This window comes from Elaeis guineensis, chromosome 1 (assembly GCF_000442705.2).
Source record: "Elaeis guineensis isolate ETL-2024a chromosome 1, EG11, whole genome shotgun sequence".
Classification (NCBI taxonomy): Eukaryota; Viridiplantae; Streptophyta; class Magnoliopsida; order Arecales; family Arecaceae; genus Elaeis; species Elaeis guineensis.
In genome coordinates, this window is record NC_025993.2 from 148,504,057 (window position 1) to 148,567,939 (window position 63,883).

A 63,883-nucleotide genomic window follows, 5' to 3' on the forward strand; every position below is an offset into this window, starting at 1 on the left:
TGAGCGTTGGAGGCTCCGTCGATGTGGAGTACCCAGGTGGAGATCGGGTCTGGCTCAGAGACCGAATCTCGTCCCGGGCCTTCAGCTCCCGACCTTCGTCGGTCGTCGGGCATTCGGCGATGAAGTCGGCCAAGACCTGAGCCTTCAAGGCAGGCCTCGGTCGGTACTGAATGTCGAACTCGCTAAGCTTCATCGCCCACTTAGCGAGTCGTCCGGATGTGTCGGGTCGGCGCAGTACGGCCCTCAGGGGCTGGTTGGTGAGTACCACGATGGCGTGGGCCTGGAAGTATGGTCGGAGCCGTTGCGCGGAGACGGTCAGGGCGAAAACCATCTTTTCCGTCTCCGAGTATCTGGCTTCGGCGCCGTGGAGCACTTTGCTGGCATAGTAGATGGGCTGATGAGTCCGACACTCGTTTTCCCGAACGAGCACCGAGCTGATCGCCTCAGAAGATGTGGCCAAGTAGAGATACAAGGTCTCCCCGTCCTGCGGCTTTACGAGCAGCGGCGGGGAAGCCAGGTACCTTTTCAGGTCTTCAAAGCCTGTTCGCACTCACCCGACCAAGAGAAACCGTTCGCCTGGCGCAGGGTCTTGAAGAACGGGAGGCACCTTTCAGCTGATCGGGAAATGAATCGGCTAAGAGCGACGATTCTTCCGTTCAGCTGTTGGACCTCCTTCTTGGTGTTCGGATGACGCATGTCGAGGATCGCCTTTATCTTCTCAGGGTTGGCCTCGATCCCTCTCTGAGAAACGAGGAATCCGAGGAACTTCCCTGAGGTCACCCCGAAAGCGCATTTGGTCGGGTTGAGCTTCATTCGGTGTCGTCGAAGGGTGCGGAAGGTCTCCTCGAGATCCTGAACATGATCCGGGATCTGCGTGCTCTTTACCAGCATGTCGTCCACGTACACCTCCATGTTATGCCCGATCTGGTCTTTAAAGACCTTATTGACGAGTCGCTGGTAAGTGGCGCCGGCGTTCTTCAATCCGAAGGGCATCACCCGATAACAGTAGAGGCCCTTGGGAGTGACGAACGCGGTGTGCTCCTCGTCTTCAGGCGCCATCCGGATCTGGTTGTACCCGGCAAATGCGTCCATGAAGCTGAGCAGTCGAAATCCGGACGTCGCATCCACCAACTGGTCGATCTTCGGGAGTGGGAAGCTATCCTTCGGGCAGGCTCGGTTGAGGTCGGTATAGTCGATGCAGATCCTCCATTTCCCGTTGGCTTTCTTGATCATGACGACATTAGCGAGCCAATCGGGATATGTGGATTCTCGGATGAAGCCTGCCTCGAGCAGCTTGTCCACTTCTTCATCGATGGCCTTCTGCCTTTCTGGGGCGAAGGACCTTTTCCTCTGCCTCACCGGCTTCATTGTCGGGTCGATGTTGAGTCGGTGAGTAATTGTTTCTGGAGGGATGCCCGACATATCTGCTGCCGACCAAGCGAATATGTCGGCGTTGGCCGTCAGCAGTTCCTCCAGTCGGTGACGTTCGGTGTCGGGCAATTGAGACCCGACCCAAACTTTTCTGTCGGGATTTTCTCCTATCGGGATTGCCTCGAGCTGCTCGGCCGGCGAACCCCGCTCTTCCTCCTCCCGTTGATCCAGTTTGTCGATTGTCAGGGGATCCTTTGTCTCATCGTTTTGAGCGGAGATTTGGAAGCATCGTCGGGCGAGCTGTTGATCTCCGCGCATCTCCCCGACTCCATTTTTGGTCGGGAATCGAACAAGGAGATGGTACGTCGAGACGATCGCCCTGAGGGCGTTCAATCCGGGTCGCCCGAGTATGGCGTTGTAGGCGAAGGAACTTGGACGACCGCGAAAATGAGGGAGACCGTGCTTTGCCGTGGTTCGGTACCGACCGTCACGGGCAGGGTGATTTCTCCTTCTGTCATGACGGTGTCTCCGGCAAAGCCGATCAAGGGCGTGGAGACCCTCCTAAGTCGGTCAGTTGACAGTCGCATTCGGGAGAAGGTCGAGTAAAACAAAACATTTGTCGAACTTCCATTATCAACGAAAATTCGTTTTACATCATAATTGGCTATCATCGCCGACACAACGACAGCGTCGTCGTGGGGAGTCTGGATGCCCCGAACGTCGTCTTCTGAGAAGGTGATTACGTCGTCCGGTCGTGGCTTTTTCGTCGGCTCCCCCTCTGTAGGCGTCCCGGTCCCAGCCGCTTGGAGATCATGTTGATGACTCCGGCCGTCGGCTGGTTAGTCGGCGCCTCTTCAGTCGGCTGGGGGCGTCGATCGGCAGTCGGTCGGGTCGGCGGACCCTTTCGAAATTTGCCGAGATACCCCCGGCGGATGAGATTTTCGATCTCATCCTTCAACTGGATGCATCGCTCGGTGTCGTGGCCGTGGCTCCGATGGAACCGGCAGTACTTCCGATGGTCGAGGCCCTTTGCCTTCAGAGGCGGAGGCCGTCGCAGGTATTCTTCCCCCTCGATCTCCATCAGGATCTGCGCACGGGGAGCGGAGAGAGGAGTGTAGGAGTCATACCTGGGACGCGCCGGCCTCAGAGTCTGTCGGCGGGGTGATTTTTGGATCTGTCGGGGTGGAGAAAGCCGACTATTGGCCGGGGGCCTGCTTGGTTCGGCGGGCTCCCGACCTTTTCTCCGCTTCTCCTTCGGACCCCTGGGCTCCGCCAAGCGTCGTCGGACGCTCCTTCGTCCGCGCGCATATACTTGTATGCGCGCTCCAGTAGCTCGGCGTATGTTCGGGGGTGGGTCTTGTCCAGAGAATAAGTAAATCGGGACGACCTCAGGCCCCGCTTCATGGCTGAAACCGCCATGTCTTCGTTGAGGTCCCGGACCTCGAGCGTGGCCGCGTTGAATCGCGCCACGAAGTGTCGGAGCGTCTCGTTTTCCCCCTGCTTGAGGGAGAAAAGGCTGTCCGACGTTCGCGGCGGCTTTCGGCTAGTGCTGAAATGGGCCGCGAACGAGTGCTCGAGCTGCGCGAAGGAATGGATACTGCCCGATCGAAGACCGGAGTACCAAGCCCTGGCAGCCTTGCGGAGCGTCGCGGGGAAGCCGATGCAGAAAAGAGCGTCGGTTGCCCCTTGAATCGTCATGAGAGCTTTGTAGCTCTCGAGGTGGTCGACTGGGTCGGTGGAGCCGTCGTATGGCTCCACGTTCGGCATTTTGAACCGACTGAGAATCGGCTCGTCGAGGACCAGTCGAGAGAGAGGCTGGGCGGTCTGGAAGTCGACGTCGTTCGAAGACTTCTGGCCGTCCATCTGCAGTTGGGCGAGTCGGCGGTCGATCTCCTCGAACCGTCGCTCGTAGTCGTCCGCTCGTCGATGCTGGGAGACCCCAGGGGTGGAGCCTCCGGAGGATTCTGAAAGAGATTCCGACGGTGTGCGCGGCCGCTTTTCCTTCCTCGCCCGTTCCAACGGGGAAGGAGAGGGCCGCTGAGACCGTCGGTCGTCGCGCCGTGGTCGCCCCTCCTCCTCTCCGTGGGAGCGCTGTTGGGAGCGCTCGCATGGAGGCGACAGGGGTCGGCGCGGCCGTCGGCGGCTGCTCCTGGAGGGCATAGGTCGGGCCGCCGGTTGTTGCTGGAGGCTTTTGACTGCATCGGTCAGTACGGTTATCTGCCGTACGATGGCCGCAATCTGGGCCTCCGTGGTCACCGCAAGGCGCGGAGAGCTAGGCTCCGCCGCCGGTGGGGGCGGGGAGGCTTCTTCCCGACGGGAAGAGCGCCTGGCCGACCCAGTGACCCTCGATCGTTGAGCTCTTATCTTTGTCATGCTGTCCCCCTACCTGGCGCGCCAATCTGTTGCGGCCAATCGCCTCGTCGCCCGATCGTCGGGAAGCGTGCACCTGCAAAAGGAAGTCCGCACTGACCGGAGGCGGCTCCGGCGGGACCCTCCGACGTCAAGTCAGAGAGGTGACTGGGCAACAGTGAAATGCAGACGGAGAGCTCTGAGAAAGAGAGAGGGAGAGAGAGAGAGGAGCGAGCCTGCGTATGTGGGAGAGACGGGCGGATCGATCCCTTGCACTGTTGCCTTCCCCGGTTTATATAGTGGAGCACGGTATGGCGCCGTCATTAATGGCGCGGACAAGTGAGGAACTGTCAACTCACTGTAGACTGTCAGAGCCGCCGTGAAAACGTCATGTCGCCGTGTAGCCGTCTAATCGCCAGGGTTGACCCGGCCCCGGGCGGGACAATGCCCCTAGGTAACTGTGCCGCATGTCCGTGTCAGAGCTGACAACGTCTGGCGGCTGTACGGCGGTTGGAGGAGCCGACCGACCCAACGTCGGTAGCCAGCGAAGTGGTGTCGGGCCCCTCCATTGGTCGGCGAGCGTCATGTAAGTCGGCCATCGAACCTCGGGGTTCGGTCGGTCGGGATGGATACGCCCGACATATCCCCAGTCGGCGATGGGCCGTTGGATGGACGGTTATTAGTCGCTGATGGTTCCCGTCAGTCGGTCGACCGACGATCGGTCGGCCTTTCGGCCAGTCAGAGTCGTCCAATCGGGGGCGGTCGGGCCGTACGGCGGTCGGGCCGTACGGCGGTCGGACGGTCGGGCCGTCCAGTCGGTCGGGCCCTCCAACAGTCGTCGGGCCCTTCGGTCGGTCGGGCCCTCCGCAGTCGGTGGGCCCTCCGGCAGTCGGTCGGTCAGCGGGTATCCCCCAACAAGTCCAATTACTTGGGCTTGTACTTAGAAAAATACATACTTCTCTATTGAAAAAAAATACCATGTCAATATTTTGAGCTAAAAAATTTTGTAACCATCTTAACAATAATATGTCGAGATGGTTAAGCAGCATTATTAAAATTATTGCAGAATTTTTTAGATCAAAATATTGATATAATTTTTTTCATTAACTTTATCTATTTATCTAAAATTTTTTATTATATCCTTCACATGAAATAGAAATACATCTTTCTTTGTGCCCGTCAACCATTGAATCATCCACTCAAAGCTCTCCGAACTCATATTGATCTTACTGTTCAACTCTCAAAGCAAGCAGTGGATGATCCAATAATTGATGAGTGATCGTGCAAAGATTACAATCGGTCTTCTAAAAGAACAAGTGAAAGGCCTCGAAGTGTGTATAATAAATGAGTGCCACCTGATTACCACAATGGTACTTGAGTTGTTGATCTTGCTACCCTGATGGTTGAATTTAGGGGAGCATATAGCTAGGACTAGGTATTTAGGTGTACCATACAGACTTTAAGAGCTCCTATATTTTTCTAGAAAAGAGACTCTCCTATAATAATGAAGTAGATGGGTACTTATATGGCCAATTACACTTGAACTGCACTAGGGGTGTAAAAAATTCTGATTAAACCATCTAAACTATCCAATTCGATCTGAATCGAATCAAATATGACAATTTGACCGTTTAACTGGCTTGGTTCGATTGAATAAAATAAAAAAATTAATATTTCAATTTGATTATTGGTTTATTGATTTACATGATCTGTTGAAACCGAATCAAATCGACAAATCAAAATTAAAATGCCATGTTATATTTATATATATACCTATGTATATGCTTTATATATTTATATATATACTTCTGTTACATGTATATTCAAATTTAAGCTATATACTTTATATGAATTAAGAATTTAAAATATTGATTTAGTCCTATTTCAATCCAATTTAAATCAAATTTGACTTGATTATGCACCATAATAAAGAAACAAAAAATAAAAATAAAATCAACCAATCCACTTAAACCGAAAAACTATTCAAACCATTTAAATACTTTGAAAAGTTATATGAACAAACCGAATTGATATAAAATCGAATCAAAGAAACTGATTGTGTTTCGTCAAATATTTGATTTTAAGAATCTCTTAAATCGAAATATCGATTTAGTTTGAAAAAATCACTTAAAATCAAACCATTCAAATCATTTTCAGCCCTAAACTGCACTATGGGATTTTGCTTCAAGTGCTCCAACCCAATTATTGAATCTTTTATACTCTAATTCTCACCGATGTATTTACTTGAGGACTGTGTAATACTTGTGTCCTACCAAAAAAAAAACCATCATTTATTTTACTCACTGTTTTTAAAATCAGATTAGATCACTCGATTCGGCCAGTTGAATTGAGAAGCAGTAACCTATCTAATTTGATTCAAAGGATATTCTTAGAAGTGATTATCTTGATTAAATGCAAGAGAATCGGATGAACAAGTCAGACCATCCAGTCCAATCTAATTCTCATGGATTTGATTTTCTTTTTGAACTCACAGGATAGCAATGCCATGAGACTTCAGGGCTGGGCATTGGTTGAATACAGTACCATATTAATGGACTCGTTTGGCTGACAGAAAGTGGAGGGGGAAAGAGATGAAGAAAATACCTCTTGTTTGGTTGAAGTTTTAAGAGGAGAGAGAGTGAAAAAAGTACTTCCTATAGAAAGTCACTTCTCACATTTCATGAAAAATAAAAACCCATGGAGAAGATGGGTTTTGACACTTTCCGTGACATGGACAATAATAGTATTTTTTTTTCTAAAATACTCTTTTAAGATCTATAATTAAAATTTAGTAAAATATCAATAGATAGTTAGGATGAAATACTGAACAGTAATATAATCTTATATTAATATTATCTTAATATTTTATAAATATAATATTAATATATTAGTATTATATTAATATAATAAATTATTATGTCTAATATTGTATTATAATATATTAATATTATATTTATATTAATATAAATATAATATTAATATTTATATAAAGTTTATGAATAAAAATATCTGATTTTATATCTACTAAGGGTATAATAGGTATTTTATACAGTTTTTTCAGAAAAATAAGTGTTCTTCCAAATATAAGCTACTTTATAATAAGTCATCTTTCCATGATCAACCAAATATACCAAAATTTATTCGCAGAAAGTAACTTCCTGGGAAGTTACTTCTCAAAAAGTTACTTTTTGAGAAGAAAAATTCTTCCAGCGAACCAAATGAGTCTATTATGATCTCGAAGACCAAGATCGTATGGCCTTCCTTTCTACCTTGGGGTACAAACCAAATATCACCTAGGACTCGTTTGGTTGACGGGAAGTGAAGGGGGAAAGAGGCACTTCTTAAGAAGTGAAGAAATAGCATCTTGTTTGGTTAGAGTTTTAAGAGGAGAGAGAGTAAAAAAAGTACTTCCATGAGAAGTCACTTCCTACATTTCATGGAAAGTAGAAACTCATGAAAGAGATGGATTTTGGCACTTTTTCGAGGTTTGAGCACCGTCGGCTTCTTTCTGATGATTCGTTGTCTCTTCCCAGATACTGTTACGGTAGTGGTCTTAAAGGGTGGGACCTCCGCCATACCACCCCCTCTCTATTTTCAAGTCCCATTCTATTGGTCGGCTCCTTCAACAAGGGGTTCAGAATTCATTCTCTTCCCATGACATAGGAAGTGATCGTACTTTTTTCTTTCCTAAAATATCCTTTTAAGATCCATAGTTAAAATTTAGTAAAATATCAATGGATGGTTAAGATGAAATATCGAATAGTAATATAATATTATATTAATATTATCCTAATATTTATATAAATATAATATTAATATTTATTATATTTAATATTATTTTAATATTTATATTAATATAATATTTTTATTAATATTAATATAATATTTATATTATATTATATTATATTTATATCTATATTAATAAATTTATTACATTAAAATATTCATATTATATTAATATAATATTAATATATTAGTATTATATTAACACAATAAATTATTATGGTCTAATATTATATTATAATATATTAATGTTATATTTATATTAATATAAATATAATATTTATATTTATATAAAGTTTATGAGTAAAAATATATGGTTTTATATCTATGAAAGGTATAATAGGTATTTTATATAATTTTTTTAGAAAAATTAGTGCTCATCCAAAAATAAGCTACTTTATAATAAGTCATCTTCCTATGATCAATCAAACATATCAAAATTCTTTTACAGAAAGTAACTTTCTGAGAAGTTACTTCTCAAGAAGTTATTTCTTGACAAGAAAAATTCTTCCTACGAACCAAATAGATAGATCGACTCGCCATCCGATCCAATTTAAAAAATATTGATTTTACTTTTGAACAGAAACCCGCATGGTAAATATATTGGATACCGTCTCCTGAGCATAAAATCAAAGCAGTCATTTTCATTTGTGTATATGTGTAAGAGTTTTCATCTCCGTAGAGTATATTTTTATCTCTATCATCATTATTATTATTATAATTATTATTATTATCAACTATGCCTTTCTGGACCACGTGTCTATATATTTTGTTTGACATGTGTCCATATGTTTACAGAAGAGGAGCAATAGGCCTTTTGATGGAGGAGCCTCTCTTCGCCACTTCTGCATGCGGATTACTGATGCATGTCTATTGTTGCTGGGTGACTTTGGTTCAAAAAAAAGCGCATCGTATCGCACGACGTCTTGCAGTGCTAGCACGCTTCACGCTCCATAAACTCGATTTTGCTGTCAAATACGACGGAATCCGACGACGCCGTAGGCTCGAAACCAATTGAAGTCAAGTGAACTTCACTGTCGAACACCAACAGAGAGATAGCGGCACCGTCGACAAAGTCCGTCATGGAGCCAGAATTTTTGAGCCGGAGCACCCGGTGAATGAGGAGATCGCCACTATGGTAGAGATCCGGATCGTGGGTCTGAACGTAGGTGGCCACGAGTCGCTCGTATTCCGCTAGGCACAGCTCACCGTCCGGGGCGCGGTGAAAAAAGAGGCAGAGGCGGTGATAGGAGAAGATGGGGATGGGAGTTCCGGTTGGAAGGCGAGATCAGCATAGAGGAGAGAGCACGGACAGACAGTGTGGTAGAGGAGACGGGCACGAAGAAGATAGGAGATAAGGAAGAAGAAAAAAAATATATTTTTTAAAAATAATAAAAAAATATAATATAGATAATAAATAAAATATTAAAAAATATTTTATACATCGTATGGGATTATAAATTAGTTATTTATTATTTTTATGACCAGAAGCCTCCTTTTTATAAAAAAGCAGTTGATGTGAAGATACTGGGTAAACGTGTATCTCTCGTGCGCTGAAAGAGGGAAAGGAAAGCATGTGCGGTGGGAAGAGGTTAAAAGGGTGGGTATCGCACGCACTAGGAGAGAACCAAATTTCAGAGTTTGACCTAAACATAACTATAAATGATTAATCTAGCAGCAGAATGCTCACGTAATTCATCTTTCAGAATATGATATCTAATAAACTGGTCATTTTAGTTGGTTCTGCGAATAATTCAGGTTACAAAACCATCACTCTCAGCAGGAAACTAGGTTAGATTTATTTTTATTTTTCTAAAGAAAAGACTGTAATTGTTGGAGGGAATCTTAAAAAGGAAAACTCAAAATTTTCTTAAAATTTCTCTTCAAATATTTTAATTTTTTTTAATTTTATCATTTAAATATTTTAATCTCTTCATTAATATAATTTTAATTTTATGGTCGTTGGACTTTAATTAAAGGTTCTCATCATTAGACTCTTTATTAAGATCTTAATGGATCAATAAAAATCTAAACGGTTATAAAAAAAAATCATCTTGATACATGATTTTTGATATCCCATCTAAGTCTCTCCCTCTTTTCCTTTCAACTTTTCTCTTCAGATATTTTATTTTCGTGATTATTTTTCTGGATGCTGAAAGGATCTCCATTAATATCCTCCACGATCGTGCTCGCAGGCGAAGGATCCCAATCATATCTTAGGGTGATTTTTTCAAATTTTTCTACACGAGGGATGGAAATACACCTTAGGTTGCGTTTGGTAGCAGGCAATCTATCTAGATTGCTAGCAATTTAAACTGGATCCATCAGATAACTATATTTGGTATTCATTTTTAATGGCAATCTATGTTGTATTGGTAATCCAGATTACCTCTCATGAGGCAATCCAGATTGCCTGAGCAATGGGTGGCTATCCAGATTATCGAAAATGTAGTAATCCGGTAATAAATATTTTGGACAAAATTGCTCCTGCCCTCTTCTCCGTGCACTGCTGCTTCTCTTCTCCTCTCATAGTGCTTACCCTCCTCTCACGTCGTCGGTGAGCAGCCCCCTCTCCTCCGCCACCGTCCTCTTCGTGCCTCCCCCCCGGCCCCACCATCATCCTCTCAGCTCCCCTCCTCTCTGCCACCGTCTTCTCAGGCCCCCCTCCTCTCCACCACCATCTTCTCAAGCCCCACCCTCCTCCTCTCCGCCACTGTCTTCTCAAGCCCCCCTGGCAATGGCCAAGAGATGCGACGAAAGTGCTGAGGGCGGAATCGAAAGGGATGGGGGTGGTGAGGAAGGGCATCGGGAGGAGGCGGTGGTGATGGCGGCAGGGATAAGGCTGGTGAGGCCAGGGGGCGGTGCCGAGGAGGATGGTGGTGGTGAGGAAGGGTGTCGAAAGGAGGTGGAGCAGAGCGACGGCGATGGTGGCGGGGATGAGGCTGGTGAGACCAGAGGGCGGTGCCGAGGGAGATGGTGGTGGTGAGGAAGGGCGTCGGGAGGAGGCAGAGCGGCAGCGATGGCGGGGGACAAGGCTGGTGAGGCCATGGGGCAGTGCAGACGGGATGGTGGTGGTGAGGAAGGATGTCGGAAGGAGGCGGAGCGGGGTGATGGCAGAGGTGCAACGATCAGGGGGTGGTGTTGGAGGTGCAACAGTCGGGGTCAGTGCCGGTGAAGTGCGGGGTGGGGGGAGAGGGGGGGTTGGGGTGTGGTGTGCGAGGGAGGGAGAAGGAATGAAAAAAATCAATAAATAATAATAATAATAATAAAATAATATAATAAAATAATAATAAGTATTAAAAATAATAATTTTTTTATATAATCATTTTTATCATTAAAAAAATTAAATAAATAGTTTAAAATGCTAAACTAATAATTTGATTTAAAGATATTTTAAAAATTTGATGTTACATTACCAGTAATCTGATTGTCATACCAAATATGTCAATCAAGATTTTCAATAATTTTATTAAAATATTATCTGTGTGTACCAAATACAATAATCAACATTACTGGCAATCTATTCAAATTGCAGATAATCCAGATTATCAGATAATTCAGATTATTACTGTCTGGCAATATACCAAACGCAATCTTAGGACAGTGTCTGACATACTTTCAGATTTGATCATTTTTTATGCTTGATGTTCTATAAGTTATTTATAATTTTCTATAATGAAGTATTTTTAGTTTTATTTAATCTTCTAAATTATATTAGAAATCCTTTGAGCCATGTTCCAACAGTAATGGGGTTGAAATATCAAGCATTACCTATTGTTGTAGATCTGTACCTCAGTCTCAACTTTTACATCCTCGATACTGATCGAGCTATAGAAGATAATGACTATTAGATTATGGGTATACGATAGATGAAGATCATTGGCCACGATCTACCGAGTTGGCCACAGTTCTTACTCAGCCTAATTCTGGTTCATCTCATTCTTAAATGATTTATCATAGCTTATACATGGCCGCTCAATCTTAGATGACCTATCATAGCTCAATATGGCCGATCAATCTCAACCAACTTGAGGTCCAACACCTACTTTGCGGACTCCAGAACCTCGATTCTGGATTGGTCGACTGTGTATGAGCTATAGTAGATCACCTGAGGATAAGATGAACCAAAAGTAAGCTGAGTAGGAACTACAGCCAACTCGATAGGTCGTACCAGCAATCTTCATCTGTCATATATCTATAATCTAATAGTCATCATCTTCCATAGCTTAACCAATACCGAGGATGTAAAAATTGAGGTCGAGGTACATATCCACAACAGATACCCTTCACTCTTGAGGTCAAGCTATCCATAGGTCGGTCGAAGAGAGTACCAGTTTGAGGTCGAGACAGATCTGATCTTGTCGAGCTATCCTCCATTAACACATGTCGAAGATCGACTTTCTGAAGCAAACTGTCTTCAAATCTGGATCGTTGATTCTTTAGATCCACGGGAGCCACATCTTAACCAATCATAGGCTACCATTTATCAAACATCGGTAGGGGGAGATAAATGGATAGTAGACCAGGGCCATCCTAGCCTTTTATAAATAGAGCTGCAGTAACTTCATTTTTACTGCTTCTACTATTCAGAGTGAAAACTCTGTCATTTTGCATTTCTTGAAGATTTTGCTTAATCAAGGCCGGTCTGGGGCCTGCATCAAAATAGTTAAATTGCTGGACCAATCAATTCATGACAAACATCGAGGATCTGTGCCATTGATGTCTCAATCAGTTGATTTGAATCGTCAAATTTGAGTTTTCGTGTTGAGCCAACGATGGTCAATCGTAAGCTGCCTAATGGAATCCATCCATGATGGCAACCTGAATCGTCATCAGATCAGATCCATCCTATTCCTTATAAACAGTCAATCGCTGCTGCTGGGGCCTCCACCACTTTGCCACTTTCCTTTTTTCAAGCTCGAAAAGTGATTTCTAGATGATTTTCGATGAACCTCCGATGATCACCGTCGATTGATGCATTCATCCTCGGTATAGCCGAACTCCATTATCCTCGACTGTAGCCAAACTCTGATTCCCAAATTTGAAGTTCTGTCCCTTGGCTAGCTCGATCGTCGAATTTTGGTAGATCTCTTTTCTTTTTCTACTTCACTTAGAAATATCCGAAGATGAGTGCATCAAGCTCGTCTTCGGCTTTCTTGGTCTTTGGCCAGAGGGCTGGTCGAAGTCAATGCCTCCTACATCGGTTCACCCTCGAATCGATCTGAGGTCGAAGAGGGGGTCCGATCCTTGAAGTCTAAGTTGAAGTGGATGGAGACCGAGGTCGCACAGGCTCGGAGCTAGGCTAAAGCTCGGCTGACCGAAGGGTTTCAGTCAATGGCAAGTCAATAGGAGAAGAAGCTTGAGAAAGAAAAAGCTACCATCGTGAAAGCATTTTGCTCTTCTGAAGAGTTCACCAGGATAAAGCTGGAGTTCGCTTTGGAGTCGTATGCACAAGGCCTTACTGATCATAAGGTTGGGGTTCGATGTCTTTTTTCGAACATCGACTTCAACTTGCTGGATGTTGATGACGAAGATGGCAAAGATGGAGATGAAGTGGAGAGAGCTGAAGAAGATGCTTCTGCCCCCTAGTCCTTGTTTGTAGCTGAGACTTTCGAGCTAGGAGCTCCCTTCGAGCAAGGTGCCCCTGCTCTAGCTGAAGCTTGGGACTTCTTTTTCTCACTTCTTTTTGTAATTCGATTTGGGTATATCCGAGGATCGATCTTTTTATAATTGAGTTCGATCTTTAGCAAATTTTTATTTTCATCTTTGGTATTTTAGAGTTTTGTCCGAAGTTATGTTAAGCTTCATTTGGAGTTTGGTGCGTCGTCGTCTATTTTTTCTTAGTCCGAAAATGAAGTATTTTGCGATAGGCATTAGCTTTTGCCCACCTTCGATGTCGATATTCAAGGTTTTGCAATAGGAGGAAGAGTGCCATGGTCAATCGACATTTTAAGGCTTCTGCTTTGGCTTGTTCAAGGACAGAGATGTCCGTTGGTTGATGTTAGCTTTTACTGACCTCCCACTCAATCTATCTAAAGATGAGGAGCATACGGAGATCAAGTGGAGATGCATACCACCTTCGCTGTGATCGAGGAGCGCACGATAGAAATTGAGTGGAGAATCACATGGAGATGCATTCCGCTCTTCAATCATGGTCGAGGAGCATGTGACGGAGACCAGCATGAGATGTGTATCACTTCTCGATCATGGTCGAGGAATACATGATGGAGATTTGCATAAGAATACATTTCGATCCTCGACCATGGTCAAGGAGCGCATATTTGGAGAACTATATGGAGAACATGTTTCAATTTTTGACAGTGGTCGAGGAGCGTGTGTTTGGAGAACCACATGAAGAACACATTTTGATCCTCGATCATGACTGAAAAATATGTATTTGGAGAACCGCATGGAGAATACATTCCAATCCTTGACTATAGTCGAGGAGTGCATGTTTGGAAAACCGCATAGAGATATATTCACTCAGCTCGTTTGTGGATGAAGAGTGAATGTTGAAGATTTGAATTGCAGATCTGCGTATAAAGAATGAAAGAACTCACCAGATTGGCTCTAGCTAGGCCCTCCATTTCCTATGTTAGATCATACTTCGAAATAATAATAATGAAAGTAATAGATGATTAAAGTCATGTTACCCTGTTCTAGTTACTTTGCCTCTAGTTGACCTTCCCAAGTAAATCTTTTTCACTTCGCCCTTCGGGAGTCTTCAGGAGTTCGGTCTCTGGGAGCTCGACTTTTGAAGTTCGGCTTTTGGAAGCTCGGCTTTGGTCTTATTCTTTACCTCAATTTGGTGAAGTGCGTTGGGCTTGATAGCTTAGCCTCTTTCTTCATCTTGGATCAGTCTTAATTTTCACCTCGACCTTTGACTTGCTAGCTCGACCTCGATCTTGATCTTTACCTTGGCTTTTAGCTTGATAGCTCAATTTTGATTTTGATCTTCTCCTCGACTTTATGGAGTGCCTTGGACTTGATAGCTCAGCCTCTTTCTTCACCTCGGATCAGTCTTGATTTTCACCTTGACCTTTTGGTTTGGTAGCTCAGCCTCAGTCTTCACCACGGATCTATTTTGATTTTCACCTCGGCCTTTAGCTTGATAGCTCGACCTCGGTCTTGATCTTCACCTTGACTTTTGGCTTGATAGCTCAACCTCGATTTTGTTCTCTCCTCAACTTGATGGAGTGCCTTAGGCTTGATAGCTTAGCCTCCTTCTTTATCTCAATTTTTTGGTTTGGTAGCTCAGCCTTGGTCTTCACCTCGGATCTGTCTTGATTTTTACCTCGATCTTTGGCTTGATAGCTCGACCTCAATCTTCACCTCGATCTGAGGTACTATGGACTTATCGACTTGTAAGGAGAAGAAACTAGAATGATAGATGAGGACTTAAAAGCTCTTACTATGCTAGCTTTGGGGTTATGGGAGTCTCTTCCTAATTATAGAGTTAGTGAGCATGTATGCTATCCTCGATCGGGCCCTCAAGTTAGTTATGTTGATTGTGCCTCTGCCTTGGACTATGAGGAGGTGACCGCTAGATCGCTGGTCTAACTTAATCTCGGTGAGAGGTAGGGGACTTGGTGTAGGTTGAGCTATAGCGGTCTGTTGCGTATATTATATCACAGTGATCCAGGCCTACACCTGCTGAACAATTGATCGTTTACGACTACTGATGTAGGCTGAGGAGGTGGTGGCAGTGCTTGAACTGATTTAGGTACCACAGCTTCTTGCTGAGCATCATTAGGTTGTGCATCGTTTGAGTGGTGAGATACATGTGATGCTTCTCTTCATGGCCTCGTGATGGCTGGTGGTGAGCTCTCTTCTCTTGAAATAGGACTCCAAAATCAGTCAAGGCCCCTTCCTCTAGCGCCAAGTATTGCTCCTGATCTCCCCGCCTGAGGTAGATGTGACCGAGGTGGAGCCACCACTGGAGCTTCACCTGAACACTTGCAAAGAAGTCCTCATTGGAGGCGTTCTTCGGTTAAGATCTTCCGACGCTTAAGTCAAGAGATGGAAACAATGAGAAGAGAGAGTGAGGAGTCGATTGCGTACTTTGAGAGTCCCAAAGCCTTTATTTATAGGAGAGGATTTGGAGTTGTATCTATCTCAAAGTCCTAATAATTTTGGATTTATCACACAAATTGATTCGGATAAGATATTTTTCTTTTATGGGAGACTCAATTGCGGAGAAATTCTATTCTATCTGGACTTTTTCAATTTGAAGGGAAGATGGATCTGGTGAGGAGCTTTGCTCGATCGTGGATGAGCTATAATAGATCGTCCGGAACCGAGGTTCTAGAGTCCGTGAAGCAGGTGTTGGATCTCAAGTTGGCTGAGATTGGTCGACTATGTATGAGCTATGGTAGGTTGGTTGAGATTGGTTGACTATGTATGAGCTATGGTAGGTCATCTGAGGACGAGGTGAACCAGAACTAGGTTGAGTAAGAACTGCAGCCAACTCGGTATGTTGTGCTCGACGATCTTCATCTGTTGTATATCCATAATCAAATAGTTATCATCTTTTATAGCTCGCTCAATGTCAAAGATGTAAAAGCCGAGACTGAGGTACAGATGTATAACACTTATTCTTATAATTAAGTTGAAACTCTAAGACCTTTGTGCTTTATGCTCCACCAATCACATGCCATCTATGGGAATTGGACCATGCATAAAGGCTTGCATGCTGCATCATTTATTTTCATGGGCATTACTGTTGCAGCAAAAAGACCCAGCGTAGGGATGTCAATGAGATAGATTCAGTGTGGTTTGTGAAAAAAATAAAACCAAAATCAAAATCGGCTATCGCCTCTTGAAATGGAAACTAATATTGAATGGTTTTTGAAATAAAAAATCATAACCATCATTTAAAAAGCTAAAAAATAGAAACCAAAATCGAAAAATTGACAATCATATAACTTTTATTATTTATTTCAAAATTTTCACACACACACACATATATATATAATCAAAATAAAATCAAAATAAATATATCATTCATAATTGTCATAATATAATTCACATCAACTCATCTAATAAAGTGCATTAAGGGTATTAGATATCCTACATGTTTGATTCCAGGTTAGGTTTTGAGTTTGTTATTGGTTTGATGTTAGATTCAATTTCAAATTGAAAAATCTCCAAAATAATAATCAAAACCAAATTGAATGATTTTTAATTTTCAAATCTATCATGGAAACCATCCCCATCTAATCTCGATTAAACTACTCTGTTTAGTTTGGAAATGAATAAAATATTCAGCTATATGTTCTTATTGACATCCCTACCAAGCCTATAGTATAAGGATGAGCACATGATGTCAAAAACAAAATAACCCATGCTCATAAGCATGCGAGCAATCATGGATTTAAGTGGCATGCTAGATATATTATATGAAGAATCTATTTTCAAACTAAGGACTTATTTGGTTTACGGAAAGAACTTTTATTCCCTATAATATTATTCTTTGAAAGTTGAATCATGAGAATATGATATTTGAAAAAATGATTTTGGCATATTTGGTTAGTAATGAGAAAGCAATTTATTTTAGAATGATTATTATTTGGTTGAGCACTAACTATCTTAAAAAAATTATCTAAAATACCCATTATACCTTTAATAAATATAAAACCATATGTTTCTACTCTCAAATATTATATAAATATTAATATAATATTCAAATTCATATAAATATAATATTAATATGATATAATATAACATTAGAACATAACAATTTATTATATTAATATTAATATTAATATGTACCATGATATTTATATAATATATAATATATTGATATTGATATATTTATATATATCAATATTATATAAATATATTGATTTATATTAATATTAATATAATACTATATTAATAATTATATTAATATAATATATTAATATTAAAAAGGATATTTTTAGGGGAAAAAGGACTTATGATTTTCATCTCATGGAAATTTTGAAAACTCACCTCTCTCATGGATTCTTCTTTCCCATAAAATATAGGAATTATATTCCTATGAAAAACTTTTTTTCAATATCTCTCATTTGAAAACTTCAAGAAAATAAGAAATTTTTTTTGTTTTCCCAAAATCACACTTTTTCTCTAATTCCAACGAACTAAGGCCCTCTTTGGCTAAGATCTTATTTGGGATTGCTATTAGTGGTAGAATTTTTGGAGCTTTTGAAAGTAAAACTTTTGAGAAGTAGAGCTTTTGAAAGTAAAATTTTTATAAAAAAATATTTCTGTTTGGTAACTATATTTATAAAATACTTTAAAACTTTATCATATGTTTGATAATTAAAATAAAAAATACTTTTGTTATGATAAAATGATAATTTTTTTTTTTGCATAGTATTGTATAGTAAAGAGTAATATAATATAATATTATAGTGTATATTATACTATATATATTATATGATAATAATATTATAAAATAAAATAATACTTTAAAATGTAATAATATTTATGTTATAGACATATAATATAATCTATTATAATATTATTATAATAATATAATATAATATAATATAATATAATTTATTATTAGATTAGATTATAGTCCATTAGATTATATTAGATTATATATTACATCATAATTATAATAATATTATATTACATTATATGATAATAATATTATGTAATAAAATAATATTTAAAATATAATAACATTTATATTATAGACATATAATATAATTTATTATAATATTATAATAATGAATATAACATAATAATATTTTAATAATAATAATATAATATAATTATATTATAATAATATAATATAATATAATCTTTTATTATGTCAGATTATAACTAATATATTATATTATATTATAAATTATATTATATTATTATTTTATATTATATGATAATAATTATATAGTATAATAATATTTTAATATATAATATAATATTATATTATATTATTCTCTACTATACAATACTATGCAATATCTTTTACTGTCATTTTATCATACTACAAGCACTTTTTTTTTTAGTTCCCAAATATATGATAAAGTTTCAAAATATTTTATAAATAGATTAGCAAACAGCAAATAATTTTTTGTAAAAACTCTATTTTTAAAACCCTACTTCTCAAAAGCTATACTTTCAAAAACTCTAAAAATTCTACTCCTAACAGCAATCTCAAACTGGGCCTAAACAAATCCTAAATTTATATAGATTACAAGAGATTGCCAGTTTTATTACTCTTAATATTTGAATGATTGGTATCAACAAAAAGCCTTTTTTTTATTCTAAGACCTACAAAATCCAGAAAACGGAATCAAGATATATTGATTCCCAAAGCTTTCTTTAAGCCTTTCTTTTATTGAAAAATGATATTTCTGGATTAACCATTCTAGCATCAAAATAGGTTCTATGAAATCTGCCCAGACCCATTTCCACCCATTATAGCGACGAGTGGCTTAAGCTTGACATTAGCGTTAGATGATTTGTTATACCCCTCCATTTCTAAATAAGGCTGAGGTTTGAGTCTTGTATTGGTTTTATTATTCAAGATTTTGTTTGAAAATAAATAGAAATTGCTCCAAATTTTCAAGTAAAAATCATGGAATCCAACCTGGCTTTATATTCTAGTGGAAACCTTGTATCATAAAGTTGGGTGGATTAAGTAAATCTGCTCAAGAGTACTATAAATATGAATAAGAAATTATTATATGGGCGAGATCCATAAACCAGTCCAATATAGTTAGTCCTACCAAAATCAAAACAAGAATGAGTTTTCATCTTGTTATCCACCATATATGTGCTCTAGGATTTATTAGACTGCTTCATTAGACTTGGTTTATCTAATAATTTTTCGTATTGTTGATTTTTTTTTTATTTTTTGATGAAACTGTTGTGGGATGTTGAGCTTGTCTGTTCTCTTATTTTATTTTTATTTTAAGACGCATGTATCGTCCGTTGGACTCTACTATATGCTACTAATTTGATCCATTCTTTCTAAGGGTTCGGATTGTTTCTTTATCAACCACTGGTCGAGTGTTGCACAGTTTCAGAGGCCTTCAATCTTTTGTTATAGAAAAAAAAAAAGGCCTTCAATCTTTTTCTTCCATCCATAATATATAATTACATGGTGCTTTGAAAGATATGTAACGCACAATCCAACGGTTGCTGTCGTGAAAAAAAAGAAAATCAACCATTCTTTGGCGCGAAAGATAAAACCCCAACCCCCGTGAATTCGTGGTCCAAGCATGCACCGTGGACTTATCGCGACAGGAAAGCTGGTGCTCGGCACGTGCAGCGTACACCTAGCTTGGGCAGCTTTCTCCAATTCAAAAGGTCGTCAAGCCCAAACATCGACCCATCGTCCAGCGTCCACTTCCGATTGAAAGACGGAACTCAAAAAACTATTTTACATGCCAAAATTCGGCGATATAACGGGTTTGAAGTCCGCTTGCTCTTCTTGCCTCTCCTCGCTCTTAGGAACCCGACGGCGCCTCCCTCTCTTCACCCCTCCATTGGCTCGCACGCTTTCTCCCCTAAATTTCCACCAGCTTGATAATTTCCTTTCCGAGCTTCGAATTCTCGACCGAATTCCAATTCCCGAAGCTCGGATTGGGTAGTTTCTTGCGACGATCCGAGTATAATTGAATCAAAAGGAGGTAGATCTCTTGCTCTAGATGGGTATTCGCTCCAGTTGAGGCAAAAGATCCCTCTTTTCCTCTTATTTCCACCGATAGCAGTGGTTTCAAGGGTTTCAGGCCCGGGTTTCACCAAGCTAGAAGGGTTTGGCCATGGAGTACGATCCTTCTGATAGCAGCGGTGAGTAGCATTGGTCTTTGTTCAATGCAATACCCGTTTCTAATGTGTGTTGGAAAGATTCTAGGGTTGGAATAGGTGGAAATATTCTGGCATTATATTCCTAGAACGAATTTGATGGGAGGTATTGGAGGACTATCTCGGGTAGCCCGTGAATAAAAAAAGACGGAGAAAATTAGGGTTTATAGTTTTATTTGTCAGTCATTAGATCCAGGATTTCATAAATTCGTTAAATTCTACGCGAAAGTTGGCTACTTTTTCTCTGTCCGCTATCTAGCTGCTTCTTTCGCCACTCTGAACGAGTTAGCTCCACTTCAGGAAGAATTAGGCTTTTACAAAATATTAGTCTGACCAGGTTTGGAAAAATAACATCCATAAGAATTCCATGATTCGCGCATAATTCTCAGTTTGCTGTAAGGGAAAACCAGGGTCATCTTATTTGACAATGCCAGCTGTTCAACACACAAGTGGCTCATCGGTGATTCAAATTATTTGATGTCTTGCTTTTTCGGGTGGCTACACATTGAGAATCATCCTGGGCATATTTAAAAAATTGTGTTAATGATTCACCAACATGTCAATTTCTGTGCATGCATGCAGGCGTCAGCATTAGAAGCTCGAAAGGCATAGTTGCAGTATTATATCCTTAGAAATCTTTGGCTTTGGAATCTGGTTCGTTTCCGTTGACTATATCTGTGCAAACCGATCTCTGGCACCATGATTTATGTGAAGTTGCATGGAATATAACTGTCTCTGCATTTTTCAGTTACCTTCTTCTTTAAGGAGGGGTCCTGAGCTTGATCATTTGTTTAATTTGGTTTTACATACTTTTGCTTCAAGAATTTTTTAAAAGTATGCCTTCAGCTGTCATTAGTATCTTCTTCTATTGGCCTTATAATATGATCAATAGCTTGTAAAAGGATATTGGTTTGTAATTCTCACCACACCACATCTTGGTGACATTGTTTTATTTAAATAATGATGTATCGGTACAAATATGGTTACAAAGGATATTACAGAATCAAATACAAAAGGTAATTACAGCTCATAATCTTAACAGAAAATCTCACTGATTGTGCTAAATCATCTTTGGCTATTACAGCTCACAATCTTAACAGAAAATTTCACTGATTATGCTAAATCATCTTTGGCTATTACCCCCTTGCAAGCACAATGAGGTAGTCATATTGAGCTTGGATCGAAGATGCATAAAGCGAGAGAAGACGAGGCCTTTAGTTAATCCATCCGCAAGTTGATTGTCAGAACTTATGAAGCGAATGGTTAACTGTTTTCAAAAGACATGCTCCCGAACAAAGTGGTAATCAATTTCAGTAAGCTTTGTGCAGCATAGAAGATTGGGTTCACTGTAAGATAAACGGCAGAGAGATTGTTGCACCATAAGATGGGAGGTTCCCATAACGGAATGTATAATTCCTAGAGAAGTAATTGTATCCAAATAATCTTAGCAGTAGCGGTGGTTAGACTTTTATTCAGATTTGTGTTGGATCAAGCAACAGTGCGTTGCTTTTTGGAACTTCAGGAGATTAAGTTAGACCCTAGAAAGATGGCAAATCCGCTCATAGAATATCGGTCATCAGGATTACCAGCCAATCTGCATTCGAGAAACTGTGTAGTGAGGATATAGAACCTGGTCGAAGATAAAGGCCATGACAAATGGTGCCCTTCAAATAATGGAGAATCCGTTTTATAGCTATCCAGTGAGAAGTAGTAGGATGATGCATGAACTGGCAGAGGTTGATGGCAAATATGATGTCAGATCGTGAGTGTGAGTTACTGCAGACTGCCAACCACACTACAGTAGAGAGAAGGATTCTTAAAAGCATCTTATCATAAGTAGAGAGGCGAAAGCCCGAGGAGATTGGAGTGCTGAGTGGGTTGCAGTCAACATAGAGCCTCGAGTGATAACATCGTGGATGTATTTAGACTGGATGAGATGAAGATCTGTAGAGCTAAAGTTGGCTTCTATGTCAAGAAAAAAGTGAAGCGGATCTAAATCCTTCATGGCAAATCCTCGACTTAAAGCATCCAATAGAGATGTAAAAGGCGCATGGGTGTACCAGTAACAAAAAATATCATCGAACATATACAAGCAGAAAAATCATGTAGCTAGATCTCTGAAGTATAAATAAAGAAAAATTAGCAAGTGACCTAGTAAAGCCAAGCTGTTGAAGGAAGGCACTGAGATATTGAAACTAGGCTCGAGGCACTTGTTTGAGACCATAAAGTGATCGTTGTTGACGACAGACGAACTTCGATCGAGAAGAATTAATAAAACTTGATGGTTGCTGTATATATATTTCTTCGTTCAAATGCTCATGTAAGAACACATTTTTAATATCAAGTTGGTGAACCGGCCAACCGAGAGTAACAGTAATAGTCAAGATAGTACGAATATTGGTTTGATGACTAGACTATAAGTCTCATCATAGTCTAGGCCTTCCTACTGATTAAATCTTTTAGCAATAAGTCGAGCTTTATAGTGATTAATTGAGCCATCAGATTTTTGCTTGATCTTATACATCCATTTGCAATCACTAATATTTTGTGTTGGAGAAAGTGGCACCAAATTCCATGTGTGATTATGAATAAGAACCTAATATTCTTCCTGCTTTTGGTCCAACAATGGCTGGGCGTCCCCATCTTGATCTGTCAGTGAGTCTCTCTTTCGCTTCGGTATCATCGACTTCGTCGGATCTGGCATCATCTACCTCGTCGGTGGCGTTGTCAGTTTTTTGGGCGCCCTCATCAAGGGCCCTTGCATCGGGCGCTTCGACCACATCGGCCGATTGGTGGCCCTCTGAGTTCACTCTGCCTCCCTTGTCATCCTCGGCACCTTCTTCTGGTTCGGTTGGTACGGCTTCAACCCAGGTTCCTTCGTCAAGATCAACATATCCTACGGTCCGATCAGATCCATCCATGGGTAGTAGTCCACCGTCGTCGTATGACCGTCACCACCATGCTCGTGGGCTACACAAGGGTGCTGACCACCCTCTTCGGGAAGTGCCTCCAGATGGGGCACTGAACCATGATCGATGTCTGCAACGGCCTCCTCAACGGATTCATGGCGATCACCATTGGGTGCTTCATGATGGACTGCTGGCGGTGGTGATATGTGGCTTCATGGCAGTGTGATACTGATCGGCCTGAACAAGCTGGCAGCGAAGGTGTAGTTTGATGACCCATTGAAAGCTACGCAGCTCCACGATGATTATGGGGCGTGGGGGATTATCTTCATAGGCCTGTTCGCACGTGAGAGGTATGTGAATGAGGCATACCCGAAGTGATCGAGGAGGCCATACGGGCTGTTCATGGTGGGAGGGGGGAGGCTCCTGGGGACGCAAGTCGTCCAGATCCTGGTGATCATGGGGTGGATGAGCTACATGATGGGCCCGCTCTTCTATGCAGTGTACTGCATGGGGCTGCTTAGGATCTCGACGGAGGACGGGATGGTCGGAAGGATCTCACGTGCCACGGGGGCTTCGCCTACGTCTATCACGATGAGGACTCCAGCAGCAGCAAGGATGCCGCTGGTAGGTTTATGCTCAAGTCCTTAAATGAGCGGGGCTAGTTCAAGCCCACCAATCAGGTCTAGCCATGTTGTCATCCATTTTCATTTTTTTTTTGCTTTTTTTCCTAAGTTTTCTTGCTTCACTAGTATGAAACCCAGGCTACGCTTAGAAGGCAGAGAAGAGGAGGTAGGTGGTGTCGACGGCGGAGGCGGCGTTGGTGAGTTACGGCACCATCGTAGTGGACTGGGAGCAGATGTACTGCGTCGTCATGGCAGCGGAGGAGTTGCCTGCGCCGTCGAGGAGTGGTGCTAGGTCTGACGCCGAGCACGACAGGCTGGCAACTCCTCTGCTGCCACAGCGGTGTAGTACATCTGCTTCCAATTTGCTAGGTGGCACTGCAACTCACCAACGCCGCCTCCGCCATCGACACCACCTCCTCTTCTCTGCCTTCTAAGCGTAGCATGGGTTTCATACTAGTGAAGCAAAAAAACTTAGAAAAAAAAGAAAAAAAAAAAAGGATGACAACATGGCTTGACTTGATTGGTGGGCTTGGACTAGACCTGCACATTTGAGGACTTGAGCACGAACCCGCCGGCGGCATCCTCGCCGCTGCCGGAGTCCTCATCATGATAGACGTATGCGAAGCCCCCGTGGTGCGTGAGATCCATCCCGGCCATCTTGTCCTCCGCTAAGATCTTAAGCAGCCCTATGCGGTACAGTGCATACAAGAGCGGGCTCATCGTGTAGCTCATCCACCCCATGATCATCAGGATGTGGACAACTTGCGCCCCCAGGAGCCTCCCCCCTCCCCCCATGAAGAGCCCATACGGCCTCTCCGATTGCTTCGGGTACGCCTCATTCACATACCTCTCATATGCGAACAGGCCCGTGAAGATGATCCCCCATGCCCCACAACCGCTGTGGAGCTGTGTAGCTTCCAGTGGGTCGTCGAACTTCACCTTGGCCGCCAGCTTGTTCAGGCCGATCAGCACCCATGCCGCCATGAAGCTGCAAATCACTGCCGCCCAGCGGTCCACCATGAAGCACCCAATGGTGATTGTCGTGAATCCGCCGAGGAGGCCGTTGCAGATGTCAATCACGTTTCAGTGCCCCATCTGAAGGCGCTTCTCGAAAAGGGTGGTTAGCGCCGCTGTGCAGCCCGCGAGCATGGTGGTGATGGCTATGCGACCAACGACGGACCACTACCCGTGGATGGACCTGATCGGGCCGTAGGATATGTTGATCTCAATAACCTGGGTTGAAGCCATACCAACCAAACCAGAGGAGGAAGGTGTCGAGGATGATGAGGGAGGCAGAGTGGCTTCAAAGGGCCATTGATCGGCTGATGTGGTTGAAGCGCCCTATGTGGGGGCCCTCGATGAGGGTGCCCCAAAAATTGGCAATGCCGCTGACGAGGTGGACAATGCCAGATTCGATGGAGTCGATGATGTTGGAATGGAGGAGGAGGGACTCATCGATAGATTGGGATGGGAATGCCCAGCCGTCGTTGGACCAAAAGCAGAAAGAATATCAGGCTCTTATTCATAATCACACATGGGATCTGGTGCCACTTTCTTCAACACAAAATATTATTGGTTGCAAATGGGTGTATAAGATCAAGCAAAAATCGGATGGCTCGATTAATCAGTATAAAGCTCGACTCATTGCTAAATGATGTAATCAGCAGGAAAGCCTAGACTATGACGAGACTTATAATCTAGTTATCAATCCAGTTACTATTCGTACTGTCTTGACTATTATTGATTCTTTCGATGGGCCACTTCACCAACTTGATATTAAAAATGCATTCTTACATGGGCATTTGAATAAAGAAATGTATATGCAGCAACCACCAAGTTTTATTGATTCTTCTCGGTCGGAGTTTGTTTGTCGTATACGACGATCACTTTATAGTCTCAAACAAGCACCTCGAGCCTGATTTCAACATCTCAGTGCCTTCCTTCAATAGCTTGGCTTTACTAGATCACTTGCTGATTTTTTTTTATTTATACTTCGGAGATCTAGCTACATGATTTTTCTGCTTATATATGTCGATGACATTATTCTCACTGGTACATCCGGTGTGCCTTTTACATCTCTGTTGGATGCTTTAAGTCAGAAATTTGCTATGAAGGACGGGTTTGCTTCACTTTTTTCTAGGCATAGAAGCCAACTTCAGCTCTACAGACCTTCATCTCATCCAGTCTAAATACATCCACGATGTTCTCACTCGGTGCTCTATGCTTGACTGCAAACCACTCAGCACTCTAGTCTCCTTGGACTCTCGCTTCTCTGCTGATGATAGAGGTGCTTTTGAGAATCCTTCTCTCTACCGTAGTGTAGTTGGCAGTCTACAGTATCTCAGACTCACGTCATTAGATCCAGGATTTCATAAATTCGTTAAATTCTACGTGAAAGTTGGCTTCTTTTTCTCTGTCCACTATCTAGCTGCTTCTTTCGCCACTCTAAACAAGTTAGCTCCACTTCAGGAAGAATTAGGGTTTTACAAATATTAGTCTGACCAGGTTTGGAAAAATAACATCCATAAGAATTTCATGATTTGTGCATAATTCTCAGTTTGCTGTAAGGGAAAACTAGGGTCATCTCATTTGACAATGCCAGCTGTTCAACACACATGTGGCTCTTTGGTGATTCAAATTATTTGATATCTTGCTTTTTTGGGTGGCTACACATTGAGAATCATCCTGGGCATATTTAAAAAATTGTATTAATGATTCTCCAACATGTCAATTTCTGTGCATGCATGCAGGCGTCAGCATTAGAAGCTCGAAAGGTATAGTTGCAATATTATATCCTTAGAAATCTTTGGCTTCAGAATCTGGTTCATTTCCGTTGACTATATCTGTGCAAACCAATCTCTGGCACTATGATTTATGTGAAGTTGCATGGAATATAACTCTCTATATTTTTCAGTAACCTTTTTCTTTAAGGAGGGGTCCTGAGCTTGAGCATTTGTTTAATTTGCTTTTACATACTTTTGCTTCAAGAATTTTTTAAAAGTATGTCTTCAGCTGTCATGAGTATCTTCTTCTATTGGCCTTATAATTGATCAATAGCTTGTAAAAAGATATTGGTTTGTAATTCTCACCACACCACATGATGTGCACCATCGTGAAGAAAGAGATGATCACATGCCATATATGGATCCAAGAGTCAAATTGATGATTTTGCTCACGTGCGTAGAAGCATGATGTGGTGCGAATCAGATTTGGCAGGAATTTGAAAGAAATTATTGCTTGAAAAAAGGGCCGAGTTTAGAAGTTTATTTTGTTCTTCCTAATTCACCATGATCTCCAGCCACCATCATTTCCATAATAGCAAGACGCAATCAAGGTTGTTTTGTTCTTCCTAATTTACCATGATCTCCAGCCACCATCATTTCCATAGTAGCAAGATACGGCCACTATCATTTTCTTTGTAGCAAGATATAGCCACCATCATTTCTATGAGAGTCAAATTCGGTTATTTCCTTCGATTTACTGAATATCTTATGTTCCCTCTCTTATCTATATAAAGGGAGGCGACCTATGTATTCAATTCAGATTTCAATGAATGAAAATGAGTGTTGCTGATTTCTCTTATCTAACCCCTGTGTGTTAGTGGCGAGTTATAAATCCTAGAACTTATCACTCACATTCTTCTTTTCTTGAGTGTGGCGTTCTACCCCTTTGTGATCTGATTGTGGCGATTTTCTTATCAATTAGATTTCAAAGGTTTATTTTTTTTCTCTTTTTCTGTGCTCCAACCTTTATTCTTACCTACACAAGATAGTTATTTAGGTCTGGGCACATCAGTTTGGTATCAGAGCCTGAGGGAGTGTTTGACATCCAAATCATGTCTGGAGGAGACGAGACCCCTGTCATTCCTAGAGGCATGAGTCTGGAACAAGCTCAGATTATGAGGCTCCAGCGGCGTCAAGAAGAGATGATGGAGCAACTCAATCGCCTAACACAAGCGTTTGAGCGGTTGGCAACACTTCCCCCACCACCACAGCGGCATGGCCATCCAACACCACGACGAGTTGATCGCAATGATGAAGAGGAGTATGACGAATCTGGAGATGATGATGGTGTGGAGGAACACCCATGGCAAAGGCGACAGCAAAGGAGTTTGGGAGACAATATTAAGATGAGGATCCCATCTTTTAAAGGAACTAGCTCACCCGAAGAATATCTGGAATGGATGCAACGTGTGAAGAAGGTCTTTGAATGTCAAGACTATTCTGAGGTAAAAAAATGTAAACTTGCTGCCCTTGAATTCACTGATTATGCTAATCTTTGGTGGGAGAATGTGAAAGCTCAGCGTAGGAGGGATGGAGAAGAGGAGATCCGAAACTGGAGGCTTATGAAGCGGATCATGGAGAAGCGATTTGTCCCTCAATATTACAAGCAGGAGCTGTACATCAAGTTACAAAGCTTGAGACAAGGGGGGATGTGTGTTGAGGATTATGTCAAAGAATTTGAGATGTTGATGATGAGATGCGATTTGCGAGAACCTTAAGAACAGACCATTGCAAGGTTCTTAGGAGGCTTGAATAAGGAGATTGCTGATATGGTGGAGTTGCAATCTTATGTGTTCCTTGACGATGTGATCAAACTTGCTGTTAAAATGGAGAGACAGCGCAAGCGTGGTGCAAGTAAGCCAAATAAGACTACCAACTCATCTTCCTTATCACCATGGTTCGTCCCTAAGGCGGTGCCAAAACAAGTAGAAAAAGGTGATTCTAGCAAGCGAGTCACAGATGCGGCCAAAAAAAAAGAGGTGGGGAATTCACAACCTCCCAGACGAAGTCGAGATATCAAGTGTTTCAAGTGTCTTGGTTACGGTCATATAGCCTCTGAATGTCCAAACAAGAGGGTGATGTTCATTCGAGAGTCACAAGAAGAAATTAAAAGTGAAGATGAGGCTATTTTGAAAGAGGTAAAAGAAGATTATGTGGAGTTTGCAGATGAAGGAGAGCTGTTGGTTATTCGTCGCAACCTGAACCTACAAGCCAAAGTGGATGATGAGCAGTGCGAAAATATCTTCCATACCAGGTGCACCATCCATGATAAGGTATGTGGTGTTATCATTGATGGAGGTAGCTGTACCAATGTGGCTTCTATTATTTTGATAGAAAAACTTAATTTGGTGACTATGAAGCATCCCTGTCCCTATAGATTGCAATGGCTTACTGACGATGGTGATGTGAAGATTACAAAGCAGGTTGTAGTACCTTTCTCTATTGGCAAGTCCTACAAAGATGAGGTTGTTTGTGATGTGGTTCCTATGAAAGCCAGTCATCTTCTTTTGGGAAGGCCTTGGCAGTACGATCGGAGGGCTATTCATGATGGCTTCAAAAACACCTATTCATTTGCCAAGAATGGGAAGAATATAGTGTTGGCACCACTTAGTCCGCAACAGGTCCAGAAGGATCAGCTTGTGATTGAAAAGGGCAAGAAAGAGAATCTATTTGCCAACAAGGGGGAAGTGAAGCAAGTTTTGACTAACCATGAAATTATTTTTGTTCTTGTAGCTAAGCAGGTTTCAAGTGAAGAAGTCTCCCTTCCACCACAAATGAAGGAGATCTTGGAGGAATTTACAGATGTATTCCCGGAAGAGTTACCAAAAGGATTGCCACCAATCAGAGAGATCGAGCATCAGATTGATCTCATTCCAGAGTTTGCCCTTCCAAATAGACCAGCCTATAGATGCAATCCCGAGGAGACCAAGAAGTTGCAGTGGCAAGTTGCGGATCTTTTGGAGAAGGATTATGTGAGGGAGTCTATGAGCCTATGTTCAGTACCAGCTCTGTTGGTACCAAAGAAGGATTCGGTTCTGGTGGTTGTGGATCGATTCTCAAAAATATCTCATTTCGTGCCATGCCACAGAATCGATGATGCTTCACTTGTTGCAGAATTATTTTTCAAAGAGATAGTACGTCTGCATGGTGTACCAAAGAGCATTGTGTCTGATCGAGATGTCAAGTTCTTGAGTTACTTTTGAAAGACCTTGTGGAAGAAGCTTGGTACTAGATTGCTCTTCAGCACGACTTGCCACCGGCAAACCGATGGTCAGATCGAAGTGGTAAATCATACCCTCTCTTCTTTGCTTCGCACTGTTGTTAACAAGAATATGAAGAATTGGGATGAGTGTTTGGCTTATGTTGAGTTTGCTTACAATCGTAGTATTCATAGCACTACTAAGCATTCTCCTTTTGAAGTGGTTTATGGGTTTAATCCTATCACCCCACTTGATTTGGCACTACTTCCAATCAGGGAAAGAGTTTGTATGGATGGGAAGAAGAAAGCTGAGTTGGTTAAGTCCATGCATAAGAGCATCAAGGAGCAGATTGAGAGAAAGAATGCGGCTTATGAGAAGGCAGCTAACAGAGGAAGAAAACAAGTTCGCTTAGCTCCAGGTGATCTTGTTTGGATACATCTTCGCAAAGAACGATTTTCAAATCAAAGAAAATCTAAGCTCATGCCACGTGCTGATGGTCCATTCCGAGTTGTTGAGAAAGTGAATGACAATGCTTACAAGATTGAATTGTCTGGTGACTACAATGTGTCCGCTACATTCAATGTTCGAGATCTTTCTCCTTGGAGGATAGTTTGGATGATGAGGAAGACTTGGATTTGAGGGCAAATCCTACTCAACAAGGGAGAAATGATGTGCACCATCATGAAGAAAGAGATGATCACATGCCATATATGGATCCAAGAGCCAAATTGATGATTTTGCTCACGTGCGTAGAAGCATGATGTGGTGCGAATCAGATTTGACAGGAATTTGAAAGAAATTATTGCTTAGAAAAAGGGCCGAGTTTAGAAATTTATTTTGTTCTTCCTAATTCACCATGATCTCCAGCCACCATCATTTCCATAATAGCAAGATGCAATCAAGGTTGTTTTGTTCTTCCTAATTCACCATGATCTCCAGCCACCATCATTTCCATAGTAGCAAGATGCAGCCAAAGTTATTTTGTTCTTCCTAATTCACCATGATCTCCAGCCACCATTATTTCCATAGTAGCAAGATACGGCCACTATCATTTCCTTTGTAGCAAGATATAGCCACCATCATTTCTATGAGAGTCAAATTCGGTTATTTCCTTCCATTTACTGAATGTCTTATGTTCCCTCTCTTATCTATATAAAGGGAGGCGACCTATGTATTCAATTCAGATTTCAATGAATGAAAATGTGTGTTGCTGATTTCTCTTATCTAACCCCTGTGTATTAGTGGCGAGTTATAAACCCTAGAACTTATCACTCACATTCTTCTTTTCTTGAGTGTGGCGTTCTACCCCTTTGTGATCTGATTGTGGCGATTTTCTTATCAATCAAATTTCAAAGATTTATTTTTTTTTTCTCTTTTTCTGTGCTCCAACCTTTATTCTTACCTATACAAGATAGTTATTTAGGCCTGGGCACATCACCACATCTTGGTGAGATTGTTTTATTTAAATAATGATGTATCGGTACAAATATGGTTACAAAGGATATTATAGAATCAAATACGAAAGGTAATTACAGCTCATAATCTTAACAGAAAATCTCACTGATTATGCTAAATCATCTTTGGCTATTACAGCGCATAATCTTAACAAAAAATTCCATTGATTATGCTAAATCATCTTTGGCTATTACCCCTTCGCAAGTGCAATGAGGTAGTCATATTGAGCTTGGATCGAAGATGCACAAAGTGAGAGGAGGCAAGGTCTTTAGTTAATCCATTCACAAGTTGATCGTCAGAACTTATGAAGCGAATGGTTAACTATTTTTGAAAGACACGCTCCCGAACAAAATGATAATCAATTTCAATATGCTTCATGCGAGCATAGAAGATCGGGTTCACTGTAAGATAAACGGCAGAGAGATTGTTGTACCATAAGATGGGAGGTTCTCGTAACAGAATGTATAATTCCCAGAGAAGTAATTGTATCCAAATAATCTTAGCAGTAGCATTGGTTAGACTTTTATATTTAGATTCTATGTTGGATCGAGCAATAGTGTGTTGCTTTTCGGAACTTCAGGAGATTTAGGCCCTAGAAAGATGGCAAATCCGCTCACAGAACGTCGGTCATCAGGATTACCAGCCCAATCTGCATCCGAGAAATCGTGTAGTGTGGATATAGAACCTGGTCAAAGATAGAGGCCATGACAAATGGTGCCCTTTAGATAATGGAGAATCTGTTTTACAGCTACCCAGTGAGAAGTAGTAGGATGATGCATGAACTGGCAAACTTGGTTGACGGCAAATGTGATGTCAGATCTCGTGAGTGTGAGATACTACAGACTGCCAACCACACTACGGTAGAGAGAAGGATTCTCAGAAGCATCTTTATTATAAGCAGAGAGGCGAGAGCTCGAGGAGACGAGTGCTGAGTGGTTTGCAGTCAAGCATAGAGTATCGAGTGAGAACATCGTGGATGTATTTAGACTGGATGAGATGGTCTGTAGAGCTGAAATTGGCTTCTATGTCAAGGAAAAAGTGAAGCGGACCCAAGTCCTTCATAGCAAATTCTCGACTTAAAGCATCCAGTAGAGATGTAAAGGTGCACCGGATGTACTAGTGAGAATAATGTCATCGACATATACAAGCAGAAAAATCATGTAGCTAGATCTCCGAAGTATAAATAAAGAAGAATCAGAAAGTGATCTGATAAAGCTAAGTTGAAAGAAGGTACTAAGTCGTTGAAACCAGGCTCGAGGCACCTGTTTGAAACCATAAAGTGGTCGTCGTAGACGACAGACAAACTCCGACTGAGAGGAATCAATAAAACTTGGTGGTTGTTGCATACACACTTCTTCATTCAAATGTTCATGTAAGAACGTATTTTTAATATCAAGTTGGTGAACCGACCAACTGAGAGAAATAGTAATAGTCAAGATAGTACGAATAGTAACTGGTTTGATGACTAGACTATAAGTCTCATCATAGTCTAGGCCTTTCTGCTGATTAAATCCTTTAGCAATGAGTCGAGCTTTATAGTGATTAATCGAGCCATTAGATTTTTGCTCGATCTTATACACCCATTTGTAACCAATAATATTGTGTTAGAGAAAGTGGTACCAAATCTCATGTGTGATTATGAATAAAAGCTTGATATTCTTCCTGCTTTTGGTCCGATGATGGTTGGGTGTCCCCATCTCGATCTATTGGCGAGTCCCTCTTCTGTTCCGACGTCATCGATTTTGTCGGATTTGGCGTCGTCCACCTCATCGGCGGTGTTGCCGATTTTTGGGGCACCCTCATCAAGGGCCCCCGCATCGACTGCTTCGACCACATCAACCAATCGATGGCCCTCTGAGGCCACTCTGCCTCCCTCGTTGTCCTCGGCACCTTCCTCTGGTTCGGTTGGTACAGCTTCAACCCAAGTTCCTTCATCAAGATCGATATATCTTACGGCCCGATCCAATCCATCCATGGGCAATGGTCCATCATCGGTCGCATAGCCGTCACCACCATGCTCGTGGGTTGCACGGTGGCGCTGACCACCCTCTTTGGGAAGTGCCTCCAGATGGAGCACTGGAACGTGATCGATGTCTGCAATAGCCTCCTCGATGGATTTACGATGATTACCGTTGGGTGCTCCATGGTGGACCACTGGGCGGCGATGATCTATGGCTTCGTGGTGGCGTGGGTGCTGATCGGACTGAACAAGCTGGCGGCGAAGGTGAACTTCGATGACCCATTGGAAGCTACACAGCTCCACGACGGTTATAGGGCGTGGGGGATCATCTTCACGGGCCTGTTCGCACGTGAGAGGTATGTGAACGAGGTGTACCCAGAGCGATCGAAGAGGCCGTACGGGCTCTTCATGGGGGGATGCTCCTTGGGGCACAGTCATCCAGATCCTGGTGATTATGGGGTGGGTGAGCTACACGATGGGCCCACTCTTCTATGCGCTGTTTTGCATGGTGCTACTTAGAATCTCAACAGAGGATGAGATGGCCGGGATGGATCTCACGTGCCATGGGAGCTTTGCCTACGTCTATCACGATACGCTCTGGCAGCGGCGAGGATGTGTCGGCAGGTTCGTGCTCAAGTCCTCTAACGTGCGGGTCTAGCCCAAGCCCACCAATCAGGTCTTGCCATGTTGTCTTTCATTTTCATTTTTTTTGCTTTTTTTTCTAAGTTTTCTTGCTTCACTAGTATGAAACCCATGATATGCCTGGAAGGCAGAGAAGAGGAGGTAGGTGGTGTGGACGGCGGAGGCGGCGTTAGTGAGTTGTGGCGCCATCGTAGCGAACTGGAAGCAAATGTACTATGCCGCTGCGGCAACAGAGGAGTTGCCAGCCTTGTCGTGCTTGGCATCGGACCTAGCCCCACTCAACGATGCAGGCAACTCCTCCGCTGCCACGATGGTGCAGTACATCTGCTCCCAGTTCGCTACGGTGGCGCTGCAACTCACCAACGTCGCCTCTGCCATCGACACCACCTACCTCCTCTTCTCTGCCTTTTAAGCGTAGCACGAGTTTCATGCTAGTGAAGCAAGAAAACTTAGAAAAAGAAAAGCAAGAAAAAATGAAAATGGATGACAACATAGCTAGACCTGATTGGTGGGCTTGGGCTAGACCCGCATGTTTGAGGATTTGAGCACGAACCGCCGGCGGCATCCTTGCTGCTGTCGGAGTTCTCGTCGCGGTAGATGTAGGCGAAGCCCCCATAGTGCGTGAGATCCATCATGGCCATCTCGTCCTCTGTCGAGATCTTGAGTAGCCCCATGCAGTGCAGTGTGTAGAAGAGCGGGCCCATCGTGCAGCTCACCCACCCCATGATCATCAGGATCTGGACGACTTGCGCCCCCAGGAGTCTCCCCCACGAAGAGCCCGTACGGCCACTCCGGGTATGCCTTGTTCACATACTTTTCACGTGCGAACAGGCCTGTGAAGATGATCCCCCACGCCCCGCAACTGCCGTGGAGCTGCATAGCTTTTAGTGGGCCTTTGCCATCGCCGCTGCCGGGATCACTTCCGGCTCCATCGCCTAGCCACTCAGTTCGTCGCCTAATGAAGATGTGTTACATTTGGATGTTGTATAATCATTAGCTACCAAAATCGCTGGGTAGGCTTATGTGGTGATGTTGTTTCACAATGTAAGTTGAGAATCCATGAGGTTTGTTTCAATAAAAATATTATTTTTAGGCTGGACTATTTGCTTGTGGCTATTCCTCTTTCTCTCCTCATATATAATGTCGAATGTTTTTTTTATTCAAATGTCACACATTTTTAGCATCAGGATTTGATCTTTTGCCATTTATTACTGAGGATGAAAAGAGTATCAATGTCAATCCATATCATTTTTATAGCTTATCAAAATGTTGATTACTTTTAAACTAACAAGATGGCCTAAAAATCAATAACAAAGACTTCCGTTGGACATGAGACATGCCAGGTCTCCCATCTCAACTCCTATGACAATTCTTGTTATGAGAGAAGCTATGATTATTTGTCACACGGTCAGCTCTGCTAGATATCATGCTAATTGATAAAACTAAGAACACTGTATTTTACTCATTGCTGTCTTGTGATTTTCTTTTCTTTCTTTCCCTTTTTTTTTCCAATCCTTGTTACAGATGGACACTTTTCGAGAAATATCATTAACTTTCTCACTCATATGCAGTCAACAATCTCTTTTGTATTGCCTTGCTTACATCATGGTTTGGTTTTAGTCTTACTTCTTATGGGGTTTAAGCATTATGACATGAGAGGTGATCCCAATGCAGTTCCTGATCATCTGGATCCTAGAAGTTATTTTAGCTACAACTTAGTCAATTAGTCTCTATCTCTTTGTACTGCCAAACTGGGAAGGTTCTTTTTTTTTCCCTTCTGTGTGCTAAATGTGTCTGTGTGCTTGGGCCAGGCTAGTTTTGAACAAAGCTGAGCCTGACATTGTTGGGCTTGAAATATCTGCTCAAGCTTGGCCGTTACCAGTTTTGACAAGTTGGGCTGGGTGAGTCTTGTTGAATTTGCTCAAGTCTAGGCTAGGATAATGTTAAAAATTACAACTATAAAAAGATTATATAAAATCAAAGTTAAACAGAGATAGAAATATATTGGCCTCTGTTACAATCATAATTGATTGCTTAAGGATGCTATGCTTTGATCTTATCTGATTTGTTGGTACAATTATACAAAAACTGTGAACAGATATAGACCAGTCTAATATTATCAGTAGCATATAGATGAACTGGAGAGGTGCTTTATCTGTTCCATATCATTTTCATGCACCTTTATAGTTTAAGGCAAAAAGTTATACAATAGCAATAACCTTCACTGTGTTGTTGATTCATGATGTTGCATCAAGAAGAATCACACAAGATGAGTGAGGCAGGAATGAGTATGCTAAGGTGGTTGTATGACAAAACAATTGCAAAAGCTTTGGGATGGGTGTGTTTAGAGGAAGCGTTAACATCATACTAGTTGAGGGCCAAGTAATGGAGAATTGGGGATTTCATTGAGATAGTATATGGGCATGTCCTAGAAAGTTTCAAGGAAGTTTTGATAAGAAGAGGGACTTGAAGTTGAATATGTATCAAAGGATCATGATGATAAGTGAAATCAGATGTAGCATTCAATATGGTTGATTGGCAAAGAAGTGTTGCTAAGTAGACCCTCATTAATTGGTATGCTTTGGTTCTATGAATGTAAACAAATTGCAACAAGTAGTTATTTGCAGCAATCTAATGTTAATTTTAGAATGATTAGTTTGTATTTTTCTCATATATAATTGTATTACTTGTCAGAGGAAATGGTAATTACTTGTTTTAAAATCTGTCTCAACACCACTTCTTCATATTCATACTTTGGGAAGGCCAACTTGCTTCTTTGCAGCTTTTCCTCTAATTCTCAAAACAAGATACACTTGAAAATTGAGATGTAAATCTGATCTTCTCTAGCCTAGCTGCTCTTATTTCTAATGCTATTAGTAGATGAGAACCAATTTTATGCTTGCAACTTGCTGACTAAGATATTAATATTTCTGCTTCAATCAGTAGCCTGCTCTGCTGGTTTCCTAGTTTCTGTTGCTTGGGTGGGTATCCTATGGAATGTTGTAGTACGTTGTTCTGGACTTGAAGCATATTTATGTCACATGCCCCTACAAGGTCTAAATTCTAGCTGTAGGTGGATAACCGTATAATACAAGTCATATGGTGATAGCATGATGCTTTTGGTATTGAGGATCACTTTGATTCTCTTGGACACTAGCTGTTCCTTCTTTATTTTATGTCAGGGAAATTTCGTTTTGGATAAATCATGTTAATAACAAGTTCAAACTTGGGAAAAGCTATGTTTGTATACAGTAAGTTACCAAATAACTTCAGAAAATTTGAGTGGGAGGTGGAGTTTCAACCACTAAAACTTCTTGCAAATCAGAAAGGATTTCTTCGAACTCAATCAAAATTAAAGTTTCAAATGGGCTGCAGTATTTGTGGACCCTAAACTGGGGATTGCGTTTGTATATTTGTCTCATGCATTAATGGCTTGAATGAGTCCAAGAAAATGTGAAAAAATGTGTTGGCATCTAGAGATTAGTCATTGTTCCTTCTTCAGGTAGCAATATAACCAGTCGGACTTCAATAATTCCCTCGCCTACTGAATGCCTGCAAACTGCAACCATATGCAATGTATATTCTTGACATCTCTTGAAATCCAAATTACATGATAACCCTAAGTGGCTTAAGTATTTGATATGTTCATCCTGGCACTTTACATTGTGAACTTTAATGAAATTATTTACGTTTGCCACTAAAACTTTATTTGAATATATTCTGCCCTGCTTGAAACACGGATGCAGGTACTGATGATGATCTTCCACCATCACATCAAAATCGGAGTGCAAGAGGGGGGCGTATAAATGGGAATGGAAGAGCTGCTGTTGGTGCTTTTCCATACACAAGGCCTCAGAATGATATGGAGAGTGAAATACATAGACTTGAGCAAGAAGCATACAGTTCAGTTCTTCGGGCATTTAAGGCTCAATCTGATGCCATTACTTGGGTATTTTCTTACGCATCAACTCCAGTTGATTGACCTTGTTATTGTTTCTTTGTTCTGTTTTTCTTGGTGATACTAACTTGTAATATATTTCTCCAGGAGAAGGAAAGTCTCATTACTGAACTGAGGAAAGAGTTGAGAGTATCTGATAAGGAACATAGGGAGTTGTTAAGCAGAGTCAATGCAGATGACATCATCCGGAGAATAAGGTCCTTTGACGAATGAGACAGCATACACTTTTTGAAGCCTTCTTGTAGTACACAATTTGAAGTGAGGAAGAATTTCTTTTTCAGGTCTGATTGTTAATATTAATTGTTTGGTAAATTTCCCAGGGAGTGGAGACAGGCAGGTGGGCTTCAATCTAGTTTGCACAATAATGCTCAACCTGTTCATGACCCAGCACCGAGTCCAACAGTTTCGGCTTCACGGAAGAGACAAAAAACATCTCATTCAATACCTTCCCAATCATTGGGTGCACCATCCCCAGCTCTGCACTCACAACCAGTTGCTTCCCTTCAGCCATCATCATCAGGTGCAAAGTGGGGAGTTATAGCAGGAACCAAGGGCAAGAAGCCAAAACCAGTATGTTAATGATTAGAACAAATATACTTAAGTTTGGTAAACTAATGTGCCTGCTCTTTGTTTGATCCTCCTGCATTTTTGTGCAAATCTTTGCAGTACCCTTCTACAGGTCCAAGTGGAAGGGGCCAGGTAACAAACAGGAATTCTTCTGGTGCTCTTGCAACAACTGAACCTGCTGAAGCTCCAGCATATGATCCACTAATTGGGCGGAAGGTCATGACGAGGTGGCCTGAAGATAATAACTTCTACAAGGCTGTTATAACGGACTATAATGCTCGTGAGGTTTGTTTCCCTGTTGAGTGTATGGTGCTTGTCCTAGTCGTTTCTGTTTCATAGTGGTAGATCAGTTGTCCTTACTATTTCCAATCACTATCAGGATTTACATGCTCTGGTTTACGATATGAACACAAAGAATGAAACATGGGAATGGGTCAACCTCAAAGAGGTGAGTTAACTTACTTTATTGCAAATGTGATTGAAATTGTTCTGTTTTTATTTTCTTTTTAATTAATAGTTGTGGTGAGGTTTTGTTGGGAATTAATTTGGAGCAAATTTTGTTTTTGCTCACTGATGTATCATCATACATCATGTATCTGCATCATCTTTTGGCAAGTAAAATCGATTACCTTACAGCTTTGTTGTGTAGGTCTGCTTTGATCTCTGTGTTATTTATTGTTGCCCAAATTTAAGATCATTCCAGAGAAAGGATTGGTGCTTCATAATATTTTTACAATACTACTGTCAGATTCATTTTTAAGCAGATTGTTTTTAAGGAAAAAATAGTGCATAAATCAGCTTCTTTTTATGTAAGAAGAATTTGTTCATCACAAAAATGGCAATTCTTCATCTTACGAGCCTTTGGTTATATGTAATTATGTGCTATATGAGAGTTACATGCTACAATGTATCATATATAGTCTCATATCTTAAGCCATTTGAGTTCTTTAGCACCGTAAACACCAATTTAATCTGGCTAATGATTTACTCAAATCTGATCTGATAATGATTTAGCTGGAACCTTTCCTATAAAAACTGATGAGATCTATGTGTTTGATTGAACTAACTTGACCAACTTGATCATAAAATGAGGTAGAATGACTTATTTTCTAATTACAGATGATAAATAAGTTTTAATGAATCTGCCATAAACTTTTTTGCCTTTTGCTTGTGCTGAGGCTAAGGTGAAGCTGTTGGAGACATTGGCACCCACAGTACTATTGATACTCTTAGAAATGAATTCTTCAAAAGAAAGGATCTTGATACCATATTCATTGTTATCTGATTTGAGAAGATCAGACGTAGCAATCATTTAAATCACAGAAACCAGAATTTGCATGAAGAAACCTTTTTAAACAAATCAATTCCAGCCATACAGAGACCTCTTTTGTTTAGATTGCTCGGCATGGGGTATTACTAAGAGTGCTGTGCCTGTTAGTTACAAGTATTGCCATGGGGAACTATTCATCTGTAAATTCCTCCTGCTAATGCACGAGCAAATTGGTGCAATTTAGGGTGGCTGGTGCGGTACACAATTGGTGGTTGAATCATGATGTGCCATGCCAAGTGCCACATCAACTATGGAACTACCAAGCTGATGGAGCAGAACCTGTAGCTTTTTTTATAAGTTGTGGAACTCTAACTACAATCATTTCCTTGTAAAAGAAAGGAGAAGAGGGAGAGAGTCCAAGTAGTTCTTGAGATATAGGAAATAAATGTAATACAGCTTTCATGGGAGTACTAACTGGTTAAGTCATCAAACTTCTCATGAAATATAGTCATCCAGCCATTAATAATTTGCTACATGGCTCTGCACTCTCTTATGTTTGACCATTGCATATTATTTCCTCTTTAAAATGTGTGGGTTTTCACTCAAACATTTAATTGCTTTTAGACATACTCTTGACTATTCCCCCCGACTTCAAAAATGATCTAGAATAACTCGGGGGTTCATGTTCCCTCAAGATATGAATTAGAAAAAAATATTTTAAGGCTCATTGGATTTTCTTAACTCATTTATCCGTCCAATGATACCTTAAACTGCAGGGAATGCTACAACTTCATGTGCATGTAGGCCAAAACATCTGTGCATGTTTTGATACGTCCATGTAGCACCCCTTGAGGCAGCTCTACAGCCCCTATCATTTACCTCGGGATGATTATTCCAAACCAGTAAAGCCTCTCAAATTTACCTTTCACTTTAGCCCATGAAAGGCTCTTGAAAGACTCCATCAATGAAGAAAAGGTGCTTCCTGTCAAGGTAAGAACAAGTTTTTATTTGGCAAAAATAGAACCACGGACATTTTTCTTTTTTTTTTTTGTTTTTAAATATTCTGTAAAGAATTCGATGAAAGTTTTTTTTTTTTTCCCTTTAATAACCTGATAAAGAGTAAGGTTCCAATAAAATCTGTATCCCCACATTAAATCTCCTTTGAAACAATTAGTGCAAACAAAGGTCTTGTTTTCCTAGTTCAACTTTGGGGTGGGTTTTCTGGGAATTAAATTATATTGTTAGCGTGACTGTTGTTGCTGCAATGGGAATTTGACATATGCATGGTAAAATAACAATGTTGTGCAATGTAATCACATTCAAAGAACATTATTTTTAGAGAAATATGAAAATTTGAACATTAAAAATTAGTATTTTAATTACATAGGTGTTGAGATAGTGAAATAACAGCTATTGCTCCCATTACTTACAAGATGACAACTTCATAATGATCATTAATAATAACTTGTTATATGTGTGTAGGCATGCATGCAATGTAACCAAGAGGCTTTTAAAACCCATCGTAATAGCCATTACAACGATATAACAGATATTATTTTTCAAAAACCTTGTATAAGAGAAGCAACTATACCTTCCATATATTTTCATATTCTGCATGTGGTGTGAGCATGAACAACACCATTTGTATGTGGGGGCAAATATGTGATACACTAGGTGCCTATGATTTAAGCATGATGGGTTATGGTTCACTGTAAGGGAAATAGGAGATTGATCAGAATCATAATTTTTGATATTCAAATTTTTGTATCAGTTCAAAACAAAATTCTGATTTTGTAACGACATTGTCAAATAGCACCATTATTTTTATTGTTATTGCCTATTCTTTCCCATAATATTGACTAATAACAATTTTTATAAAAACTATCATTTTGTTTTTTCAAATTCTACTTCAGAGCTTGTGTTGGTAGGTAACAATTATTATTTCCTTTATACTGGGAAACAATGGCTGCATGAGAGGTTCGATATAATGGATATATTTGGTGTTATTGAAACCTTGATATTAAACAGTCAAAATCTTTTCTCAAAAAATATAGAAAATTTATGTGCAGATTCTGTTTGTGCACAGGTAGAGTGTCCCGTCCCTAAAATCAATGGAGTCTTTGATGGATCAAAGTTAGGGATGACAGACTGACACTTGAGAGGCTTTCTTGAAGGAGATCTTTACCAGTTGGAAACATCCATATAGTCATCCAAAGCCTCCAGCCGGTAGATAATCATGGCCTAGATGCTGCTTAATGTAACACTAGGGGACCTATCATAGGACAGTTAGAGCAAAAATGCTTACATGTGTGCAGGTGAAGGACTCCTCTGACACCCTAATACATAGAAGAGGGAAAAAAATAAAATTAAATCTGCCCCTATACCATATAGGGGAAGGACTCATATATGTCTATCTCTATCACCATTTCTTCTTGCTCTTTTGCCATTATAGTCTTCTCATGTTACATCTTGTAGGAAGGAATCCTAGGTCCTCTCAACCAGATCTTAAAGAATTGGCTATTCTTCTAGTATTTTTGCTATTACTAGCAAAAAAGAATGTGCAGTGCATATCATAAAAGGAAATAAAGAAATTATATATGTGTTACACTTAATACTATTAAAATTAATGATCATGATATTTTTCTTATTTATGTATGTTATGGGAGCTTGATGGAGTCAAAGAGAAGTTAATCACATCTTTAGATGAATGATTAATACAAATGGTAGTTTTTTTCTTACACAGACATTGTATTAAGTAGGCATTTGTGAGTTTACTTATTAAATGGCATTAAAAATGGCTGAGGAAAGACTGTTAGGCAAAACTTCAGAAAGGAATTAAAGAGAGATTAAGTAAACTTTACTGCTATTTAGAAACCAATACAGCTGCAGTAACAAAAGTGAGAGCTTATGCAAGATAGATAGATAGATAGAAACAAAGGTGGCAAGAAGAATAAGAAAATGATATCGTCCACCTCAATGAGGAGTGGGATGTCTCTTTTGCGTCCCCACCTCCTCTCTTTTTTATTGTCAAGGGCATTTCTGAATAAGCAAATAAGCAAATTTATATTGTATATTGTACCTTATGATTTGTCAATTAATGAGTTAAGAAAATGAGGGGCTGAGTTGGATTGGTGTTGTGGGTGGTGAGATTTAGGAGCAACTGGTGGCAAAAAGTTCTGATTTCATCTATATTTGCAAATATGTGCCATGTAATATTATGTTATCTTGTGAAGTTTGTTTTGTGAAAAACTAATGACAGTTTTGTGAAGAAAAATTGGTAAATGAAATCTATTAAAAGATTCAAACTAACCCCTTTTTAATCTATACTTTTGCTATTAGTATTTTGATAAAATGGACTTGAAAATTCTAAGAGCATAACCATGAGACATGAGTTGTAGATGTCATTACCTTTGGGTCCATATGAATAAATAAATATGGAAATTGTCTGCTTATGCCATTATTTTTTTTTGTTTTTTGGTGAGAAATGTTTCATTAGATAGTATTGATTTGCCCTGTATTCTCTATTTAGTTATTCATTGTTAGTTGTCTTGTATTTTTAGTTCTTTTGATAGGATCGTTTTTAGTATATAATTTGAAGATTTTGAAAAAATTGTTATTTGACTTATTCTCGGTAGCGATAATCTGCATAAATAGTCCCTACTATACGTCACTTATCAAGGGTTATTTGGATACTGTTTTTAAGGGTTTCAGTTGCTTTGTAAAGGGTGAAGAGAGATAAAATCTTGGATTAATTTTGATGGACTGATGAAAATTTAATATCTTGCTTCTCTCTTCATTATCTTCTTATTTACTTCTTTCTTCAATCTTCAGGCTTGAGAAGGCAAGCTTGATCCTGGAATTGATTGTTGCAAATATATTTATAAATGTTCTGCATAGATCTGCGATATATTCATATCTACCGTGGATTTCAGATCTGTACTCATGGAATGGACCATCTAGGTTGATTCTTGTCACAAGAGGTGACATGAAGCATGAAGGCAACTAGCTACAAAGTATAGTGATGTCACTTTTCAAAAGTTCCTTAACCGGGTTGAGTAAAGATCAAGGAGTGAATGCAAGAGGGCAAAAGACTGAAATAGCTGTATACAAATACCCAAAAGAATGAATTGGTAGGAGACTGTGAGTGAATACTTACAGGGAGAAACAGCAAACAGAATAAAGGGTTTGAAAGTAAGAGGTTGGTTTAAGATGTTCTTGTGCTTTCCCTCAGCAACACCATTCTATTAAGGTGTGCCAACAATGGCAAGTGCTCACTGGTACCAGAAGAAAGAATTAGAACATGAATATTGGAAAAAGGATATTTTCTACTTAAGTTTATCCAAAAAGTTTAAACTATGATGTAAAATGGTTTATGGATCATAATCAGGAAAATAAACCTGACCTTAAAGCAGCTGTTGCACAAGATAAATTTAGCTGTTGTAATAATATTCATCAATAAAGATAAATAACAAAATGATAGTCCTTTGAAGTTTACTGGGAAGGTTCATATATCAGTGAAAATCAATGGAGTAATATCTCACTATTGTGCAACTACTGCAACAAAGCATCTAGTGGGATAGTTCTTGGAACACCTGTAGAAGCTAACCAATAAAGATGAGCAACAGCTATGGCCTAGAAAATGATCTTATAGATAAAGGAGGCTGATAGAGGTAGAAAATATTAACAACATTAGAACCAACCAAATTATTTCTCTCTATCTCCTGCCCAATAGAGTGATATGGAAGTCAGAGGGGTGAGTATAAGCAAAGCTGATACAAAAATATTGATTGACATGTTGGCAGCCAAAAAATTGAATCATAGAGAAACTAGGGTGTGAAGGGTAAAACAACTAGAAAAATGAGATCCACAACAAGAAAAACAAAATGAAGAGCTATCTGTAAAATGAATCATAAAATACTCGGAAGTTTAAGTAGACAAGTGCCATCTTGGGTCATACAGTGAGTAGCACTTGAATCCATTATACCACTAATTCTTTGTGTGCAAAAAAACATTTGGATTGAAGTAGTCTCTAGTACTGTCGTTGCTTGGCTGCGGGAACCCAGATCAACACTCTTACCTGCTTAATATCGGCTTTCAGGTTAGCTATTTGGTCTTATTCTATGCTTCACATGTGTGCTAGCAAACCACCAACCGATTGATTCTTTTGCTGGGATCACATGTTCTCTACTTCTGGAGTTTAGCTGCAAATTTCCTGCCGTATCTGACCCTTTAGACTCAGGTGGACTACTGGACTTTAGGGTTGTGAATTTGAACGGCCATAATGATGGTGTAGTCCTGTTAATGAAAAAGAAGAAAAACCGACTTGTAGAAGGAATCACAGTTGTTGAAGGATGCATGTGATCAGAAGGGAAACCAAAACTACGGATGAAGGTGTTGAAAAGAATCACTTGCATATGTGGGGCAATAGAGGAAGTATGTAGTATAGAGCATGAAGATATTGCTTACCACCTTCTGCTTGAGATGTGCTTGCCATCTGGCAAATGAATAGATGGTGCACTACAGCATGCAATAAGATGTGATCACAGATGTAGCATGCATGGGTAGGCAAAAGCATGGAAAAGACAGATCACATCAACTAGGTATCTGAAAGTGCAAAGCCAAAAGCATGCCTAAGCATCGAGAAGTATTCAATGAACTAAAGATCATTGGAGCTTTGCTTGCCTGGATTGCTATCAGACGTGGGGATTGCTGGGAGTGGCAGAGGATGTCGGGTTAGAGTGTCTAGGTGCTTAAAGGACCAGGGGCTTTATGGTGGAGGGTTTAGTGGGAGGTGGGTCTATAAATCAGGTAGACTGCCTAGGACTTGTTCATGTCAGGTTGGGCCAATGCTGAATGGGTCACAAGGATGGGAAGTCACCTACAATTGCCAGAAGAATACATAGAGGTGAACCGAGCCAGATGGCTTTAGTAGCATGTGACATTCAAAGGTTATGCGGATAAATGTATTTCTTTCTATTTATTGAAGAATCTTAAGCAGATGTTCGTACGGATAGAAAGGGGCATGATGGGAGCCTTTTGCAGCTTATATAAGGTGCATATTGTCAAATATATGAGCAAGATCAGAGTTAGTCTGACACTCAAACCTTGTGTGGTGGCACTCGGTGATTCATCACATAATTTTTTTCTCAGAAGCTTTCAATCTCTGACTACATTTGATTTGTTAAAATATGGAGCTGAAGTCTTGGTTCACAAGTCTCTAGTCCCAAAATTGTTTCAAATCTTCAATTCTGCCTGCAAAAGCCTTTATGTTAGTCATTACAACATCCACCTCATGTATAGTTCTTCCAACTGCTGTGCAAAGAGACTCAGAACCCTGTCTCAATTGATTTGTTCCTCTTTATTGTTCAGAAAAAGAAAGTATGTGTAAGGTCTCTTTAGTCCTTCAATATTCCTCTCTCAGGGTTAGCGAAACCTTCCATAGAGAGTTAATGAAACCTTCCATACTTTAAGTTGTAGAGCTATAGTCAAGTTCAATCAACAGCTTGGGTAGTTTTAGAATCCTCGTGATACTATGAGAAGAAGGTTGTAGTGCTATGGTTAGAAGTTCAGTCAACAGCTTGGGTAGGATGCTATGAGATTATTATTCATTTCCAAATTCATCTTCACTACAAGAGTTTGGACAATTCCATGACTGATGATGATATGATATTAAACTTCTGTTTTAAAATTGTCAGGACACATTCAATGCTGATGCGTTCTTGATATCTCACACAATTTATTTTTTAAAAAAATTACAATGGCAGATTCCTCCTGAAGACATCCGATGGGAAGGTGAGGATCCCGGCATCTCGAGTCGAGTGGGTCAGGGTGGACCAAGCCCGAGGACTAAGAAGCCTACAGGTGGCAATGGGGCCATTCCAGGTGCAGGCAGGGGAAGAGGGTTGTCAAAGAATTATTCAAAGAAAGATTTTGCCGCAGCACAAAATGGCATTGGGAAGAAGGCATCTGATAACATAGAAATACTTCACACAGAAACTCTCCTAAAGGAGGTAGGTGTATCTTTGTGTGCATGAAGAAATCATATATGAACTGTGGAGCTGTTTTGTTAATTGTTCTCTTTTTTATTTTCTGATTTCAAGCAGGTGGAGAGGGTATTTGGTGCAAATCATCCGGATCCTCTTGAAATTGAAAAGGCAAAGAAAATGCTGAAAGTAAGAAAACTTCTCATCTGACTTTCATTTTCTTCATGTTATTTATTTTCTTTGCCAAAACATAGAGGGTTTTTGATGTTTTTACAGGAGCACGAGCAATCACTAATTGATGCGATTGCAAGGCTCGCTGATGCTTCCGACGGTGAAAGTGGTAAATATATATAGGCCTGTCTATTTACTCAATACTGCTTGTAATGGCTCCAATATCGATGTGGCCTTTTGATCTGTACTGTTAATACTTCTTTCGGTCATAGATATCTTGCCAATTTGCGGTACCCCTTCAGTGAACTGTGAACCACATTGAGTTAACTTATGTACAATAATTCTCTTTTGATAGGCTGCAGAAGCGTTACAGCATCTCAATGATGCATGCAGAATGAAATCTATCTTAAAATCATGATAACCGAAAGTCATAAAGTATCTCATAACACAATGGCATTGTTCTTAACAAGATTTATATAATTCATTTTAGTATTTTGTTGCCTAAACCACAAGGGTGTAACCTGTCCCAGAAAAGCAGCCTCTATGAAAGGAGATTGCTGCTTCGATTCACATGCATTTTCCTTTTTTTTCCTCCTCCTTTCCTTTCTTTTTAATATATGTTCTGAGTGCGTTGAACATATTTTCCTTCGATTCACATGCATGTTATGCACTTGTCATGGAAGGCCCATACCAATGCTAAATTGTCCCTAGCTTTTTAATCCTCGAATTACCCTGCTATTGAAGACACCCACTTTCAACCCTTCTTGGACTGTAACCCGCGTTTTCGATGAAGCAGAAGAGGGGGAGGACCCGTTCTCGCATGGAAGATTGATGGACCGGGGCCAGGGGTGGAAAAATAGGCATCATACTACAAATCGGCGTGGACCTAATTGCGAGGACGCAGGTGGGGGAGCCTGGAAGGTCCTTACGGCGATCGCATGGCTGGGGATGGCGTTGCCTCAGACTATCAGCGAGATGGTGATGAGTTCGTATGACATCTAACATGTGCTTGCTCACGCAGCCAATCAGCTGCAAGCTTAAGGCTACGAAGACCTCAGGGTGGTACAAAATGGCACACGCTAAGAGCTGCTCTCACTACAATGCTTGGCAGACCACTACAATGATTTTTTCAAGGCACCCCCACGTATGCCTTCAGGGAGGCTTATTTTCACAGTTTCACACCCCTTCCAATACAATGTGCCGGGGGAAGCCAGCATGGAGCTGTAAAATTATTCATTGAATATTAATGAATATCGAATGGTTTGTGATGTTGTTTATTGTATTGAAGTCGAAGATTTTTTTCTCACATGAATTGAGTTTGTGATGCTGCAGTGTTTGTCGAAATAAATGGGAATGTAGACAATCTTGATTCGAAACTTTGAGAATGCTTACTAGCTGTTACAAGCATGCAGTATGTAAGATTTAAGTTGCACTCAGTAAATTTTCATTTTACATGATTGATTGTGACACCAACAATAACATATGCTTGCATGTGATCTACTTTACCTACAACACTCCATATGTTGAAAATTATGTTCTTGCACACCAGCATGAGGTTACTTCCCTACAGCTTCACGTCATCCCTTGCTTGCATGTAATCTATTTTACCTGCAGGGATCGAACAAATGTGGAAATGAGATCGACCATCTGAGCATCATAATCTGGGCCCTCCATTTGGAAATGGCCGACTCCTTCCATTAGATGAGTTTCAACTCGGCCAGCTGCAGATTTTAGCTTATTTTGCAACTGCTTTACACTTGTGAACCCATCCTTGGTGCCCATGACAAAGATCTTAGGTGTCGTGGACCGCAGGATCGCATCATGATGCCTACCGAAAAGGATTGAAGCCATCAGGCCGAAAGGATACCCCAGACTCACATAACCCACGACCTGGTCTATTTTATTAACTGCTGAGCCCGCAATTGGTGCTCCTGTCCATAGGAACAGAGGTTATAAGCAGGTAATGAGATACTAGAAAGTGAGGCATGCTCCAGCTAACTACAAGTCATACGGCATATTTAGCTATGACTATGAAAATGAAACTTCTTTCAGGGTGTAAAGCTGAGAGAAACAACAATGGCTTCAAATCATCCATTTACTCACCTTACAGAAATTCAAGTGGATAGACGTTCTTGTCATAATGACTGAACAAGAACCAAACCATTGAAAAAATAATTAAATTAGAAATAACTGCCTAGGATAGTGAAGTACGGTTCTATGTCAATCTGATGCACTATTGCCACGAAATCATCTTGTCTATCCATTAACTAGTCTGTAGGTGAAAGTACCAGAAGATCTCAAGTATATGTCAGAAACTTAAATTTGTTTGATGCTTCACCAATACAAACGCAATATCTTGTTTAGCCTTTCATCAATAGCCATGTACAATATAAATTTTGTCCTCTGGTTTCTCAGAAGAAAGGGAGAATAGGTTCTTACAATGACCTTCTGTACGTGCAATCATAAGTTTGATAAAGCCAGGAACAGCAAAATAAATATGAATACAGGCATAAAACTCATTACGCATTTCTTACTCCATTAAGGATGCATCTTTAGTAATTTACTAGGATGTCACCCGCGCTTCGCAATGGATGAGGCGCAGCCGGCGGAGCCGTGGGGGGGAGGGGGCAGGGTTTTTTTTTCCCGTGGACCACACGGTCTCTGCCAGCCATGACTCCACCCCCGCCCAACCCCCCTACCCCCTGCGGCTCTACCGGCTGCCCCGCCTCGCCCCTGCATCTCCGCCGGCCGCGCCTCACCCATTGCGAGGGATTTGGAAAGGTTCCAAGCAAAAAAAAAAAAGATAAAGGAGATCTATGGAAGGAGAGCACCTACAAGAGATTTGAGGGGGGAGCCCGACGCAAGTGAGGATCGGGAGGAGAGCGACGGTGGAGACCAATGGGAGAGCAAGGAAAATGTCAGCCTCTCTTTTTTAGAGATATGTGGGAAGGAAACCATCCGAGGGAGATCGAAAGGGATGGCCGACGCCGGTGACGATGGGGAGGAAGGTGATGGCGGAGACCGGCGGCAGGTCGCGGTGAGAGATCTGAAAGGGTTCCAAGCAAAAAAAAAAAAAAAACCAAGATCTATGGGAAGGAAAGCACCTGCGAGAGAGGTAGAGAAGGTTCGAGAGGGCTCGGGAATGATTCAATGGGAAAAAAAAAATCAAGGGAGTCCAAAGCGCACCGAAGAAAAGACAAAAAAAGAAGAAAAGAAAAATATGTAGCCCTCCTGCATCTAACGTGTGTGCACAGTCAGCTCTGACATGTTACATGCCACATGGCACGCAGGGAGAGTGAAGGGACGCGCTCTAATGTATAGGATAGATCATTTGAAGCAATTCTATGATTCTCTAAAAACTCCTGATGCTAATAATCCACAGTTAGGATCTTACTTTTACTAGTCATGTGGGAATGCAGCATTGCCAAAATGTTCGATACTCCACATTTCTTATTACAACATCTTGTTAGCAGGCTGGAGTGATAACTATAAGGTACCTACCCTATATGAATTGCAAGGGGCTTGGACTGATAACTATTGAACATCTGCGCCATATGAATTGGAAGGCATGCCCTTGAGGCTCTGGTTTTACTGTGATGAATCCTTCAGGACCCTAATTTCAGCAGCAGACATTTCTCTATATGGTTGCAGTCCTTGACCACAAAAACAGTATGTCATCACAAAATTTCCTCAGATTCCTCCCACGTGTGGGAGATGCCCCCTGCTCATGACAGCTTCCTGACTGCCTATCAATCCTTTACTCTTTAACGACATGTCTTTAACCTGAATGCACATAAGCAAGCCATTTTCATCAACTCCACACTGACACTCTTATATTTTCATTGGTTTCAGTCCATAATGTTTCTGTCCAGCCATTTATAACTCTACCATGTTCACTTTTGACACAACCAACTTAACATAGACATGATATGCTCATACACTTGGAGGTCTGCTGATTTCGTGACAATAACCCTAATGCCATACCAGATCTGAGGTTAGAGGACAACCTTACACAGGCACAATCTCAATAAAATACCTTCGAGATGGTACTATTTTCGAAAAATCTTCACCATTTCATTGATAAGGAAAGCAAAGTTGACTATAAAGAACATTGAGCTGGGCCTCAAAGTTAGCATTTCAATGAATGAGACTGCCATCATATCCTTAATCACCGGAATCCACTTTCCCCCCATTGATAATGTCTTTGTTAAGGTACATTACTTGTTCTCCTGTCAGATTCCACATCCTTTAGCATGGAATTCTTTGTTTGCCTCACTATTTCCACTCTATACATGTTCAAAACCACTCCTAAGTGTCAAAGTTCTTTGTGAGAGAAAGCTTGTAGCCCTCCCATGACTCCTTCCATTCTGTTTAAAAATAATTTTAAAAAGAAAATGAGGATCTAATCACTAACCAACAAAGCTATTTTATCTCAAATTCATTTGAATCCAGTTTCGCTTTGCATGAATCATCTTTGGAAAAAAGGTTTTAACATGATTCAAGCCATTCCATAAATATGTCAGGAAACCATAGGAATTATGAACATTCATTCTGCATCACATGCACAAGGAGTGCGCAAGTAACAATTCCAAAGATACCTTATTGTTTCTCCAGCATATGTAAGCATACACAATGTAAAATGAATCTAAATATCTGATTTACACAACTACAATCTGGTTCTTTATCAGATTGAAAAAGAAGAAGGGAAAAAGGACGAGAGTGTCGGGGCTTTAATCAAGTTCATGATCAAGAAGAAAAAGATAAGACCTGGAATCTGCTATCTTAAAAAGAAAACTAGAAATTTTGTACTAAAAGTTCAAATATGAAATTTATAGAAAATATGAAAATTTTAAAGCAGCCATCTTGAACAAAATTAACAATCTGAAAATCCAATTTTGTTTCGCTAAATAAAAAAACTAATATTAATGAAAGATCTGCAACTTCAGTGCATAAGAACCGCAACTCTTTTCATATCTACAAGTATGTGTTTCCTTTTTAGTCATTTCTGCAGGATAATTTCTTTGTTGGATAGGCAGAACTAAACTCCACATAAATGAAATAAAGAAAAGCATCACCAAAGGCATTTTGTTAAGAAAGATGCTAGCAACTTCTTAGGTAACATAACATCCATCATCAACCCAATCTAAAGTTAGATACATAATCAAATAAGTATTAACCATTCAAGTTTTGAAATAGTAAAATAAACTACTGTGCTTTGAACGCATATCATTCATACATGGAGGGAAGCAACCAAACTCCTAACAACAGCCAACAAACCTATGAGAAAACATATGTGAAGAATAAACATCAAGCACAAGAATACATCCATTTCACCACATTCAAATTATCCACAACATGTCATGACTCATTATATGATCCTATAACTATATTGAAAATCTAGATATGTTTTCGATTGTGAGAGGTAAGGCAATTTAAAAATCTACTCTCTCAACCAAAATTTCTGAAAATGTCTAAACCATTAATCTCTCCAACAAGAAAACACGAAAAAATAAGCTAGTGACTAAATCAAGAAAAAGCTTTAATTAAGGAAACCCAGCAAAAGATAGCATCAGGAATCTTTGGCAAGAAATGCTGCCGTAGCTCCAAATTCAAACAATAGATAAGAAGCTTCACGTTTTTGGCTCTTACATAGAACAGTAGCAATGAAAATTTCCGCTCAATCATATAAAATGCAGTCCAATTTGCTCTCTATCTCTCTCTCTCTCCAGTTTTGCTCATTTCAGTATCCTTCATCTACAACATTTAGCAAAATATGATAGCAGAAACTTGACAAGCACTTGCCTCCTAATTCGTGGGACTAGATCCCTTCTCATAATGCTTTTGTGTCTAATCCATGGATATCCACCAAGTTGCACGTCTGAGAACTCAATAGCAAGGCCAAAATCAAAGGAATAACTTTGACCGGCAAGCTTATCTATTCACTGTTTCGACCATTATCCCAGCACCAAGTCTCTAACCCTAAACACTAAGTATACAAGCCACAGCTCCCCTCATGTAAAAATAAAAAAAAGAAAAGAAAAAATCAACATAAAAATTATCCGCATGCTTTCCACCGCTGAGATCTTCCATGATACTTTACCAAACACACAATTCTGGAACGCTTAATACCATTGTGTACCAGGAAAACAAACAATCATCACAGAATAATGAATTTATTCATATAAAAAGTGACAAAAAGATGGATCTGATACTGAACTATACAACCTCAAGAGAAAATATAGCACAGGTTCTTTTCAACGGAGAATTAATTAACATCACAACTAGTTATACCCTGTCTTCTAGAGCCAATTTCTCTAAATCCATCTGCCAATCCAACCTCAAACCTCTGAATATCCCATCTCATCAAACAATCAGTCTCTCTCTATCAAACCCAACATTCCATTATGCAATCCGGAAGAACATAAAAATACAGAAAAGGAGGCACAAGCCAATGAATCAAAAATTCAAGAACACTGAAAAAGGAAAATGCCTTTTTCTACCAATGATAAGTTAGTATGTCAAAGATCACAGCATCACATCCCATAAAACACTCAATCGCTTGTAATTTCGATCAATTATCTAAAAACAGAAGAGATCCTAAACCAAATATTCACACATATAGAGCTAAAAACAGTGTCTATTTACGAAACCTAAACCCAATTTGAACGTCTCCCAGCATAAATAAAGGCAAAAGAAACACCTTTAAGCTCGTCAAACCAGTCCAAACTCTCACAAAGATGAATATTTTACACACAGGGATAGAGAGTACCGGCGGAAGAGCCGACCAAGACGATCCCGTCAGGAGATAAGGTACGAGAAACCCAGTTGCAGACGGCGATGACGTCCTGGATCTCGGTGAACCCAGTGAGGGAGGGGCGGCCGGAGGACTTGCCAGCACCGCGCATGTCGAAGGTCACTGCCGGGTAGCCCTTCTCAGCGAGGCCGGCGGCGATGCCTCGGAGGAGGCCCTGGAAGCCCCCGAGGACGGTGTAGGGGTGGACCAGAACGATGGCCACGTTCCCCGCCAGATCCGCCGCCGGCTTGAAGAGCCGCGTCCGGAGCTTCACGCCGTCGCCCGTCTCCACCGTCACCGACTCCATTCTCCCCCAGCACCCAGCGAGAGATCAGGGGCCGTGGCGAGACAAGGGCTTTAATGGAAGAGAGTGAGATTACCACACACAGAGAAGATAGTCTTGTTCAGGGCTTTAATGGGAGGTAGGTGGATGCTAGGTGAAGGGGAAAGAGACGGAGACTGGATGGCTAAATTGGCTGGCAGAGCCGGTCGGCATGCTTGCGAAGGCTTGAGGTCGGAAAGGTAACCGTTGGGATCGACCAAGGTCGAGTCGCGAGTGATTCAGGTGTGGAGCTCTCGCTCATCTGTTCATCCACCAACTGTGTTTTTGCATCGGAATTACCGTGTGATCTGAGCCTTGCAAAGATCGCCCAAAACTATTTCTTGGTGCGGCCTAGAAAGGATGCTAAGATGTAGAGACGTTATCTTTAGGACACTCATTATTGGAACATATACAATTAATCTATCAATAATAATTCAAATAGCATGTGGCATTGATCACAAATGTTGGGGCTGGCTAAGACTTTCAGGTGTGTACCTGCATCATCTCTATTTAGGCATGAGTTTCACCCTGATTTTGGATTCAATTATATGATGTCGATCGATCGTGTCCTCGATTCCGGCCGAGGACTGTTGGAGTTCGGACCTTGGTAAAACATTGAAATGGGAGGTAGATGCCAGCCAGCCAGAATATCCGATGCGGAGATCAGAATTAGTATGCTTATAAGAATACTTTACAGACGGCACTTCTAACCTCGGCATTAATCAAGATGCTAGGTCCTCTGCCCTAACCAAGATGTTTGGATTCATACCTCGGCCACGGACGAGATACTTTCAGGTCCGTTAGAGCCCACCTCAAAAAAATGCATATAAGATAGCAACCCCAGATCACCATATTCAAATAACACTCCAAATGAAAATAATCACCGTCATTTTGATCCATGCACAATAACATGAAACCGGTTAATCTCCTAGACAAGCATGATTTCAATTTTTCTTCTATAAATAGAGAGATGTGGGGACCTCCAAGGTAAGCTCTCGAATTTTTTTTTTTCCTCTTTGTTCTCCATCTCCTAATTTGAATATCGAAAAATCCTCATCATTTTCCGGCCGAAACTTTTTATATATCCCAGATCGATCACCAGAGAGCAACGCCTTCACGTAGCCTTGTCACCCCAGCTAGAAAGATCATCTCCGACCTCGGACGAAGGATTTGATAGCAACAGTCACCTAAAGTATGTTGCATGCTGCTCCTAATAGCATCATCTTGCTAGTTATGGAAGCATGATAGAAGACTGAATATGATATGCTATTGGCATGTGCACATGGTTTTGTTCCTGCAGCAACTATGCATGTATTATAACTAATAAAACATCTTTGCGCCAAGTCCTCCATCCATACTTATTGCTTTTGGATTTGCATTATGATCTTTTATTTTTTCCCCACAAAAAATTAGAATGATCAAATGAAATATCCACAACCTTCTATGGTGTTATCTTGTTAATAAAAACTTGAAAACATGGGAGAGTGTCACATCTATATATCTCTTAAGGTATGTGCTTAGAACATTTAGATTTTAGTAACTTATGATGCTGAATAACGAGTTTGGATGCTCTCCGGTCCACATTTGGACAAAAGAGAGCTTGTTTTGTAGACCTGGTTCCCAGTGGGATAATTTAACCTTTTTGTCCTCCGGTTGCTTTCTTTCATGTGCGATGACAACATATACTACCATCTATTTAATACCTTTTTCCTCCTTAACAAGAAGCCTTATCATGTATTTAATGCATTTTTCCCTCGTCCTAATTAATAAATTATCTCTGGTCCATTGTGAACCAGGTCTAACCAATAGTTTTCCCTGATGCTGGCCTTAGTAGTGTCGTCTTAATGATTCTTATTTCTTAATTCATGTAGACTAATTTCTCCCTCGCTCTCCCAAAAAAAAAGGGAAGAAATTCCAATCTATTGTGTGTAACACCCGGCCCATTTGGGCCTGGGACTAGGCCCAAAATCTAGAAGCCCAAATCCATTAAAAAAAAAAAAAAGAAAATAAGAAGAAGACTCCCGATAGGAGTCTTCTTCTCCGATGAATCCCAATCGGAGAAGGGTTCTAAGATCCTTAAAACTCTAGGGCCCTCTACAAATAAGACTCCCTTCTTCCTCACGAGCCTCCAATGGCGATCGTTAAGCTAAATTCCTCCCCTTTCTCCGTGGAAGCCGCGGCTATCTCTTCTCGTATTCGTCAGAAATCGGAGGTCGAAGAAGCCATCGAAGCTCAGGTAAGGATTCAATCTTTCTTTCTCTCCCTCTTTTCTTTCTTCCCATGGTTTTAGACTCCTCGCCGGTCGTCGGGATCGTTGAAAATTCTATGAAACATGAAACCCCTGTTCGACCGGAACCTTTTCCTCTCTTTTCTGGCCACCGGCGCCGTCGGTTGCGACATCTCATCTTCGAGATCGGACCCTCATCTCTCTCTCTCTTCTCTTGAGTGCTTGACCACCGGCGACCGGCCAATGGTCAAAAATCATGAAGAAAGGGGACGGTCCCTTATTTTTCGAGAAATAAAAAAAAAACTTCACCGACCGAACCTCACTGTCAGCCGGCCTTGCTCTATTGCCGTTGATCGGATGCCACTGCCCTCATCGGAGCCAAGTCGAAACCCCTCAGCCCGTCCCCTATTTCGACCCAAGGGAGGTCGCGGAAAGAAGGAAAAGAAAAGAAGAAGAAAGAAGAAGAAGAAAAGAAAAAAAAAAAGAAAAAGAAAGAGAAAAAAAAGAGAAAGAGAAAAAGAAAAATAGAAAAAAAAAGAAAGAGAGAATTTTTTCACTCTCCTCTCTCTACTTTCTCTCATCATCTTCTCTCTCTAGATTCTCTCTCTATTTTTTCTCTCTAGATATTTTTTTCTCTTTATGGATTTTATCTCTCTAGGGTCTTTCTCTCCTCCTCTGATTGTATCACAAACCCTAAGATAAACTTAAGATAAAAATATGATGACCTGAGATTGCTCCAAAATTCGTGCAGCAGATTGGAACCAGCTTGATCTTTATTCGTAATTTATAACATCGATCATGATTAATCCATATTGAGTCATCCTGATATGACATTTGATGATCTCGACCATGATTGCCTCGTTTGAAGGATATAAAGATTTTTTCTCTCTATTTTCTCTATTTTCTCTCTCTAAAATTTTTTTTCTCTAAAATTTTCTCTCTCTTCATGGATTTTCTCTCTCTATAAGTCTTGTGAACTAATGGATGGTCCAGATACTCAGACAAATTCCGATTTTGGTAATCCTAGGAGAAGTCCTGGATTTGTATTGTTAGGATCGATTATCGGTAATTTCTCTATATATGATTTTTACATTTGATCAAAGTTATGAAGTGATACGATTGTCTTCATAAGATATCGAGTGAAATATTTTATTTATAAAATTCATAAATCAAAGAAGAACATTGATTTCTGTATTTGGATCAGTCACCGGTAAAGATAAGAATCCCTGTACATGATCACTATTATATATGCTATTTTACTGTTGATCTTGCATCATTGATTTTGCATCATCGGATTTGAGATCGATGAATTTATTATATCTGAGATACTGTTATTTGATTTTGAACATGAGTATGTTATGTCAATATATATGTATCAGAGATTGATGGCATGATTATATGGATATGACATATCTAAATAGATCATAATGTAAGTCGGAATTGATTTGATGAAATCAACATATGATGATTAAATGAAAAAGAGAAATATGGTATAGACTAACCTTGTCATGTGGATCAACCGACAGAGCTTATACCTGAGATAGTCCGTCAGGAGTTTATGCCTGGGACACCCCCTACTGGCTTATAGGTGGATCAACCAGTCAGGAGCTCATGCCTGGGACAGCCCACCAGGAGCTTATGCCTGGGACAGTCTCTTACGAGCTTTCATACGTGGGAAGCCGGTCAGGAGCTCGTCCTGGGATAGCCTTGAAAGGCTTATAAGAGAAAATTTGTTTGGATGGTGACTGAGGTATAGACTTGGTTAGTCCAGAGCCAGAAAGAAAAGGTTAAAAATTATATGATTATAAAAGAAAAATGAAAGATAAGACATGAAACAATTGTTGAATAAAAGTGTTTCACCTGTTAATATATGATGATGCATTTCTTTTGACAAGACAGATAATTTATAGATATTTATATTATTCCGGATATTGAATATGAAATTTTATGTTTTATTGTTATTTTTATTTTCAGATTATATTATTATATTGATGTGATATTAGAATTTTTACTGGACCGTAAAACTCACATCCCTTCATCTTTTTTTTTCTTCTCAGAGATACAAGATGCTCATGATTGGCTATAGTTTGGATTGCGGGTGAGCAGATGAATAAATAGAATGTCATAATATCTGATCAGAGGATTGAAAAAATTTCAATTGTAATTATGCAAGTTTTACTAATTATTATTGAAATGAGATATTATGGATGTTGAGGTTGTAAGGAATTATTTTTGACCTTGCATATTCTTTAGAGCTTGCTCTAAGGAGTGTGCGGCCATCAGCATTTGAACCGACTGTTGGGTTCGGAGTGTGACAGAATGATATCAGAGCTTAGGTTATGATCATTTTGGTATTATGATATAAGTGATTAGGATATGACAAAATGATATTAGAGCTTAAGTTTAAGTCACTAGGGATTATGAAGTGATATCAAAACTTTATGCATGATCAATAGAATATGACAGAGTGATATCAGAGAATATGACAGAACAGTACTAGAGCTTAGGTTTAAGGTTACTAGGGATTATGCATAAGTGATATCAAAACTTTGGGATTATATTCAATAGAGTATGATAGATAATATCAGAGTATAAGGTTATGATCATTAAGGATGTAATAGAATGATATTAGAGTTTAGGTTATAATGATTAACGAGGTGATAGAATGGTATAAAAGTTTAGGTTATGATCACTAGAGAATATAACTTAAGTGGTATTTAATCTTAAGGTTATAATTATTCAAAATTGTGACTTTAGAGATATTTAAATTTAGGTTATGATCATGAGAAACATGATCGACATAAAAGAAAAGATTCAATATTTAGATTTCGAATAAATAGCTACTATGATGAAATTTATGCATAAGTGGCATATGATGTCTATAATAGAATTGATGAGTTATATCTTAGATTTTAATTAGTAAGGTTAACCTAAGTATGAGAAGTGTTGACCTTAGAATGAAGAGGGAGATATTGATGTATTGTGTTGAGTATACTCGATTATCTATTGAATGCAAAACTTATATGGGTGAAGGTTATAATATTTTTTTGATTTCGAAATTAATTTTTTGAGTATTATAAAATTTTGGACTTATCAAAAGAAAGTTAATTAGGGTATGGTCTAAGAAAAAATTCTATCATATGAGAGAGAAATATTTTGAGCATTAAACCTATAAGAGATCATATATGAAACTCAATTTTAGATAAAAAATATACTTGAATTTTATTATGAGAATATAAGATACACATCTTGATGAAATCTTTGGTTATTCAAAATATCATATTTGGATGTAATTTTTTTTATCTTTCAAGTTGTATTGAATTTCAAGTCAAAAGTTTGTTTTTCTAAGAGGATCTAGAATATTTTGATATTATTGTTAAATTAAATATGAAGAATTAATTTTGTTAGAATATGATATATACGTCATGATGAAATTTTTAATAATTTATATTACCATCTTTGGATTAGATTCTTTAATTTTTCTTGTGATTGTTGAAGATGATGAAGTGTATTAATTATTCAAGTCAAAGTTCGAATTTCTAAATTGAACTAAGATATTTTACTAGTGTTAAATTTTGAATGACTTATATAAGGGATAATATTTTGTATGAATTTATCTATTAATGTAAAGGATTGTGATGATGAGAGTTTTATAATAAATAATCAAGTTGATTCTACTTACAAAGATGTTGACTTGAGTTCTTCTAGTTTGTTTAAGCTGGAGTTAAGATTGGTTTGAAAGTTGTCCAAATGATTGTAAGGTAAATCTAAGGTTAACTCTAATTAATTTCAGATATGTTAGATTTTTGAGGAGTGATGAAGCTTATACAATGATTTCAAACATAGAAAGTGGATCAAGATTTAATTTTGATATACTATACCCAAAGGTAGTAAAGATAAAGAAACTTAAAATTTTACTCTTAGTTTTATATGAAATTTGAAAGTTGGATCTATCTTTGATTGATTTAACATACAAGGATATTCTTATCTTTCGATAAACTTATATAATTTGATAAATTAAGATCAGAGTGCGCAGCAAAAGCGTGGTAGATTAAATTGATTAAAAATATTAATTTTTTGATTCAAAAGATATTGTGATGGAATACATTAGTTGCAAATAAGGAATGATTTTATTGATAATGAAATGATGCTATAGATTTTGATCTAATCTTATCATAGCCGGATAATTTTCAGTAGGTTGCTTCATTGTAGATAAAGCCAAAAAATTTAGATATCTCAAGTTTATTATTAACAGCTTGATAGTTCTATTTTTAGATCAAACCTAGAATATCTTAACACAGATCTCATATTTTTTAAAATTTAATATTGTTACTCGAACTGATATAGATGATTGAGGTTTCCTTAAGATGAAAGTCTACATATAAAATTTGTTGGAAGGTCAAAAGAAGAAAGAAATCGATGATTGTGAAGAGTGTCCAATGTTCGACCTTTCTTTGTTTTTACATCATAAGTAGTCTGAGATAATTATGAACTTTGAGTGGAATGTATTAGATAAATAACTAGAGTATTTTAATACAAGATTAAAATATTATGGTTCTTCAAAAAAATTAAAAATCAATAAGAAGGGATGAGTTTGAGATTTAAATAATTTTTGTTATAACAAGATCATAAAAAATAAATAATATGTAAGATATTATTGGAAGCGTGAGAATGACATGATGCATGTATATATATATATTTTTAGAATATATCTCAAACAACATAACTTAATTTCGAAAATAAAATTATTTGAAGAGGAAGAATGTAGCACCCGTCCATTTGGGCCTTGGACTAGGCCCAAAATCTAGAAGCCCAAATCCCATTAAAAAAAAAAGAGAGAACAGGAAGAAGACTCCCATCGGGAGTCTTCTTCTCTGATGAATCCCGATCGGAGAAGGGTTCTAGGATTTTTAAAACTCTAGAGCCCTCTATAAATAAGACTCTCCTCTCCCTCACGAGCCTCCACCGGCGATTGTTAAGCTAAATTCCTCTCATTTTCTCCGTGGAAGCCGCGGCTATCTCTTCTCGTATTTGTCAGAAATCAGAGGTCGAAGAGGCCATCGAAGCTCAGGTAAGGGTTCAATCTTTCTTTGTCTCCCTCTTTTCTTTCTTCCCATGGTTTTAGACTCCTCGCCGGCCGTCAGGATCGTCGAAAATTTATGAAACATGAAACCCTATTCGGTCGGAACCTTTTCCTCTCTTTTTTGGCCACCGGCGCCACCGTTGCGGCATCTTATCCTCGAGCTCGGATCCTCATCTCTCTCTCTTCCCTTGAATGCTTGGCCATCAGTGACCGGCCAATGGTCGGAAATCATGAAGAAAGGGGACGGGTCCCCTATTTTTCGAGAAATAAAATAAAAAAAAAATTTTGCCGATCGAATCTCGCTATCGGCTGGCCTTGCTCCATTGCCACCGACCAGACGCCACCGCTCGTCGGAGCCAAATCGAAACCCCTCAGCCTCCCCTGTTTCGGCCCAAGGGAGGTCACAGAAAGAAGGAAAAGAAAAGAAGAAGAAAGAAGAAGAAGAAAAGAAAAAAAAAGAAAAAGAGAAAAAAAAGAGAAAAAGAAAGAAAAAGAAAAAGAGAAAGAGAAAAAGAAAAATAGAAAAAAAAAAGAGAGAATTTTTTTCTCTCTCTTCTCTCTCCCTCTCTCTTTCCTCTCTCCTCTCTCTACCTTCTCTCTCCATCTTCTCTTTCTAGATTTTTCTATTTTTCCTCTCTAGATCTTTTTCTCTTTTTATGAATTTTATCTCTTTAGGATCTTTCTCTCTCTCTCTTTGATTGCATCACAGATCCTAGGATAAACTTGAAATAAAAATATGATGATCTGAGATTGCTTCGAAATTCGTGTAGTAAATTGGAACCCAACTTGTCCTTATCGTAATTTATAACATCGATCATGGTTATCTATATTGAGTCACCCTGATATGACCTCTGATGATGTCGACCATGATTGCCTCGTTTGAAGGATATAAAGATTTTCTCTCTCTATTTTTTCTCTCTAAATTTTTTTCTCTAAAATTTTCTCTCTTCATTGATTTTCTCTCTCTAAAAGTCTTGTGGACCAATGGATGGTCCAGATACTCAGACAAATCTCGATTTTGGGTAATCCTAGGAGAAGTCCTGGATTTGTGTTATTAGGATCGATTATCGGTAATTTCTCCATATATTATTTTTACATTTGATCAGGGTTATGAAGCGATACGATTGTCTGCATAAGATGTCGAGTGAAATATTTTATTTATAAAATTCATAAATCAAAGAAGAATATTGATTTCTGTATTTGGATCAGTCACTAGTAAAGATAAGAATCTATGTACATGATCACTATTATATATGCTATTTTACCATTAATGTTGCATCATTGATTTTACATCGTCGGATTTGAGATCGATGAATTTATTATATCTGAGATACTGTTATTTGATTTTGAGCATGAGTATGTTATATCAATATATATGTATCAGAGATTGATGGCATAATTATATGGATATGACATATCTAAATTGATCATAATGTAAGTCGGAATTGATTTAATGAAATAATATAAAATAATTAAATGAAAAAAAAAATATGGTATAGACTAGCCTTATCATGTAGATCAGCCGGCCAGGAGCTTATGCTTGGAACAGCCTACCAGGAGCTTATGCTTGGGACAGTCTCCACTGGCTTATAAGTGGATCAGCCGGTCAGAAGCTCATATCTGGGACAGTCCGCCAGGAGCTTATGCCTGGGACAGCCTCTCACGGGCTTTCGTTCGTGGGACAGCAGCCAGGAGCTCATTCTGGGACAGTCTTGAAAGGCTTATAAGAGAAAAATTATTCGGATGGTGACTGAGGTATAGACTTGGTTAGTCCAGAGCCAGAAAGAAAAGGTTAAAAATTATATGATTATAAAAAAAAAATGAAAGATAAACATGAAATAATTGTTGAACAAAAGTGTTTCACCCGTTAATATATGATGATGCATTTCTTTTGATAAGACAGATAATTTATAGATATTTGTATTATTCCGGATATTCAATATGAAATTTTATATTTTATTACTTATTCTTATTTTCAGATTATATTATTATATTGGTGTGATATGAAAATTCTTATTGGATTGTAAAACTCACACCCTTCATCTTTCTTTTTCTTCTCAGAGATACAGGATGCTCATGATTGGCTATAGTTCATTATCCTTATACAATCTCTTGCCTTTGCTTACTCTCTTTCCTTCTTTCTAGCTTGGCTAATGAGATGAGTCGAGCGCAGGTGCCAGATCCTAAAAGTAGAGTCTCGATCAGCCTAGTGCACCAACCACGTGGTAGACGGGCACTCAAAGACCTGGCGAATGATGGCCCACCCCACCCAAGAGTGCTTATGTCATATGGGAACGCCCCCTCGAAGAGGACTAAAAGTCCCTATAGGTGCACCTCTTTTCGATCGTTTATACTATACGAGAAAAAAAGAGTTGTGCGAGATCGACGGATTGCAGGTGAGCAGATGAATAAATAGAATGTCATGATATCTGATCAGAAGATTGAAAGAATTTCAATTGTAATTATGCAAGTTTTACTAGTTATTATTGAAATGAGATATTATGGATGTTGAGGTTGTAAGGAATTAATTTTGATCTTGCATATTCTTTAGGGCTTGCTCTAAGGAGTGTGTGGCCATCACGTATTCGAACCGACTGTTGGGTTCGGGGTGTGACATTGTGACCACAGTG

General features: G+C 39.9%; 2 protein-coding genes and 2 pseudogenes across 4 annotated transcripts; 2 read left to right on the plus strand and 2 right to left on the minus strand.

Annotated features, from left to right (window-relative positions):
- Window positions 1–19,891: 19,891 nt before the first annotated feature.
- LOC105061235 (protein EMSY-LIKE 3) lies at window positions 19,892–48,134 on the plus strand. 3 transcript variants are annotated; one of them, XM_029260747.2, is made up of 10 exons: window positions 19,892–20,292; window positions 37,626–37,828; window positions 37,925–38,034; window positions 38,158–38,407; window positions 38,504–38,689; window positions 38,784–38,852; window positions 46,439–46,684; window positions 46,775–46,846; window positions 46,934–46,997; window positions 47,625–48,134. In XM_029260747.2, the coding sequence occupies exons 1-10, from the start codon at window positions 20,265–20,267 to the stop codon at window positions 47,828–47,830; spliced, it is 1,434 nt and encodes a 477-aa protein (XP_029116580.2). In that variant the 5' UTR covers window positions 19,892–20,264; the 3' UTR covers window positions 47,831–48,134. The 3 variants fall into 3 exon arrangements, with proteins under 3 accessions (XP_029116580.2, XP_010943524.2, XP_073099544.1); XM_010945222.4 differs by having other exon boundaries at window positions 19,897–20,292; window positions 46,778–46,846; XM_073243443.1 differs by lacking the exon at window positions 19,892–20,292 and adding an exon at window positions 34,901–34,923.
- Window positions 22,926–24,131, plus strand: LOC109504857 (ammonium transporter 1 member 1-like; annotated as a pseudogene).
- Window positions 24,374–25,349, minus strand: LOC105037534 (ammonium transporter 1 member 2-like; annotated as a pseudogene).
- A 28-nt stretch (window positions 48,135–48,162) lies between the features above and the next one.
- LOC105061236 (uncharacterized) lies at window positions 48,163–54,273 on the minus strand. The gene is made up of 2 exons (XM_010945224.4): window positions 53,598–54,273; window positions 48,163–48,759 (listed from the first exon to the last, which is right to left on the minus strand). Exons 1-2 carry the CDS (start codon window positions 53,926–53,928, stop codon window positions 48,428–48,430), a joined length of 663 nt encoding a protein of 220 aa, XP_010943526.2. The 5' UTR covers window positions 53,929–54,273; the 3' UTR covers window positions 48,163–48,427.
- Between the last annotated feature and the right edge of the window lie 9,610 nt (window positions 54,274–63,883).

Coding starts and splice junctions, on each gene's coding strand:
- LOC105061235 (XM_029260747.2), top strand. CDS start 20,265: ATGGAGTACGATCCTTCTGATAGCAGCG. Junction 38,035..38,157: donor GACATCATCCGGAGAATAAG/GTCCTTTGACGA, acceptor TAAATTTCCCAG/GGAGTGGAGACAGGCAGGTG. Junction 46,685..46,774: donor CAGAAACTCTCCTAAAGGAG/GTAGGTGTATCT, acceptor TCTGATTTCAAG/CAGGTGGAGAGGGTATTTGG.
- LOC105061236 (XM_010945224.4), bottom strand. CDS start 53,928: ATGGAGTCGGTGACGGTGGAGACGGGCGACGGCGTGAAGCTCCGGACG. Junction 48,760..53,597: donor CTTGGTCGGCTCTTCCGCCG/GTACTCTCTATC, acceptor TCCTATGGACAG/GAGCACCAATTGCGGGCTCA.